General features: G+C 38.9%; 7 protein-coding genes across 8 annotated transcripts; 6 read left to right on the top strand and 1 right to left on the bottom strand.

Moving 5' to 3' along the window:
* The first annotated feature begins 1,873 nt into the window (after positions 1 to 1,873).
* On the top strand, positions 1,874 to 5,097 carry LOC144467381 (uncharacterized). The gene is made up of 4 exons (XM_078175863.1): positions 1,874 to 2,017; positions 3,512 to 3,559; positions 3,724 to 3,831; positions 4,503 to 5,097. Exons 1-4 carry the CDS (start codon positions 1,966 to 1,968, stop codon positions 4,736 to 4,738), a joined length of 444 nt encoding a protein of 147 aa, XP_078031989.1. The 5' UTR covers positions 1,874 to 1,965; the 3' UTR covers positions 4,739 to 5,097.
* Positions 5,098 to 9,573: 4,476 nt separating this feature from the next.
* On the top strand, positions 9,574 to 12,452 carry LOC117263356 (uncharacterized). The gene is made up of 3 exons (XM_033636633.1): positions 9,574 to 9,730; positions 11,113 to 11,223; positions 11,867 to 12,452. Exons 1-3 carry the CDS (start codon positions 9,679 to 9,681, stop codon positions 12,100 to 12,102), a joined length of 399 nt encoding a protein of 132 aa, XP_033492524.1. The 5' UTR covers positions 9,574 to 9,678; the 3' UTR covers positions 12,103 to 12,452.
* A 1,912-nt stretch (positions 12,453 to 14,364) lies between these two features.
* LOC117264179 (uncharacterized) lies at positions 14,365 to 18,072 on the top strand. Its single transcript, XM_033638036.2, has 3 exons — positions 14,365 to 14,538; positions 15,575 to 15,685; positions 17,514 to 18,072. The coding sequence occupies exons 1-3, from the start codon at positions 14,484 to 14,486 to the stop codon at positions 17,726 to 17,728; spliced, it is 381 nt and encodes a 126-aa protein (XP_033493927.1). The 5' UTR covers positions 14,365 to 14,483; the 3' UTR covers positions 17,729 to 18,072.
* Positions 18,073 to 23,772: 5,700 nt separating this feature from the next.
* LOC117263057 (uncharacterized) lies at positions 23,773 to 32,613 on the top strand. The gene is made up of 3 exons (XM_033636188.2): positions 23,773 to 24,048; positions 27,236 to 27,346; positions 32,116 to 32,613. The coding sequence occupies exons 1-3, from the start codon at positions 23,997 to 23,999 to the stop codon at positions 32,334 to 32,336; spliced, it is 384 nt and encodes a 127-aa protein (XP_033492079.1). The 5' UTR covers positions 23,773 to 23,996; the 3' UTR covers positions 32,337 to 32,613.
* Positions 32,614 to 32,742: 129 nt separating this feature from the next.
* On the top strand, positions 32,743 to 36,747 carry LOC117264157 (uncharacterized). Its single transcript, XM_033638001.2, has 3 exons — positions 32,743 to 32,893; positions 33,845 to 33,955; positions 36,318 to 36,747. Exons 1-3 carry the CDS (start codon positions 32,842 to 32,844, stop codon positions 36,539 to 36,541), a joined length of 387 nt encoding a protein of 128 aa, XP_033493892.1. The 5' UTR covers positions 32,743 to 32,841; the 3' UTR covers positions 36,542 to 36,747.
* Positions 36,748 to 43,611: 6,864 nt separating this feature from the next.
* clic1 (chloride intracellular channel 1) lies at positions 43,612 to 52,620 on the top strand. 2 transcript variants are annotated; one of them, XM_033637493.2, is made up of 7 exons: positions 43,612 to 43,751; positions 44,000 to 44,065; positions 46,761 to 46,870; positions 47,180 to 47,305; positions 48,292 to 48,398; positions 48,846 to 49,027; positions 49,165 to 52,620. In XM_033637493.2, exons 2-7 carry the CDS (start codon positions 44,024 to 44,026, stop codon positions 49,324 to 49,326), a joined length of 729 nt encoding a protein of 242 aa, XP_033493384.1. In that variant the 5' UTR covers positions 43,612 to 43,751; positions 44,000 to 44,023; the 3' UTR covers positions 49,327 to 52,620. The 2 variants fall into 2 exon arrangements, with proteins under 2 accessions (XP_033493384.1, XP_078031814.1); XM_078175688.1 differs by having other exon boundaries at positions 43,652 to 43,753; positions 44,003 to 44,065.
* LOC117263955 (prostate stem cell antigen-like) lies at positions 51,332 to 58,826 on the bottom strand. The gene is made up of 3 exons (XM_033637704.2): positions 58,528 to 58,826; positions 57,728 to 57,847; positions 51,332 to 54,160 (listed from the first exon to the last, which is right to left on the bottom strand). The coding sequence occupies exons 1-3, from the start codon at positions 58,577 to 58,579 to the stop codon at positions 53,949 to 53,951; spliced, it is 384 nt and encodes a 127-aa protein (XP_033493595.1). The 5' UTR covers positions 58,580 to 58,826; the 3' UTR covers positions 51,332 to 53,948.
* Between the last annotated feature and the right edge of the window lie 4,893 nt (positions 58,827 to 63,719).

Below are 63,719 nucleotides of genomic sequence, written 5' to 3'. Positions count from 1 at the left end.
AAACACACATTTAACACACTTTACACTCATGTATGTGCAAATAAACTAAACAAATGGTGGACTGATTTATTAGCCAATCATCAGAAACTAATCATTTCAGTCATTTTAAGGCCTCTTCTCTGTCGACAGCCATGGCCACAGGCATTGTTTTAGGGGTGCCCATCCATCTGCTCTATTCTTGTGAACGCAAAATCTCAAGAACACCTTGAGGGAATTTCTTCAAATTTGGCACAAATGTCCACTTCAACTCAGCAATGAACTGATTGTATTTTTGGTGGTCAAAGGTCACAGTGACGTCACAAAAATTTGACCATAACTCAAAAAATCATATGCTAATCGTGACAAAATTTCACACGATTGTTTAATAGGATAAAATGATGAACTGATGACATTTTATATCCAAAATTTCAAAGGTCAGCTTCACTGTGACATCATAATGTTTTGCAAAAATACTTTTCTGGCCATTAATCAACACTAATATTCTGAACAGAAGGGAAGACATTTGGTCAGATACTAAATTGGTGACACTTATCCTGGGTGTCCACCTTGAAACTGTGTTGATTGTATAGATCTTCTGTGCTGTGGGTTAACAATGTGTGTGAAGCATCCATGCGTTTTAGAATGTGTTTGCAGCATCTGCTGTCATGTCTGCAATTGAGTCTGAACAGACATGGATGTAAACTTTACCAGCAACTTGACTGGTTTGCAGAGGCATACAAACACTAGGCAGTAACTCCAAAACGCCAAATATTCTCTGGTTCCAGCTTCTGGAGTGAGAAGATTTAATGCTTGTCTGCATCACGTGATAGCTTTGTAGTGGATATGTTGAGACTTTATGCTTCTTAATCTTTTAATTTTCCCTTCTACAACATTGTGCTTAACATGTTGTTAGGTTTAGGCAGTGTTATAGTTAATACCGCCTAAATCAAGACCAAGTACTAACCAAGACCTGAGCGTATGAAAACAGAGACAAGACCAAGGCTTTAAAGGTCTGTTGTTGAGATCAAGCCCAGATCAAGTGAGTCATACACTGCTGACACACTTACAATACAATGTGGAACATGAAAGCCATGGGCACTCCTCATGTTTAGCTGAAAGACTCACCTCTTGCCATACTGTTTGTGTGTGTAAGTGTACCATGAGAAATGTCTTGAAAGGTATTGTAGAGGTCAATTTTATGTATGGGAATTTGTTTTTGTTTTGTATGAGCAATCAAATACAAACACTGAGTGTTCTTGACTGGTCTTGAAATAAAATCCCAAGTCCTCTTTGTCTAAGTCCGAGACAAGACTTAGTAAAAACACAGTTGAGCATGAGACGAGGCTAAGACCTTCAAAAAGTGTTCTTGAGACCAAGACCAATCTGAAGTACCACAACAATAGGTTAAGGCACAAAACCTACTTGGCTAGTATCAGGAAACATGATGTTTCAGCTTAAAATACCCAGTGTGTTTGTTACAAACATGTCTAGAAATGTGCCATTAAGAAGTACCTGTTGGTCTCAAACAGTTGTCTGCTACTTGGCAGCCATTTCGCCTATAGGTCTCTCATCATCCACCATTCCTTGTTCATGATGAAAAACTCTGCTTACATACATATAATCTGAACTTTGTCACTTAAGACATGTTGATATAATACATAAAGTACAGTCTGTATAATGCCGACATTTTGTTCAGGTGACTGGGCTGCTGTTGTGAATTAAAAGTAATTATCGATGACTGATTCTTCTGCTTGTGTCGCAGGCTCAAGCGGTTTAGATTTCCTCATTACATCTATTGTTCGTCACATTTCTCCACGCTCAATGACTCTTCGGGTTAAGATGAAGAACTGAAAGAACCCCTCGTGCCTCCTCCCATCATCTGCCTCACTGTATAAATATGGCCTCATCAAACAGGATTATCAGTGTGTCTAGGACTATTTTCATTTCTCTCCGAGCAGTAACCAAGAACCAAACCAACAAATAAAGATGGGAAGGATCCTATTTGGAGTCATTGCAGCTGTTGCATTGTTCATGCTGGGTAAGTTTAATAATTATCAGTCAGTTATCACAAATTTAATGAAAATGGAAAGTAAAATAAGACAAATAATGGACAAAACATGCTGATATAGAGTAGAGAGACTAGACGCTAATATTCTCTTTTGTTATAGTCTTTTTGAACTTCAAGAATATTGAGTATTTTTCCGACTGTTTATAACTGTATTATGGTTGGAAAGTCTGTACAAATCAGAATCATTTCATCTGGCAGCTTGTATAGCGCCTTCCTGGTCTTCTGACTACTCAAAGCACTTTTACTGTACCTGACGTGTTCACCTGCTCACATACACTGGTGCCTGAGGCTACCATACAAGGTGCCAACTGCTACTCAGTCAAACATTCACACACTGTCACACACGGATGGCACAGCCATTAACTTGGGATTCAGTGTCTTGCCCAAGGATACTCGGGGATGGAACTGCCAATCTTCCAATTAGTTGAAAACCTGCTCTACCTCCTGAGCCACAGCTGCCCGCATTGCACAAACCAATGCGTGTACAGTGATTTGCTTTGATGAAAAGGTGGCTCAAATTCATGTTGTTTAACAAATGCGTCCTTAAACTACTTCACATGTTGGTTCTGATGATTCTCCAACATGTCACTAAAGGAAGTTTTGGGCTTTCTGAGAAAGACTTTTTAAAGGCGCCACTTCACCCAAGCAATTAAAAAAATGCTAAGATCTAGCTATGCAGATAGTTTTAGTTTTATGTGATTTTATTTTTTTTCATTTTGAAGCAAATTTGTGTTTCTGAAAATAATTTTTAAAAATGACACTACATGAGCATACATGTAGTAACCTCATGTATGCTCTGATGAAGGTCTAATGTTGACCGAAAGCTCAACAATAAAGCGAAACACAGCATAGATGTAAGTGTGCAGAAATTTTTCCTACCTATGTGGACATATTGATGTTCCCAGCACCTTGCAGAGACCGAGCTAGGTGGAGCGGTCGCTATTCTGCATCAAAAAATGGTACTGGAAAACCTCAACATCAATGTGTCCTTTCAGAAACAATAAGGGAACTTGTGATAATTCACAAACTTCACCTTCAAAAATTTTGAAAGGGACTTTTTCTTTGGAAGAAAGTATGTGAAAGTATTCCATTAACCTCCATTGAATCGCGGTGTCAGCAAACAATCTTAGAGGCAGATATCTAAAACTGAGCAAGTGAAACCACAACTTTTGACAACACTATAGGAAAGTTAGACAATATATTTTCTTTGTGTGATTAGGGTGAACTGGCCCTCTTTACATAAAATCATAGCCCTTTGATTCTTTTTCAACCCTCCAAATCATGTACAAGACCTGCATTAACAGTAAAAGTACAGCACTGATTACCATCCTTTTACACCTGATATATCCCATGACAATATCAGATTCAATCCAGCATTGTTGAAATCAGTGTGATTGTTTTTTCATATTTCAGCAGAGTTTGATTATATACTTAAGGGGTTGATGACTTTTGCTTGTGTCACAGTGCAGGACGTGGCCGATTCGCAGATCATGAAAGATTCATCGGCTAATAGTAAGTTCTTGTTCAATCATTCATTTCACCTCGAGATATAGGTTATGTTTGTAGTAGCTGTTTTAAGCTAATTTCCTTTCCCTTCACCACACAATTATTCAGTGACTACTGTCATCACACTATATACTCAGCTTTTTTTATGTGCTTTCATTGGTGTGTTGCAGAGGCCCTGACCTGCAACATGTGCAGCTATGGTCTGCTGGGCTTCTGCCTCAGCACCTCTGAGGAGACCTGCTCGACCAACACCAGCCTCTGCTCTACTGGAAAAATAAGTAAGTCACCTCCTGATGGCCTGAACGCTCACACCCTTTCCCTTCAAACAATGAGTTAGGGCACAGCCATGATTAAATTAAAATCACTCCCAAATACTTTAACGCCCAGTTACACACTCACACACGCACACACACACCCCAGTGTTCCCAGCTGACGAACCTGTATATCATCTGACCAGATATTCAGGCTTTATTTACTTAATGATTCGATGCAGTAATTTATTTCTTTATTTTTTTTTGTATATACAGTGTGTAACATCCTGTATATAATCTTAAATACTCCTTTACAAGTCCTGCATGCTAGTTTAAAAGTAGCTGCGAGCAGTGAAGAACTCATTTTAAGTTTCACTGTCAGACACATACTTTGTATTTCCAGTTTTGGGGGTTTTGGTTTCAGCCCAGGTAAAGAAGGAGAGAACAAAAGAAGTCAGGAAGTGAAGGAAAGAATGTTACTAATGATTTTTTTTATGTTAAATGTAAAATCCAAATCTGCAAAATAAAGATATAAATGTGAGTCAATAAAAAGTGTTAAATATTTCCATGCAGTGGAGTGATAAGTATTACAGTAATATAGTAGAATCACTCAAATTCAGAACCAGTGCTTCAAAACTGTATTTGGTTAAATGTATCTTAATAACTCTCATGAATCCCATACAATCCTTTCTCCGCAGCTTTCCAAGGACTTTCCAATGTGGGCTTCAACACCCAGGGATGCCATGAGCCTGCTGGCTGCAACACCACCACCAACGGCACCCTGTTGGGTGTCACCTACATTAAGATACTTGAATGTTGCTCAACAGACAAGTGCAACCCCGCCCAGACTAGCGGCGCCCCATCCACCAAGATGACTCTCACTGCCGCCATTGGTGTAGCCGTCCTGGCCTCCGTGTGGGGAAGCATTCTGTAATCTGCTGAGCAGCCAGCAGCTCCTGAAATCCATTTGTACTACACAACATCAGAAACACTATCCAAAATAAACCTTGAACCTTGAAGAATGTTTATACTTTTCATAACTCAGGTCTTGTCATGTCAGGGTTCCATTTTATAATGACAAGTTATATAAAACCTCAAACTAATGTGTCCACATCATGGAAGTTGAACAATGGGATGTTTCAGGGAAACATTGAGCTCGTAAATCTTCCAGGCTGTTGTTTTGCTTTGTATTTCTGAATAATTTTTTTTTATCTATACCCATCCTTTTAACTACTTTGCACATAGCAGACAACACACTGATGTGAAAATAAAGAAAGTCCTTAAAAAAACGTTTGTTGGCTCCACAACCTGCTCTTATTTCAACATCATGCATCCCTCCATTCATTATCTATGCCCTGCTGATTCTGGGCGAGAGGCAGCGTACACCTGGACAAGTGACAAAACACCTGTTTTAACATCATACAGTACACAATATTAGTTTAGTAAGTCTAGCAATATTCTACTTCAATGATTCTCAACCAGGAGGAAGAACCCCCTCAATGGTTGAAATAGAGATTGAATAGTTATATACTGTACATGTAAAATGAAGCTTTAGCGAAAGTTCAGTCAGGAAGGGAATACACTTCATGCTCAGGCTGTAAGTGTCTTTCTCACCCTGCCATTCACTCCTTGCACATATGCTCACTCACTATCTCTAGGTATCTGTCTGAGTAGGAAAGTCATCAGCTGATTCACAATCAACCAACAGCACAGCGACAACCTTCTCTATCAGCCTATCATCTAACTGCTCCTCATTTTAGACATGGGTCTTTCTCTGCTGTAGTTCTTTCTTGCTGCAGTCGTGCGTGCGCTCCACTTCCACCTCCCCATCACCACCAAGTCTTTACAAATTACAAATTACAAATCCGCCTCAGCAGTCAGCAGTCTCAGAGCCAGCAGCCACCACCACCTCCACCACCAGTGTCTGGGCTCCACGGGGGGATTTATCTGGCTGCCGCTCAGATGTCCCTCGATCCTCTGGTGTCCAAGCGCCAAAGACTTCTTTTAAATCTTAATCAGCGCAAGTCATCTGTTGATCTGTACGACCATATTCCGTATTAAATATTATCTTTACTTCATTCTTATGTCTCTCTTGATTGAATGCTATAACAGTTCAATAGAGGGTTCACCCCTTTCCGGTGTCCCTCATGGGACTGTATGTTGTTAAAGTTGGTCAGTGTCAAGAGACAAATATTTTTTTATTTGATCCCATTTGAATTTCACCATGAGTTTAATATTTGTCAATTTAAAAGATAATTTTGCAAGTCAAGAAAGTAGCAGGTTGTTGTAGGTTTGTCATGGTATTATCTAGTTTGTGTGAAGCTGCTTGGGGAGTTACATCTCTCATCTTGCCCAACGTAGCTTACTGTATGTCACCAACACCAACTTGGCCATTACCTTGGCACATTTCACTTTGTTCCTCCAAAATGAGGGAAAAAAGAGGTGATAATCCCTACAAATCTGACCAAGTTGAGAGCTTATCCTTGAGTATATCCATGTACAAAACACACAGGCACTGTAGCTTCATCAAGAGAGAAAGTTATGCGACCTGTGTAGGTTTTCTAATTACTTATCAACGATGTCACTTCAACAGTGTAACTACAAACTGTAACTTTACTGAGTTGCAAAATTATATTTCTAATTGACAAACACAGTTCAAACAAGTTGAAAAAAGTATCTGTCTCTCACCACTGACAACTACGTACTTTTTCCAAAATAAGGTCACATAATGGTAAGGACAGATAGTTTGCTAAGAGTAATGAATGGTCAGAGTCCCTGCCCCCATTAAAAACAACTCAAATGCCTGTGCACCAGAGGGGGAAAAAATATGTTGCCACAGTATCAGCCTAAAGGATAAACAAAGTATTTTTCAACCTGGACACTATTTTGCCATCTATTTGTGTCTGAGTGACCAATGGAAGCTAACATTTTTGAAGTTGGTCCAGCATTGAGTGAGACCACTGCAGCTGGCAGCCGCATAACAGGCAGCAACCACTCAAGGCATGTTCGCACCGTCAATTTACGTCCACTTAAAGTGCTTGCTTTACCAATGACAGGCTCAGACTGTTATTATTTGTGTCTGACAATGTACGGAAACAATACCTGCAGAGATACAGAGGTTTGTGTTAAAGCGTGAGGTCTTTTATGTTCAACCAGAAACAGGTAGCTATCCCCATATCCACCACTCAATTTACAGAAACAGTAATTTTATCATCTTAAAATACACTTCATTAAAAGCTGTTAGACATGAAATAAAACTTACATACACGGTTTGATTCATCTTTCCACTGTTCCAACAATCATCAACTCTGGTTTGGCTGATAAACCCTCAATTCGCCCAGTTACATGTAAAAAAATATGCTATCTCTCTGTATACATGCTAAAATGACCAAATATTCAGCTAATGAAATGGAAAGATTTGATGCTTTACTGTGTCATATCTAATAAACTACATATTCCTGGGCTTGCACTGTCACTCAAATAAAATAAAACAAATTTACACATTTTTTTTGTTTTTACTATTTTCTGACTATTAAACGTTCATTCGCAGATTGTTATATTTCTACATTAATTAATCACACATTCAGTCCGCTCTGTGCTCTGCTGCTCCGTCTTTCCAAAGCGCCCAGATTACGCTCTGCTGCTCCAAGAGTTCTGAATAACCGAACAGTGCATTCCAACAGTGCTCCCAACTTACGAACAGACAGTCCAGTTTGTGCCCGGAGTGAGTTTTTACCGAACGCACCCTGGGTGGATGTTAGTTGGTTTGCTTGCTTCTCCTGCTAATATCAGATACTAACTCATGTATCATGACAGCTGGTGTTGATATACCAAGCAATAAAGGATGTAATGGTACAAAGTGATTTCCAGTAGCCAAGAGGGGTGCAGAAGCAGCTAACAAGCTAACCGTTACCTGAGCTAATGCTAGCCAGCTAACTCTGACTTAACTATTCTACACGGACTTGCTGTTGGTTGATCATAAGGTCAGATAATTTGCAAACCGTAGGCTTCTTACTATCATAGATCCAAGTGGGGAACATTGCAGATAGTAGCATTAATCTAAATATGACTGAAATGTACCCTCCAGCCTTCTGTCAACATGATAACAATCACAGTCAGTCTCATGTTTGTCATTGTTTTGGAAGATGCCCTGGTGCTCGCTCACGCCCAAAGAGTTCCTGCGACAGGGTGCTGGCAGTAGGTCATTTAACAACATCAGAAAAAAAGATGTCAATAATAACAGTGATTGGCTGAAAGTTACATACAGAACCTTCAATGAGAAATGATGAAAAACTAACTTTACTGACCCTCCACTAAGTCCCACCCCTAAAACATAGACAGGCCAATCATAGTGTGGCGTCGGCCAGCTCCAACAGAAGTCCAATAACAACACAGCTGTGCTCCATAGAGTTTAATGCAATCGTTTCAGATTCTCTTCTTTCTCAGGTTGGTTTTATGGGTTTTGAGCTAAACATTGTGCCTGGGGCACGTTGTGTACCTGAACAGGTTGGAAGGAGATATACATTACTTCCTTGTTTCCAAACCAAGTTCAGACCCTGAAAAGTGAATGGTTAGCTAGCTAGCTACGGCAGATATATCCTACTGAATGTAAACACATGCTACTTTTGCTTTGTAATGATTGTAACAATGAATAAAGTCCACCCCTGCTGTACAGGAAACAGTGAAGGGAAGCAGGGAAACTTTGCTGATATTCAACCAGCTGTGTGTCATCACATTGTGTGCAGATGAATGGTGTCTGACCTTCCTTGGAGCTCCCCATCCATCTGCTGGTGGAGGTCTGGTGGCTCACAGCACAAGGGAAGCCAAACATTGTTCATCTGCACACACTGTGATGCCACACAGGTGGTTGAATATTAGCAAAGTTTCCCTTTATATTCATTGTCCTTTGTCTCAGTTGTCAGTGATGTGGTGGTTCACTTTTACACTGTGATCTGTAGCCTATAGTTCGGCTTTAGCTTCTAACTATCTTTGTCTTTTTAACCTGTTGCTGCTGAGTCAGTTTGACATCCTGGATATATCCTTTAAACACATTATAGACCCATTATAGTGTAGTTAATTACAGTGTGGACTCCGACAGCTTGACGGACCATCACAAAGGTAAAGTAAATAGTCAGTTGCCAGATTTAATGATGGCGTGTATGTTTCTACAAAGGGTTAGTGGATATGTTGAGCTTTTGCGTTTCATTCTATCTAAAATTTCCTTTTTGATGTTGTGATAATGCTGTGGTTAGTTTTAGGCACAAAAGCCACTGGGTTAGGGTTAGAAAAACATGTTTTGGCTGACAAATACCCAGCTTTGTTGCCACAAACATGGCTGGAAATACTCACTTTTACTGGTCTTGAAAAACGGGCTGCTGCTTGTTCAGGTCTTTCGCCATCCACCATGGCTCAGCTCACACACTGAATGTAATCTGAACTACATCACTTAATATTAACCTATGAAACCTGTATCAATTTATCACCTCCTTGGTTTATAGAAACATACAATGCCAACATTTTATTCTGGCCACTCATTTTTTTTTGTATAATTCAAAGGAGTTAACTGATTCTTCCACTTGTATAGCAGGTTCAGGCAGTTTGCATGGCTCGTAGTATTCAGTTAGATTTTTTCTCAGTACATCAATCATTCTTCGCATTCCTCCACTCTCAGTGACTCTTCAGCTAAATATGAAGACAAAAGACCTGAAAACCCCCTCCTCTCCCCTCCCTTCACCTGTCCCATTGTATAAATGTGGCCTCACCAAACAGGCTCCTCAGTTTTTACTACATACAGCATCCGATCACCTGGGTGGAAGGATTGTTGTTTTTTTTTTGTCTTTGAGCAGAGGCCAAGAACCAAACCGACAAATCAAGATGGGAAGGATCCTAATTGGAATCATTGCAGCTGTTGCATCTTTCATGCTGGGTAAGATTTAATAATTATCAATCAGTTATCGTAAGTATATTATTGGAATGTGAGATATGACAAATAATGGACAAAACAAATCAGGCAGTGTTTGTTAATATGTAGTTAGACACTAGAGACTAAAAAGGCGGGAAAACATTCTCTTCAACTCTTTAAAAAAAAATAGACATAAGGAATTTTGACTAATTTTCTTATTATTCATTCAATCATTTCACAAAAAAGACAAGGGTCACAGAGGACAAGAATTCAGCTTTTTATGCACAAATCAGAATTGTTTAAATTATACAATCAATGCATGTACAGTCATTTGCTTTGGTGAAAACAGTGGCTCAGTTTCATGAACCTTAAAGAAAATGTATCATTGAACCACTTCACCTGATGTATTTTGTAAAACTTAACAAACTGATAATGCTTCTCTTGTGAGAACCTGAAATTTAAAGGGGTCTGTTCACCCAAATTATACATACATATATATATATATATATATATACATATATGTGTGTGTGTGTGTGTGTGTGTGTGTGTATATATATATATATATATATATATAAGATATGATATGGAATTTTAAGTGTACATTTTAAATCAAATTTAGTTTGTGCTTTTGAAAACAATTTAAAAGTCACATTGAAAAATTAGAAACAATTTCTCGGGATAATTCACAAATTTTGCCTTCAAAATTTGGATAAGGACTATTTCTTTGGAAGAAAGTAGTTCTTTAAAGAAATCTGTTAACCTCCATTGAATTGGGGTGTTGGCAAACAATGTTAGAGGTAAAATGGCAACTTTTAGGCTCCCACTAGAGGAGAGTGAGACAGAAGGTTTTTTTTGTTTTGTTTTGTTATTTGGGTTAACTTTAACATTTAAATTTTTTTTCAACCCTCCAAATGATCTAAAGAACACAGTGAATGCACATCACTGAGTATCAGCATTTCCCTGACAATTAAGATGAAATCAGTATTGCTGATATCATCTTGATACATCAGTCAGAATTTGACTGTTTGTTTATCTCGGGCGGGGTTTTACGACTTTTGCTTGCGCCACAGTGCAGGGTGTGGTGGACCATAAATTTGACGTTTGTTTGAGGTGGAAAGCTACCCCATGGGTAATAACTTAATCCAGAAATGTTTAATTTCAAAGTTTCAGAAACATCTACAAATATTTGCAAAATCTTCATGTCGATATCAACAATACAAATCTCTAAAAAAAAGTTTAATCATTTGTTTCAGCTCAAGACCGTTTCAGTTTGTATTAGTATGTGAGAATCAACCTGCTTTAAGCCGATCATCTGTCCCCTTCAACCACACCAATAGTCCATGACCACTGTCGAAGTTATACATACTCAACACTTGTTTTTTTGTGTTTTCATTTGTGTGTTTCAGTGGATACTCTGTCATGCAACAAGTGCAGCTACGGTCTGGTGGGTTTCTGCCTCAGCACCTCTGAGGAGACCTGCTCAACCAACACCAGCGTCTGCTTTACTGGGAAAATAAGTAAGTCACCTCCTGATGGCCTGAACACTCACACCCACACAGTCATGATTCAATTACAATCACTCCCAAATACTTTCACGCCCAGTCACACACTCACAGAGATCAACAATCACACCGCAGTGTTCCCAACTGCCAAACCAGCATCCTATCTGACAAGACATTCATGTTGTTTTTTTTGTACTGATCCAGAGTTGTAATTCATAAATCATAATTTGTATATATAGTTCTTAATGTCATGTATATAAGCTCTAAAACACTCCACAAATACTATCAAAAAATAGCTGTGAGCAGTGAAGAACTCATTTTAAGTTTCACTGTCAGACACATACTTTGTATTTCCAGTTTGGGGGGTTTTGGTTTCAGCCCAGGTAAAGAAGGAGAGAACAAAATAAGTCAGGTAGTGAAGGAAAGAATGTTACTAATGATTTTTTTTTAACGTAAAATCCAAATCTGCAAAATAATGACAGAACACACCTGCATGTAACTTTAGCAGCTTAGGTAAATGTGAGTCAATAAAAAGTGTAAGATATTTCCATGCAGTGGAGTAAGAAGTATTACAGTAATATAGTAGAATCACTCAACTGTATTTGGTTACACATATCTCTGTGACTCATAATAATCCAACACAACCCTTTCTCTGCAGATTTCGTTTCACTATCCAGTGTGGGCTTCAACACCCAGGGGTGCAGGGAGCCTTCTGGCTGCAACGCCACCACCAATGGCACCCTGTTGGGTGTCACCTACGAGCAAAAAATCGACTGTTGCTCAACAGACAAGTGCAACCCTGTCCAGACTAGCAGCGCCCCATCCACCAAGATGACCCTCACTGCCGCCATTGGTGTAGCCGTCCTGGCCTCCGTGTGGGGAAGCATTCTGTAATCTGCTGAGCAGCCAGCTGCTCCTGAAATCCATTTGTGCTATGATCAGTTACACCAAGCGGGATCTTTACAACATCAGAAACACTATCCAAAATAAACCTTTTGGACCTTATGAGTTTATAAGAATGTTTATCTATATATTCATTTAAGTTTAAAACCTCAAACTAATGTGTCCACATCATGGAAGTTGATCAATGGGATGTTTCAGGGAAACATTGAGCTCATAAATCTTCCAGGCTGTTGTTTTGCTTTGTATTTTTTAATCATTTTTTTTTATTTATCCTTTTATCTTCTTTGTGTCATAGTGGACAACACAATGCTGTGAAAATAAAAAAAAATCCTTGAAAAACATCCATTGCCTCCACAACCTACTCTTATTTCAACATCATCCATTCATACCTATACCCTGCTGACATCACACAGTGCACAGTACTGGTTTAATAATTCTTCTACTCCAATGATTCCCAACAAATAGTTAGAATAATAACCACTGAAATAGTTTCAGATGTATGTCATAAAATAACCCTATAAACTACTACAAACCGACCCTTTTCCATTCCCTATTTGATTTGCTATAGCTGTGTCTCAAGCCTCCCTGCCACAACAGCGGCTGGTGTTTAGTGCCAGTATTTAGTCTGGCAATTGTCAGAGACGCTTCAGTGAGTATATTCCTTGGGGGCCAAAAGTGACATTCCAGACCCGGTGCAACTACTTTGCATGTGAAAGACAAATGAATATTCAAAGAGAACAGGATGTGTGTTCTCTCCTGTGCATATTTCTATACATACCTGCATTTGTGTGGATTTTATCTTTTCATCCTTGGATGGTTGCGTTTATATATGCTATCACTGGGTATAATGCTTCTCCATTTTGTGCGTCTGTGCCAGTTTGCTGAAAGGAGCTCTTTGCAATACTCAGAGCATTAATATCATAGCACACAACTATTTACTGTGTGAAGTCGAGGTTGACGAATGGTGGCTGATTTCATAGTGATAGTTTCCAATGAATTGGATGATATCATCCCCACACCCCACAGAAATTTTTTTTGACAGCATCTGAAATGAACAATCGTTGACTTTATTAGAAACTGCATAACTGTCCTTTTTTTTTTAACTTGCATGTCTTTTTTTGTGTTGTGTGAGGACACTCAGTGAACTATATCTCGCACAATATACGTCACCTATTTCAACACGGCTGTTACCTTAGCACACTTTCTTCTGGAGCGAGGAAAGAAGTATTCAAAGAAATGATCATCACTACAAGTCTTGCAACATGGGCTGCTGTTATGCTCGTGTGAGTGCGTCTGCATACAAAGTACACAGGCCTCATGTCATCAATGACAGTGGATCCTCTCCACTGAGCATCCTGGACAGAAGCAAAATGTGAGTGTTGTTGGTACTGCTATCCCAATCTGCATGATGTTAATGCAAGAGGCATTCGGAAAATTATTAAAAAACAATGGATGTTATCAATTGTTTGAGCTCTTACAATGCAGCGTCATTGTGACGCGCCTCCCACTGTCTTGGAGGATGTCCCAGCCAACCTCATCTGGCAGCTGGCTGACTTGGGAGGGTTGTAACCTGACACACATCTGTGCATGGCTTTCATTACTGACTCTATTAATCCAATTCAAAAATAAAACATAAGATCAAGCACTTTTCAGGAGTACAGATTGAAGTACTTGTGGTGTTAACATTGTGACATAAAATGGACATAAGATCTATAAAATCCTACCTCCAGTTTCTTAGTATTTCTAAAACTTCTGAAAGATTGATTAAAGACATACTAATTAAAAAATTCCTGTGCCTTTTAAACTTAAAGATCTCTGGGAACCCTTTGTTTATTTAAATGGTATCTGGTGGGTTGGCAGTGGTGATTTCAGGGTTGTTTCTGGTTAAACAAAAACGTATTCTTTAACAAAAAGGTCTTTCTCTGTAGGGATCCTCAACAGGACACTTAAAAGTCTGAGTCTGTCAGTGGCAAAAACGAGCACTTTTAGTGGACGTAAACTGATGGTGCAAACATGTCCCGAGTGGTTAGATGCTGCCTGTTTCACCGCTGCTGGCTGCGGCAGTGTCACTCAATACATGGCCAGTTTAAAAATTGTTGACAAAAAGGGTTGGGGACCAATATTCTGCTGTGAAGGACTGTACTGTACATAATAGTTTCAATTCCTGTTCCAGAGGTGTGTCGCCCCGTTACAAACGTTCTTATCACCACTGTTGTTGACACGTATTATTGATATAACCCCCTCAGGTATAAAGATGCTGACAGTGAGTTATTGTTCCTCAGAACTAAACCCTGTACCTTCTGAAACAGAAGGATCTTAAAAAGTTAGAGACCAACCAACACTCTTTGGTGGTATTTTTATTAAAGAACATCATGATGACCAAATTTCTGTGGAGCTGCGCAGCACTGTTGACACTGCTTGTTACAGGTAGGAGGTTTTTACTGTATTTTGGAGATCAAAATCAGAACCTTTAATTTTGTGTATGGACTCAAATAAGGATCAGGAGGATTTTGAACATGTGAAATCCTGTTCAGAAATAATTTCAAAGCCTGTGGTTACTTATTGACTTTTGTGAACCTGTGAAAAAAACACACACAAACTTTAACTGTATTTAGACAAGCTCAAAACTGCAAATCCTTTCCACACGTTCACAAACTACAATTTCTTATGCTTAGTTACAGCCTATAAATGATTTCTGAACAACATTTTAGAAACTTAAAATCTTATTGACCCTTGTTCATGCCCATACACTTTGCAGACACAGGGTATCCAGCAATAATAAAGCAGATTTTTACAGATATGTGTTGACAGAGCAGGAGTGTCCTATAAAATCTGATGGAGGTGTTTGTAATCTGAAACAAAATAAAGTGCTGAAAGTATGATTTTTAGCAAACTGCATGAAATACTTCACCAAAAATCACATCTGTCTTGAATTTAAAGGGTCAGTTCACCCAAATTACAAAAATTAAATTAAATAAAAATGATCACATGGCTACTTCTAGCAAAATAACAAATAGTTTGGGTTTTATTTGCTCAGGTTTAAAGATATCCATCTTATTTGTGCCATAAACTGACACTGTTGTTTTGTTTTCATTTTTACAGGATTTGTCAAAAAAAAATTCACAGATCTTTAAGGTGTTTTTGGAAAAACAAGCAGCTGTTAAATGTTTTTCACCTCTAATGTATGTGGGTGGAGCCAGAAACCTCAGATATCTCAGAACCTGCGTCAATGTCATACACATGTATCCTGGATTTAATTCCACTTAAGATAACACATGACCAGCCAGCATTCTCCTTGAGAGGTTATGAAACCAACTCTTGACGTGTACTTTGTGATTACAGCAGGTGCTTGTTTGATTAAGGCATGGAATGAAGTATTTGTGGCTTTGTTTTCCTTTCAGTGTATGACAAAAGATTGATACTCTAACGACTTCCTGTTTGCTTGTTGTCTGCTCTCCCACAGTTGAGTCTCTCACCTGTTACACCTGTGATTTCAATATCCTCGACTCCTGCCTCATCACAGCTCCTGTAAATTGCACGGGAGCTCAGGACAGATGCTTCTCTGCAGTTGCCAGTAAGATGAACATCTGTTCTTTGAATTGCCCTACATGATTCTGTTAGAAACACATTAACACTCCAGCCTCGTCACATATCGTTGTTGATGATTTTCCACGTCCAGATCCGATGCACAAGGTACAAGGGTGCATTGGTTGTTGATGTTCTGGGACGCCATGTCAAGTTCTGCCTGTTCCATTCAGTGTTCCGTTTTCACAGGAAATTTAACGTTTCCATACTGTCTCTTTGAAAATAAACGCACTACGCCAGTGCAAAAACACCGATTGACGTTTTTTTTTTTCCTCCAATAACTAACGCATATGGTTAGGTTTAGGAAAAACAGAACAGGGTTTGGCTTTATAATCTTAAGGGACACAAACACTGCTCTCTCGGGTGAAAGTCGGTGAAAGTTGGCATTTGTTGGAACCATCCACCACCCCTTCCACACATCCTACTTGGACTTTTGCTGCCTTAACTTTCACTCTTGTCCTGCCACATTTCCCCTGACGCCGCCAAGCACCATTAAACTATAAAAGTGACCAGCGCTGTATCATGCTGAGGTCAAAGGATGGCTTTTTTCATCAGTGTCTGACACCGTGAGTCACTGCCAAAGCGCTGGATTTCGACGACTTGTTGATTCATTTACTTCGGAGTGAGACCGGGGTATTAAATGAATTAACAAGTGTTATTACTACTACCTCCACTTTTCATTGAGCCGCTGAGCCTCAAAGAATTTGAATAACTTTGTTAATAATTTTGGTTTTCAGTTAATAGTTTTAAATTCCCAACATGCTTTAAATACTCTGTTGGATGATTTTGTACTCTAAATGTATAAATGTATAAATCTAGTACAAATATGTAAGAATTATTTCTCATAAATTTGAATGGATGGTTGGATGTTGTAAAACCCATATTCCCTCTCCTGGAGACTAGCTATTTAAACAGCTTCCCAAAAAAGATAATTTCTATTAGTTTCACCTTAAATCTAGATTTAAATTTTATCACAAGTGAATAAAATCATTAACTTACATAATGAAGGAGAGAATTCATATATAACCATATTTGTTTTCCATTTACAAATCAAGGAGAAAGACATGCAGTAATAGGGTAACAGTAATAACATATACACAATGAAATGAAAGACAATGTGAATGAACGAATGAATGAATGAATGAGCGAATGAATGAATGAATGATTACAGTTCCCTTTAAAAAAGAAATGAGTTAAATGGATGAGAGATAAATTGATTGATGCAAATACCTAAAAACAGGTTTCCACTAGGAATCATCTGAAATACTTTTGGCCACATATAATATTTGATTATTTTACAAATAAAATATATTTAATATACAAATAACTGAATTACAGTTGCATTTTGTGTATAAATTATTACCATTTTTAAGTTTATGGTCATCTGCTCCAGGCACGCTGCTACAAGTGTTTACATCACATAGCCTACACTGCTACATGTAGCCACATGCTAACATTGCAGCACAGACAGTATGAGAACATAAAGTGTTGAATATTAAAGAATGTAAACACATTGTAGTTTGTCAGCATCAGGGGTTGGAATTGGGGGGGTTAGATCACCACATGATTCCTGACCGTGGCACCACTGCTACTCACTGCTCCCTCAGGGGATGGGTCAAATGCAGAGAACAAATTTCACACACTCAGGTGTGTGACAATCAGTGGAACTTTACTTTACTTTACCTTTAGTTGAAACCCAGAGTACAAGTATGAGCCTAAAAATGAGCATAAAAGGCCCCCTGCAAATCGTAGTTGTAATCAGCTCTAAGTCATTAAAAAAGAATCACATCAAAGTATCTCATCTTTGCTTTCTCCAGAGTTTAGTGGCCCCCTCGTGGATGTCCATCAACGAGGCTGCACAGAAAAATCCGACTGTGAAAGCAGTAATGGCACCATCCTGAATGTTAACTACACGATCACAAAGACCTGCTGCAGTGCCGACCTCTGTAACGGAGCTGCCCCCATCCAGCTGCCTCTCGCTACAGCTCTGGGTGCTGCTCTGGTGGCACTCTGGAGCCAGTGGGGCCTTTAATGAAGAATTCAGGAGGAAGAAAACAAGTTGCTGCACATTTTCATTTAAAATATTTCTGTCCTTAAATTTCATGAATATGCTTTGAATAAGTGTAAGTGTCCTGATGATATATAATGGAGGGATACTGGCCGCATGATATGACTATATACAACATCATATGAATTTATTGTACAAGTAAATTCTAGCTGTATATCAGAACTGACTATCTATGCTTTTCTGTGTAATTTGCATACATTCATTAATGTTTTAATGTATTTCAAAACCTTTCCAAACATGCATGAGATCATTGTAGATTTCGTGTGATTATTTAGTGCTAAAAGGCAACTAAATCCTAATTGTTTCCATTTTTGTTTTCTGTGTTTATTTGAAACAAAACCTAAATGATTAATATGATGAGATAAAATGCAGTTTTAGAGACAAGGTTGGGACATGGCAGATTTTAATCAAAGCAGTGGTTTATAGTAAGGCTTTTTAGGGAAACACTTTCTAGTTGAGTGATGGATGAGAAGACTGACTCCAGTTAGCAGCCAGTTAGCTTAGCTTAGCATAAGGGTTTAAACAAAAAGCAACAGAATATTATGTAGGTTATGTTTAGAAAAGTAAAGTTACGTAGGTTAAGTTTAGGCAAGTAAAGTTATGTAGGTTAAGTTTAGGCAAGTAAAGTTACGTAGGTTAGGTTTAGGAAAGTTAAGTTTTGTATGCTAGGGTCAGGCAAGTAAAGTTACGTAGGTTATGTTTAGAAAAGTAAAGTTAGGTAGGCTAGGTTAAGGCGAGTAAAATTATATAGGTTAAGTTTAGGCAAGTTAGGTTACAAAGGTTAGGTTAGGAAAGGTAAGTTATGTAGATTAGGTTTAGGCTACTTAAGTTACATAGGTTAGGTTTAGAAAAGTTAAGATACATAGGACAGGTTAAGGAAAGTACAGTTACGTAAGTAAAAGCAACAGAACATTATGTAGGTTAGTTTTAGGCAAGTAAAGTTATGTAAGTTAGGTTTAGGTAAGTAAAGTTACGTAGGTTAGGTTTAGATAAGTAAAGTTATGTAGGTTAGGTTTAGATAAGTAAAGCTATGTAGGTTAGGTTTAGATAAGTAAAGTTATGTAGGATATGTTAGGAAAGTTAAGTTACACCGGTTAGGTTAAGGAAAGTACAGTTACGTAGGTTAGTGTAGCAGGTCTAGCTGCTACCGTGAGTTCCCTCGGCATACAACACCAACACGACAGATCAGTTACAGAGACCTCCTTTTATTCTCTGCTGCATGCAAATACTTCAATATAAACATTAAACAAAAAGCCACCATGCGCCTGCTGTTGCCCGGCTTCTTCTGGTGCATGCGGCTCAGTCTCTGGAGTCCCTCAGTCTCACCAAATAATAGTTTCAGCCCTTGCCAAACAATCCTGACAGCCAGCCTGTCTGTCTTTGTGGTGTGCAGCAGCCACTTGAGGCCCAGCACGCTACTGCATTTGAAAGGTAGAGTACAATTAGTTAACAAGCACCAGCTGTGCAAATCAACTGACCTGGCGCTGCTCTTCTGATCCATCTTGACATCTCTCCTGCAGCTGAACCCCGACTATGCCCACCTCCACAGTTAGGTTTAGGAAAGTTACGTAGCTTAGTTTTATGCAAGTAAAGTTATGTAGGTTAGGTTTAAGCAAGTAAAGTTATGAAGGTTTGGTTTAGGAAAGTAAAGTTCCTCCCCCCACTGCCGCAACCTTGGAGTCATCTTTGACAGCAATCTCTCCTTCAACCAACACATCAAGCAAGTCACCAAATCAGCATTCCACCATCTCAAAAACATTGCCTGCCTCCGCCCCTCTCTCTCCTTCCCTGCAGCTGAAACCCTCATTCATGCTTGTACTACATCTCGTATCGACTACTGCAACAGTATCTTCTACAGCACAATCTCCAATCTCCCGTCACCACATAACCCCTGTCCTCCAGAACCTACACTGGCTCCCTGTTCCTTACTAGTCAGGACCGAAAATTGAAAAAACTCTTCAGAAAATGACATAGTAGGCATTTTTGAGGAAAAGTACTTCATGTGTTGTTTTTATATGATTTTTAAGTGCTGAATCCATTTCTGCCGTATGCTGAGCTCTACGGGTCACTGTTCAGTCATAAATGAGTGATTTGCATAATAAGCAAATTAATTATGCCAAACACTGGAAATGGGTATAATTTTGCTTCTTGTTAACTTATAAAGGTGATCTAAGTGTACATGACCATGTTTGTGACATCCAGGAATTCATCCATTACCATGTTACAGTTATGATACTTTTCCTTATTAGCATAATTTGCATAAATTATGTAATAATGAGTTAAAAAACAGGAAATCATTACATGTATTTACTTTAAACAACTAATAAAGATGATCTTACATAGTTAATGTCTAAGTTAGAAAGTCCACAAGTTAATCTGTCATAAATAAATATTTTCTTCATATTGCATAATTTGCATGCATTTTAATAATTGGGTCAAAACGAGGAAATATGGTGCTGAATCCATGTCTGTTTTTTAGTAAGTTGTAAAAATGTATTAATTTTTAATTTATGATAATAATAATAATTATACAACAAGTATGACAATAAAGGCCATTTATATAGTTTTGATACATTTATTAAATGCACAAACATCAAAAACCAAAAATGTGGGTGGTAACAAGCTAATGTAAGCTAACAAAGCTATGCATCCACAGGCTCAACAACACAACAAACTTCACACTTTAATTGTTCATACATGTGTCACTGTAGTTTCTACACTTGCAAGATGCAGTACATGTGTTAGGCTTGCAGCCGCATCGGGCTGTCTTGCACCCATGTAGCAACTCATAATGTAATAATGGCTTATAATGTAATAACGCTTCATAATGTAATAACAAAAATGTAATAAAGGTTCATAATATAATAATCGGCTCATAATGTAATAAAATCATGAGCGTATAACGTAATAACAGCTTTGTGCATAATGTAATAATGTAATAACTTATAACATTATGAGGCTTACTGGCGCCCCTCATAATGTAATAACAGCTCATAATGTAATAACAACTCATAGTGTAATAATGGCTCATAATGTGATAACAGCTCATAATGTAATAATGGCTCATAATGTAATAACAGCTCATAATGTAATAATGGCTCATAATGTAATAACAGCTCATAATGTAATAATGGCTCATAATGTAATAATGGCTCATGATGTAATAACAGCTCATAATGTAATAATGGCTCATAATGTAATAACAGCTCATAATGTAATAATGGCTCATAATGTGATAACAGCTCATAATGTAATAATGGCTCATATTGTGAGAAAAGTGCTGCATTATCATCATTTTTTGGTCAAAACTGCACACACTGACAACGAGAGTGCACTTAAGGGCAGAGGTCTCTGTTTGTGTTTGACTATGATTTGTTTATAGATGGCGAGACAATAACCAACTCAAAAGCCAGCTGTAGAAGAGGATGGATTAGGGAAGAAGGAGGGGGACTGTAGTTCATGTAGTTTAAAAGAGCATTTCCTTTGTTTACTATTGCTACAATAAATGCAGGACACAATAACTTCTACAATAAAAACACATTTAAGATTGGTCTTTTCAAATAAGTATGTGAACATTCTTTTCTTCCATACAACCTAGTGAAGACCTTCCAGTCAAAATGTTGCTGTTATTTTATTGTTGGTCTTCATGCCAATTTAATAAAGACTTTTAATAAGCATTGTTTTCCAACTACTTGCGTTAAATACATGATAGCAGCGTAACATATCCATTCAGTTTACTTTATTTTGGAACTTGTGCAAGAATGAGAAGAGCGTTTTAGAACCATGTAATAAAGTCAAAAAACTGGCTCATGCACACCTTTGAAGAGTCTCCTGAACAGGTGCGTCAGAAAAAAACTTCAGCAGGTCAAGAAAGAAAAAAGATTCCCGCACACTGTTGCCAAACTTGCAAAATATTTAATGGGACACAGCAGCTACGTTTCGGTCATTACAACCTTCGTCAAGCAGAGTGCCTGACGAGGGTTGTAATGAATGTAATGCCTCAGATCAAGGCTTAATGAGTGAATGGGATTAAAAAAAAAACAACAACAACTTTACTTCTTCCAATGAATGTCTTTAATATTGACCCATCCAAAGGATATATGTTTAGTCACGATCCAGGCTGTAATCCACCTGGCATTTTGGCTGAAGAGCTTCCTGATATTGGACCCAAGGCCAGTATTGCGTCCAGCCACTCTGTATAACCTACTAATACTTGTGCAGCAGTCTTCATCCGTCATAATATTTAAAACTAACAGAGAACATTTCCTATGTCTGAGACATTTCTTTCATTTATTTGTGAAAAACATTCTGCTGGGTCACACCATAAAGTGACACAGCAAAAATTAATTTGCTTGAAAAATTGGTGTGCTACTGTGGCTGCTAAGCTAACTTTTACATGCTAGCTAGCCAATAACATATTCGCTGTGAGCCTGGAAACTTAACAGGTTCATCATCCCAGGCCCATTTTACATCCATCCACAAAAATTTATGAAAATGTGCACAGTAGTGTCCCTGCTCACACACAGACAGGTATACATACACATGCAAATTTCGCCTAAAACATAACATTTTGGCAGAGGAATTATAAAAAAACTGAGAACCTTATTTCACCGGCATACGATGGATTCTTATTTGGGACATACTGAACTTTCAAAAAAAGTAGTATGCCGACTTTTCCTCAAAAATGCCTACAGGGTTACAGAATTTAGAAGTTACAGCCCTGACTATACCATTATCCAATTCAAAATCCTCCTACTCACCCACAAAGCACTTCACAACCAGGCCCCCTCCTACCTTAAAAACCTGCACCCCTTCCTGCATCCTTCGCTCCTCTGACGGCAACCTCTTCACAGTACCTAGGACCAAGCATTGCACCTGGGGCGACAGAACTTTCTCTGTTGCTGCCCCTACCCTCTGGAACTCCCTCCCACAACATATCCGCAGCTGCACAGACCTCACCTCCTTCAAGACTCAACTCAAAACATACCTGTTCCATTCTGCATTTAACTTGCAAATTTAATCCATCCTACTTTTTTCTTGATCTTCCCTTGTACCCACCTAACTGTGTAATGTCAGCACCCTTATTTGTCTATAACTTTGTCTATAACTAATACTACTACTACTACTACTACTAACTACTACTCCTGTCTGTAATTTTTTCCTCTTTTGTCTGCTGTTTTGCATTCTTGATTTCCCTGCCCTTTTTTTCTGCCTGTAAAGTTTCTTTGAGTTTCTGAAAAGCGCTGTATAAATAAAATGTATTATTATTATTATTATGAGAAAGTTACGTAAGTTAGGTTTAGGAAAGTACAGTTACGTAGGTTAAGTTTAGGCAAGTAAAGTTACATAGGTTAAGTTTAGGCAAGTAAAGTTACGTAGGTTAGGTTTAGGAAAAGAAATGTATAAACAATGTATCTTAGAATAATTTACGATTACGTGGGTTATAAACAAACTCTGGTGCCTTACTTTTCTTTCTTATGGTATGCATATAAACAGCAGATGAGAACAGCCTGAATAAGTCTCCCAAAATGTTGAGCTTTTCTTTTAAAGAACATAATTTGCAGCAGGTTTATTAAATAATGTTTTGGAGACTTTTTTATTGAGCTCACAGCTTAGATTTCACTTAAAACTTTTATTTATATTTTGTATTTATGTTATTATTTCCATTTCTATTCTATTCTATGGTTGTAAGTGGACCTAAAATTGAGATTATTTTCTTAAACTGAAGACTAAACCCTCCATGATTACATGCCATTCTTTTTAAGCTCCATCCCATAAAAGTGAAGGGAGTGTCTCCTCATTACTTTAACAAAGAATCCTAATATTTATCGAGGTATTGTTGACTGATGCTTTGTTCTCTATTGCAATCAGAAGCTTTTGAAAATGAATGTTGTTCAGGTTCACAAAGGTTCAAACACACACGCAAACACGTGCACATAAATATGCACACACACACACACACACACACACACACACACACACACAAAGGGAGGAATGAGGCTGGCGTCCATAAACTCTTTTTCTCTTTGTTTGGCTTTTTAATAGACTTGACTCTCATCAAACAGCCCCTCAGTGTGTTAGAGAATATTCTAGCTGGCACACCTTTGACATAAAAGCAGATGCCCTGAGCTAGTGAAGCTCATTTGAATCCCACTTCAGACACTCTGCTGTGCTGCTGGGTCACTGAACCTCTCTTTGACCGTCTTCAACCACACAATTGTGTAAGAGCAAGATGCTAAGGTTCTTCGGGGTCTGTGCGGCATTGATGGCCATGTTTGTTACAGGTAAGAGAACAAATCAGGAGGCGCTCATGTATACTTTGTCTTGGCAAAGAGGAAAATTATCTCTCAATTCTTCTTGAAAACAATTACAAAAACATCCATTAAAATTGTTACAAGTGAATATCAGAGGCGACATTTTGAACGATTAATGCTAAATACTATTTTGCTTATGTGCTGTAAATAAGTTATGTCAACTTACACCCGAAGCTAACCAAGATTACCAATGCTGTACAACTGAGGACACAAAGGTCATATTTTCCCTCTTACCTGTAGAGCCTATTTATCAATCTAGATTGTTTTGGTGTGAGCTACAGAGATTTTTGGGCAGACATTTCTAGGACCAATATCTCTAACACTCAGCAACTCACACCAAAACATTCTAGATTGATAAAGAAATAAAAGGAAAATATGTATTTTTCATTTTGGGATGTACTGTCCCTTTAAGATTTTTACAGTTTGAAGGCAAGAATAACAACAAAATTAAAGGATTTTGTACAGTACAGGCCAAAAGTTTGGACACACCTTCTCATTCAATGCGTTTTCTTTATTTTCATGACTATTTACATTGTAGATTCTCACTGAAGGTGTCAAAACTATGAATGAACACATGTGGAGTTATGTACTTAACAAAAAAAGGTGAAATAACTGAAAACATGTTTTATATTCTAGTTTCTTCAAAATAGCCACCCTTTGCTCTGATTACTGCTTTGCACACTCTTGGCATTCTCTTGATGAGCTTCAAGAGGTAGTCACCTGAAATGGTTTCCACTTCACAGGTGTGCCTTATCAGGGTTAATTAGTGGAATTTCTTGCTTTATCAATGGGGTTGGGACCATCAGCTGTGTTGTGCAGAAGTCAGGTTAATACACAGCCGACAGCCCTATTGGACAACTGTTAAAATTCATATTATGGCAAGAACCAATCAGCTAACTAAAGAAAAACGAGTGGCCATCATTACTTTAAGAAATGAAGGTCAGTCAGTCCGGAAAATTGCAAAAACTTTAAATGTGTCCCCAAGTGGAGTCGCAAAAACCATCAAGCGCTACAACGAAACTGGCACACATGAGGACCGACCCAGGAAAGGAAGACCAAGAGTCACCTCTGCTTCTGAGGATAAGTTCATCCGAGTCACCAGCCTCAGAAATCGCAAGTTAACAGCAGCTCAGATCAGAGACCAGATGAATGCCACACAGAGTTCTAGCAGCAGACCCATCTCTAGAACAACTGTTAAGAGGAGACTGTGCCAATCAGGCCTTCATGGTCAAATAGCTGCTAGGAAACCACTGCTAAGGAGAGGCAACAAGCAGAAGAGATTTGTTTGGGCCAAGAAACACAAGGAATGGACATTAGACCAGTGGAAATCTGTGCTTTGGTCTGATGAGTCCAAATTTGAGATCTTTGGTTCCAACCGCCGTGTCTTTGTGAGACGCAGAAAAGGTGAACGGATGGATTCCACATGCCTGGTTCCCACTGTGAAGCATGGAGGAGGAGGTGTGATGGTGTGGGGGTGTTTTGCTGGTGACACTGTTGGGGATTTATTCAAAATTGAAGGCACACTGAACCAGCATGGCTACCACAGCATCCTGCAGCGACATGCCATCCCATCCGGTTTGCGTTTAGTTGGACGATCATTTATTTTTCAACAGGACAATGACCCCAAACACACCTCCAGGCTGTGTAAGGGCTATTTGACCAAGAAGGAGAGTGATGGAGTGCTGCGGCAGATGACCTGGCCTCCACAGTCACCGGACCTGAACCCAATCCAGATGGTTTGGGGTGAGCTGGACCGCAGAGTGAAGGCAAAGGGGCCAACAAGTGCTAAACACCTCTGGGAACTCCTTCAAGACTGTTGGAAAACCATTTCAGGTGACTACCTCTTGAAGCTCATGGAGAGAATGCCAAGAGTGTGCAAAGCAGTAATCAGATTGCTATTTTGAAGAAACTAGAATATAAAACATGTTTTCAGTTATTTCACCTTTTTTTGTTAAGTACATAACTCCACATGTGTTCATTCATAGTTTTGATGCCTTCAGTGAGAATCTACAATGTAAATAGTCATGAAAATAAAGAAAACGCATTGAATGAGAAGGTGTGTCCAAACTTTTGGCCTGTACTGTATATTGCCACAAGAATTCAATGACTGCCTAACAGTGTAAAGAAGGCTTTGAAACAGACTGTCCTTGCAAGAAGAAGAAAAGCATCAATCATTTCAGCACCTACCCCAAAAACATGTCAAAATGACAAAGATCAGAAAATGCTTTATGTGTCACAGTGTTTTAAACACTCAGAAAACTTGAGTTTGGTGTGATTTTCATCACTGGTTAAAACATGTCTTTGGTGGGTGTTTTATTCTGTTGATCCATGACCTCTGATTTCTAAAATCCAGGCTACGGCCCTGAAGCTTTAATTACATACCCCTATTACGCTCATACAGCAATAAAGAGAAGCATGTAATACGAAAAAGACACGTTTTCTTAGGCCTGAGGGAATTTTAAAGGTTCCCTATGGCAGTAAAAGATGTTGGACTTTAACACTGGCTCGTCACTTTGTTATTCTGAAATAGAAATACGTCTTTGCTCCCAAAAAATGAAGGTTGTATCAAAGAAGTATCGAACTGTATCAAGCATGAGAAAATTAATGGCTTCATATTAATTTTTTACATAATGTGGAATCTCCATCTCACATACACTGGCTTTCCATGTTACTTTTTTTTGTCTTTGTTGATGTTTTGGATGGGTTTGGGTAGGTGAGGTTATATGTATGTGTTAAAGTGTAACTGTTAGTTTGAACTAAAATATTTGCTGATGTAGTGTTGGTGTTTCTGGCACTTCACCTACATGCAAAGTGAACGGAGACTGAAAAGCAGTTTTAAAAAAGGTCAAAACCTAGGCAAAGCTATTCAAATAGAACATAGCCACACAAAGTTATTATTTTTTAGACCAAATCACTGAGAGTGTATTAATGTTATTATTAACACTCACATGTTTCAGTGATTATGATGACAGATATGATGAGAAGTGATACAGACGATGATGTCAGCACTGTATGTATGTGATTTGTGTAATGCTGGCTTGATGACACAGTTTGGAGTTTCATCATTGTTGCTATCTTACTTATTTTCCTCTTTTACATAACTTATAAGAAAGTACTCCATTCTCCATCACTTCACCTCTCTCTCTCTGTATCACAGGTGAATCTCTGAGATGTCACACCTGCAAGGTGGGCTTGGGAGATAAATGTCTGTACAGCTCCATGATGACCTGCAGTGAAGCTCAGCCCAGCTGCTACTGGGGAAAACTGGGTGAGTCAGTGATCATCTGCTCCCCATGACAACAGATGGGTGTATCCCTGCTGATGAGTTTGTAACTCTTCTCTGACCACAAACCATTAGGGGATGAAAAACCTGTCCTGATGGTTCAGACTGAGCTGTGGCTGGACTTACAACACATGAAAAGGTCCACCTCAGAGCAGAACAAACATTTTCTGCTTTTTTATTGGCAGACACATAAGTTGTAAAACGAACCATAGTGGAGAACAAACATTTATGATGCTTACACCTTTTATTCAGCAAGATAATCTTCACAAATAAATATCACTTTCATGATTATTGAAGCCTAAATGAAATCGCCAGTAAAAAGCTAATGGTTATAAACAAACTACACTACAGTCACATGACTTAACGTCTCCACCATACCAAGACAGTAAAGCTGTGTTCAACACAGCTCGGCACTATGACGTTCTGTTGTCTCATTTAGCCACTTGTTAGCAACCACCTTTTTTAAGACACATAGAAGCTTCAAAGTTCAGAACATAGTAGGCTATAGTATCTTTAGCTTGTGTTAAGCACAGACCTTATTTCAGGCATCTATCCAAAAACCCATTCAAAAAACCATCGCACTTTGAGACGAGGGAACTAGGAGGGTTAAAATACCAACTCATTTCCAGATTTTAGGACTCATTCCTTGGGCACTCTATACCTGATTAAGTAGCTCCTTAAAAAAATTTGTGTGTACCAACTAGTAAGATGCTTCAAAACAATCAGTGCATATAAGTTAGGCAGGATGATGAAATAGTCTACATTAGGGGCCAGGGTGGCTCTGACTCAGGAGGTAAAGCAGGCTGTTCACCAATCAGAAGATCAGAGGCCCCAGCTCCACCAACTCCTCCAGTCCGTATAGGGAAGTATCCTTTAGCAAGATATTAAACTCCAAATTGCTCCCAGTTGCTGTTCCATTGGTGTGTGAGCGTGTTAAAAACTGAGTAGCAGGTGGCACCTTGTATGGTAGCCTCGGCCACCTGTACTCTACGAGCGCATTCAAAAACAGGCTACTCACTCGGAGTCCTGGGGTGCACACTGGCACATACTGGACCATTTGTAAATTCAGAGTAGGAAGGAAGGAAAGGAACCGTTTGGTTATTCAGAGCACCACACCCTTGGAGCAGCAGAGTATACTCCACCCATTCTCACTCCAAACTCGTCAAAATCTGGCACTTTTTCGGTGATGTAGGCATCAGACACCAATAAACTGAGGCACATTTTGTGGCAGTATGATACACACTGGGCACATCAGTTTTAGAGGCAGTGGGTAACAACCCAACTCATCAAATACTGGTGCTTTGTGAGTGGATGGCCTTATCAGACACAGACACACAGAGCCACCCTTCTCAGTGGTATGATACGCACCAGGTAGCAGCAGTTTGTAATGCCTTATGTTATATAAAGAGAGAAAGTCCATTTCGGTAGGGTGGCAGAGGAGGTGGATGAATCCAACAATATCTGGACTTTCACCCAGGAGCCTGTGGGAGCTCACGAGAGCCTGCTATTTGTTTCCTGTTTGAATTTTAAACCAAACCAGGATGTTTTTTCCAAACCTAATCATGTGCTTTTGTTGCCTACACCTAACCACAGAGTTTTCTTGTCCAAACCTAAGGAAATAAACCTAAAAACAGAGCATTTTGCCTATATTGTAAGTGTATTTTGAAAAAGATTGAATGCATGTAACAAGCAGAAACTGTACATTCAAGCAAAAATGGAAGTGTATTTTGATAAGGTATAATGCATGTAACAAATAGAAATTGACATGCTGTTCCCTGATGAGAACGTGTTGGGACGGAGCAGCAGAGTGCAAGCAGAGTAAATGTGAAGTTAACAGTTAACAGTTTGTTCATTCATTTAGAAATAGATGGCTCTGTTTCTCATATATGAAGCAAGCCAGGTCCTGGTTAGCTTAGCTTAGCATAAAGCCTGGCGATGGGGAATCAGCTAGCCTGTGTCTGTCCAAAATGTGCTGATTTACCTTATGTTGAGTGTTAGATGGTGAGATTCATACCACTCTCATGCCTGTGGGCTAAATATGTCTATATATGACTACATCTTTATAAATGTGCATAATGCTTTGGAAAACTACACGTCACAACCATTTGATTTGTATGAGATAGGCTAAATGCTTAAGATACTGATTGCTTAGTTACTACACTTAGGAGACAATGGCAAGGTGAAAAATATTACTTCTTTAACCTTAAAGTGACCAGGTTCAGTAAAGCCAGTGTTTGATGTCCGTGACTGAGTCAGCTGCTCCTTTAACACTTTTTACTTTCAGCCATTGTTGCTGCTGCTATGACGCAACGCGGCACATACCGACAATGCCAAAAGCAAACAGCACAAACCCCCCCAGTGCCACACAGAGATAAAAAGGTGGTTTCAGGCCAACTGGGGTTAGACTAGTAGGCTACATGTAGGTAAACACATGGTAGTAGTGGAAAGTAAAGACGTACATTAACACAAATACTGTAGGCCTATTTCAGTACAGCTTTGAGGTACCTAAACTTTACTATATTTCCATGTTCTGCTACTTTGTACTTCTACTTCTTTACATTTCAGAGGGAAATATTTGACTTTTTACTCCACTATGTTTATTTGGCAGCTACAGTTACTGGTTCTCTACAGATTATGATTTTATCTACAAAACATGGGAATATCCTACAAAACACAATGCTCTGTCATCCACCTTAGTCCCAAGAAAGCTACTATAGAAGTGGTTATGGGTGCAGCTTCTGATAAATGCATACACTACCTTTTCACATACCTGGAATGATGTAAGAAATAATAACACCAATGGAACTTCATTAGACATAACAGAAAAGTATTCAATCAGAATTTGCAGTAACAGAATGACAGCTGGAATGACAGGTCTGTTATCACTTAGCGTCAGCACATGATATCCTTGTATTTTTCTGTCTGACTAAATTCTCAAGTTAAATTAAAAAATTGCACGCGATAAAATAAGCTCAACACCATACCTTGAATTATGTGTTTAGTTATCTAGGCTGAGAATGTGTCTTCTTTCATATCATATACAATGAATGACAAAAGTTATTTGTTTTACTTATACTTCATACTATTGATATCAATGAGTTCTGCTTCTTAATATGGCATGATATTTCACTCATAGAACTCTGATTCATTAAAATGTGTAAACTGCGTAGTTACGGCAAACAGGTGGAGCATTAGCAGGGAAACATCACGTTCATTCACTTTACATGGAGCTAAAATGAATACCAAATTATGTTTGCCGAATGTGTTAGTGTCTGGTCATGAGTGGGAAGAAATCATACATAATCATTTAGAGGGAGTAGATGTTTACCATAAGCTAACTCAGGCCCTGTTAAATTTAACCATGTCGCAAGGCAAGCTAATGGCTAATGGGCTTGGTTAAAAAGGTGAACAATCAATGCTTTGAGATGGCTGTCAGAGATGATAGACGTATGATCACATTATCCCATTTGAGGGGTAAGAGGTGGTGTGTTCTATGTTTTATTTCCTAGTCCCTTTTGGAAAGAGGATTAGCAGACCATTACAATTTAAAAATGCCAATTCTGGTTCAGCTCTGGGATTTCGGCCCATGATTCAAGCAAGCTATCATGGGGGTTAGGAATAAGGTGGACAGATTAAAGTACCCAGAGTCAACGTGTCCTCATACAATGTTCAACTGATATCCTATGAAAGTGCACACTCAACAGTCTGTTTGATATATCGTTACAAATTGGCAGCCTACAAATGACATTATGTCAGTAACATAAAGTTACATCATTAACGTAAAGTTACACAAGTTAGTTTTAGGCAGGTAAAGTTACTGTGCTTAGATTTAGGAAAAGAAACACGGTGAGGTTCCTTGAAATGACTCAAAGTTCACATAGTTCTGAAAACTGGTCTCCTGGGGAAAGTCCTGTGCTTTTTGTGAGCGGCAACCTCTGAGGCTGAGAAAGGAAGCCAGTGCGGAAGGACCAAAACTGCAGTTCATCGAATGGCCACTTTAGGATGGCTCCAAAACCAAGTACTTCTCCGTAGACACCCCTCCATGTTAAAATGTCCAACTTTACAGCAGAAATAAACATATTTACAGCCTGGTACAAAAAAACCCATTTTGGTCTCTATAGCTAATTTCATTGTTCATGGCAGCTATGCAGGGTTGAATTTTTTAAAACTCACCCACTACATTTTATTAAGGCCCAAAGTTATGCATATTTAAGGGAGGGGCCACTTGATTGGCAGGCTGTCTGTCTCTCATGCAAAACTCAAGGCTTCAAAACGGCAGCCTACAAGGCAATGGGTTATGTCACAGTAGCTATAACAATTATTTGTACAATCTATGGTTCTGTGAGCCATCCACCAACACAACCTGCCTCTGAACTGGACCTCTTGGGACTGCTTCCTTTTTTTACTCCTGTCAGCACATTGGTTATGTGATCAATGCCTTCCAAAATACATGGGTTTTGCATAAACTACTGACATCATCATTACATAAGATACGTATAAATTTTTATACGTTAGTTGTCATAGGAAAACATACTAATAATGCATGAGAACAGCCTGCCAGAATACAAAGAAGGTAAAATTAGCTCCAACACAATTAGTTACAATATTAAAATACTATTTAAGTAAAGATCTGAATATGTCTTTCTTCAATCACATAAGGAATCACAGACAGACACAGCGAAAATGTGTTAGTACTTTAATTAATTTTCTTAAGAAAAAAGTTAACACCCTCTGATCTCCTTGTCTTCCTCCAGCCTTCAACATCAGTTATTTGATGACCCTGAGCACTCGAGGCTGCATTGCCTCGTCTCTCTGCAACCAGACCGAAACAGGAGCACTTCTGAATGCCGCTTACACCGTCACCAGGACCTGCTGCAGCACTGACTGCTGTAATGGAGCCACGTCTATCCAGGTCCCTCTAACTGCTGCTTTAGGCGCCACCCTAATGGCGGTTTGGAGTACCTGGAGCCTTTAAAAATAAACAAAAAGATCCTGCTCATAACTGAGTGTTGTCTTTGTATGCAAGCGATTAAAGAACACACTCCCATGTTGTGATATTCCCATTGTTATAACCTCTATGCCTGTAAATTTGAGGGAATTTGAGTAATAACATACTGCACAGTCCCTGTCAGAAGCTCATAAACATTTGAAACTTATGCATCATTAACTACCACAAAGGAAACTTAACTGCATGAAACTCTTCACTGCATGTTCATAATGACAGTAAATAATAAAACTCGTTTGAGCTCAAACTTAATGGCTGTGGGTTTTCCTCCAGGCTGTGAATGTTTGTGTTTTTGTAGTGACCGGAAATGTCAACTCCACTCAGCTGGAACACAAAACCAGATGAACTTCATTCTTGCATGTTACCTCTACCTGAAAACATATCATCACATTCTCATAAGCTCATGTGACTGAGACAGGTATTTAAACCTTTAATTAAACATATCTTAAAAAGCAAATACGCTGACAGGACAAGGATGAATAGTGTTTGGAAAGCAGTGACTGTCCTGAGTGCCTTCATCGCAGCAGGTAAGTTGAGAAAAATATTTAATGCCTTGAGGTCAAAATGATAGTTAATCAGGATTTTGAGTTAAAGTGTGCCTTTATTTACTATAGTTATCATTGTTTTGGAATGAAAATCTATTTTGTTATTTTTTCATATTTAACTTTTATATTTCCATCTGACCTCTGCAACATATCTTTGTTAAGCACTATCTAAATTAATTGGAGGAGTATTGTAGTGAAAATAAATAACTATACAAGCAACATGTTGGTACTACAGGCTTGTTACTTTGGACAAAATATGCCGGACAAACTTACATAAAGGTGAGTTATTAACTGCCGTTCAAGATAAAGTCTCAGGTGGTTTCACTCACTGCAGTTTAAAGACATGTAGTCTGGTAGTGTCTGATCCAACACTACTCCCATAGGTCTAGCAAGACATTCCTTTTTATGTATCTGAATTGATACAGACTGCTGTATGAGACTAAAATAAAACATCTGGAGAGTATCTTGTTTCCAGAATTTACCTGCTAAGTAGGGTGTTGTGGCAGTAAAGGAAGAGAAACAAAGGTACTTGTATTTATTTACCTAAAATACAGCAATGCATACACTTTCTAAAAACTGTGCACAGTACAAAGATTGGAAACAGGGGAAAACAGCTCGTCTGGCTCTGTCCAAAGCTAGAAAACCCCAACTACCAGCACCTCCAAAGACTCCAGCAAATCAATACATTCTTCCAAGACATTATCAAGAACACACGTTAACTATGAATACTCATTTTAAACTTCAGTTTCTGTTGTTAAACAAAAGAGATAAAACATATAATTAATGAAATTTAGAAGTGCTGATGGAGAAACTGGAAACTAGCACTGATGAAACCTGATACTGTTGAAGAAGATAAGACGCATCCAAACTATGTTGTAGAGTGAGTTGCTGATCTGATTATCACATATTTTCTTCTTTCTTTCCGTTGAACAGCTCAATGCCTGACCTGCCTTCAGTGTCCTATTGGTGTACTTGAGGCGTGTCTGTTTGGGGAGGATGTCACATGTCAAAATGCGACTGAGAGCTGCTACCGAGGACAAGCACGTAAGGAAACCACTACAATACTCTCAAACATATTGTAAACACATTACAGTGAAATTTGACGGCAACAGTAAGACAATTAACATAATGAGATTACATTACCAAATTAAATAAATTTGGATCAAAATTATGACTAAAACATGACTAATAGCTGCCAAGTACATTCTTGACCCTGGAAGCAGCAGCTGATCAAACTATCTTACCTCAAAGTCATGTGATAAAATCAAAAGCTCCAGAACAGCTACTAAATGAACCTTGGAGGGGAGATTGTTAAAATGACAACATGACAATACAAGTAATTGTAGAATAAATGTAAAACCAATTTTGAATACACTAAAGCATGAACAAATATTAGATGGTCAAATTTTTTATTTTACCCATGATGCTTATTGTGTCCTTAGTAGATGCACAGTTAGAAATGCTTTGAGGAAAGTCTGAAGACAGGAGTTGGCCTGTTTTCACTGGAAGCAAAAACTATGTAAAAAGTATTAAACAACCTACCCAAGAAAAAGATGAGAGGCCATAACAAATAGAGTCAGAGCATTATTGTAAGAATAAATTAGTATAGTAAGAAGAAAACTGGATTCACAAAATTACAGAACAGCCAGTCCCCCCAGGATTTCGTAATGTTGCGATCACAACATTTGATGCAAATTGAGGCAATCCCCGTGAATTTTGCACGACCTTTTTGTCATGAGACTGTCTTCTGTGGGACCGGGGCTCTGTGATTGGAGTCACACACACTTATACGCCTTTCCACCAAATTAGCGCTGGTTCTTGAACCAGTTCTGTTAAGGATTCTTGGAACCTTGGTACTATCTAGCAAACCAGCCAGCATTTCTACCAGTTTTGTTCTGACCCATTGTAACCGAGGATGTGTCATCAACAGAAGTAAACAGTGGGCAAAATTATGGATTACATTGAGTACCTGTGAACTTTTCCTATTATTTCTCAATTGACTTCCCTACTTTTGCTTTCTACATCCTCTTTCCAACATGTAGAATATGACACGGCACTCATCTTTGGTCGAAATGCTCGCAACTGTTCAAATTAGTGTGGGAACTGAAAGGATACCAGCTCCATGTTGGTGGAAAAGGGACCCGACAGTTAGAGGCTTGACAACAGTCGAGGCGTTTTGCTGTCGGATGTTAACAGCTGTTGCAGCAGTGCGAGCTGGCTTTTAGGTTGTCTTTCATACAGTCAGTTGCCTCTGCTAAGCTAAGTCTTTCAAAATGGAAACTCATTAAAACATGCCTGCGTTCAACAATGGGACAAGAACATCTAAATGGTCTTGCTGTCATCAGTATCAATACAGAACTTGCTCAGACACTATCATAGGTTGGTGGGCCATCATTGTTTCACATTTGTGGTCAGATGCTTGACAAGTTGTAAATACTGGAAAAGCACAGCAACTATCATTAGCCTGGTAGATCACCTGGTGATTGAACCAGCCAGTATCAGCTGGACAATTGTAACGTGCTGTGAAACCACGTTGATTTTAGATACAATAAGAAATAAAAACAACAAGCAGATATAGTGAGCATATATTCTGATGAATGACACTCATTGTCAAATGTTAATTGGCAATAGTGCTCCACCCGGTTGAAATTCGCCGAGCAGAAGAAGAAAAGCTCCCAGATCCTGTGGTAAGTGCACAAAGCCGTGTTTGATTTGAAACAGCACTACCCTGTTAAAATGTGCGCACTCTACAAATAACCACATAATGTACCACAGTGCATGTGAGTGTACTCACAGAAGAATCTGACTGGAGACACATCAGTATGACTAGATTGATTAGTTGTGACTTAATCACACAAAACCGTTGAATCAACATTTACAGAACAATTTTAATTAAAAGAGTTTCTACTGTAAGCTTCTATTGATGCTCTTATGAGGCATTTAATGAGTAAATAATGGAGGACTATGAGTATTTGCTTGGTTACAGATCTGGAAAATTGGTGGATGTATGTAGCATGAAGCCCACACGGTCAAACTGCAATCCCTGAAGAAATAATATCTTTTTTTTCCCTTTATTTTTTTTTGAAAAATGATAAGTGATCTCCTTTTAGGGATATATCCAGGATGTCAAACTGACTCAGCAGCAAACACAGGTTAAAAAGATAAAGATAGAGGCTAAAGCCTAACGTACAGATCACAGTGTAAAAGTGAATCACCCCATCACTTGGCGATCGAGACAGAAGATGATGAAATTAAGGGAAACTTTGTTGATTATCAACCAGCTCTGTGTCATCGCAGTGTGAGATGAACAGTGTTTGGCCAGTCGGGGTTCGAAGGCTTGGCAGTGAACTTCCTTTGAATTTTTTTTACATTCCCTGACATCCTTTTCTGTTTCCAATCCTCCCAGAATTCAATGCAACAGGGGATCTCACCCTTCACATCCGCGGCTGCCTGGACTCCGACCTGTGTGGGAGGACGATAACCAGCAACTTTCTGGGTGTCGGTTTTTCCAGCAGTTTTGAGTGTTGCACAACAGACCTCTGTAATGGAGCCATTTCTGTCCAGCTCTCTCTCACTGTGGCCCTATGTGCTGCCATCCTGTCCTCTCTGTGGGGCGTGTGGGAGTTATAGTTTACATGATCGGCTTCTGTTTCCACAGTTCCCTGAGTGGATCTGTTTACTGTTTGCACTAATTCTGTTATGAAGTAATCATTTTAAATCAGAGTATTTCTACAGTCTACATTAATATTTAGCCTACTGTGATTTGTGCTATTTGCCATGTATTGAAAAGGTAATTTAAGATCTGTCATCACTAAAGAGAATCATTGTGATCTGTTTTTCTGACTTGTCATCCTCTTAAAATACATATTCAGGGTCATAGCTAGCATCGAAGACACAATATATACACTACTGTTTAAAAGTTTGGGAAGCTTGATTGGGCTCAGTCAGATGGAGAAGAGCAATGCTTTATATTTTGAATGGTCTTTCATGCTTTCAACTTGTAAAATGCCCTCTTTACAATTTAGGCCTACGTGTTCTTTTGTATGGAGCGTTTGTTTTGTACATGGAGAACAAAATACTGAGGTAAAACCAGACTGACAACTTAGAGGACAGAAAGAGACAAAGACACCACTGAGCAACAGCTCAGTAAGAACAGAAGAATCAGCAGTCACTGGTAAAAGAAACTGTACGCTTATTATCAAATTGTGTGCAGATTTTAACAGGAGCAGACTAAAACACAGTTAAAACAGAAGAATAACAGTTTCAAGAGAGGTAATTCTGAAAAAGTGTTTTAAGAGAGATTTTAATGACGAATCAGAGCTAGTGTGTCATTTGACGCATTCACACTAGCGCTATTTGGTCCACTTTAAACAAACCCTGGTCCACCTCCACGGATAGTTCAGTTCGTTTGGAGTGGTGTGAAAGCTCATTCCAACTCTGGTGCAGACCAAATGAGCGAACCCTGGTCCGCTTGAAAACTGGGGGTCTCAATTCACTTGCAAGTGAACCCTGGTATGGTTCGCTTACAGTGGGAAATGCAAACAGACTATCCGGCGAACCAAAGAGAGGAAGTGAACCAAAGAGAGGAAGTGATGTAGAGTGCAGTGCATTTTGGGTAGGAAAAAAAAGAAGAAGTCAACAGCACGAACTGGGAGAAGCAGAGGTAAAACAAGAAAAAGTTGGAAAAGGTCTCGTGGGCAGATGTGGAATAGTAAGGAGAACACCAAAGTAAGCCCTGGCCAAACAATGAGCCAGGTTTTCTTCTTCCTCATGCTTTTTTTCTTCCTGGTCAGTGGTCGTTTCAGGCAATACCGCCCCCAAACGAGCAGCTGTTGTAACTGCGTGACGTCCAGGCAGTTTGGTCCGCTTTAAAAAGTGCAGTGCGAAAGTGAACCAAACCAAATAAAGGTGAGAAATTTTTCGGCATTCCCCACCCAATCAAACCGAGTCCCCCAGACTATCCTGGTGTGAATGCACCCTCGTCAGAGTTGTGTGGCTCTGACTCTAAAGGATCTGTCTCCCCTGGTTTATAGCCTCAACCTAACAATTAATAACAGACCTCTGCAGGAGGATCTCAGGCTGCATTCAGGCTAAGGCATTATTAAGTCAGTGATGATCTGGGACCAACCCAAGGTGTACTTTAAAGTAATTATAGTATTATTATGGGCTATGTTTAAGCACTATGTCACTTTATGATTGTTGATACATCTTAAGAAAGACTGTTGTGACTGAAATGTAGACTCCTTTTATATAAATCAGAGCAGAGATGAGCAGAAAATATGACTAGTGGGCATGAGGAGCTGTCATTATTATTATTGTTCACAGAGACAGCCAACAGGTTTGTGTGCACTTAATATGCAGGGCTTGTTTTGTAAGGAGGATCAGTGCTGTGTCATGTTGTCAACACTTGACAGCAACACTGAACAATGTACTACTGTTTTCTACACAGACAACCTGTCCTAACCTGAGTCCTAAAACCCGGAAATGAGTTCACATTTTACCTCTCGTGGTTCCCTCGACTCAAAATCAGTGGGTTTTTTGAATGAATTTTTGCTTAGATGCCTGAAATACAGCCTGATGTTAACACAAGCTTAAGGGACCTTCACACTTTGTTCTATTACATAAGATTTGTCAGTAAATACCCCACTCATGAAATTTGAAGCTTTTATGTGTCTTGAAAAAGGTGGTTCATGTCAAAAACAGTTTTACAGCCGTGCTGGAGGGGCAACATTGAATCATGCGACCCTGGTGTAGTTAATTTATAGCCTAATGTTAGCATTTTACTGCTGGTGATTGCAATTAGGCTTCAAAAATCATAAAGTGATGCTTATTTTTGAAAATGATCTTGCTGAACAAAATATTTAAGTGTCCTACATATTTGTTTGCCATAGTTCTTGTTTTCTGCAATAAAAAAAACAATGGAAAAATTCGCTTTTTGACAAGGGAACCAGGGCGAAGCTAATGCTATTGATCTGTTTTCATCGCCCTACCTGCAAATCATCACAAAACCAAGAGTGCCCTCTAGTGCACCAGGCTGAATACAGTTACATCACAACATGATTATCTAAAGCTTCTGCAGCAGGCATGCTTCAGATTTTAATGAGAAAAAAAGTCAGAATAGTTAGTAAAGAATATCTAGGCTACTTATAAAATAAGAACCTCTTTCTAATATTCGAGCGTCAGTCACTGCTACACAATTTACATCTTAATTGTCTCAAAGTTCCTCCCAAACTGGCTGGCTTAAATCTTTTGCCAATAAAAAATAATTGCACATTATTATTTTTTAATTATCATACAATTTACTAATTAATCCCAGAGAAGAAACATTTGTGACGACAAATCCCCATGTGAGATGTTTTTTATCACATTGAAAAATAAAACCTCTCAGGGGAAACACACTCTTAAACTGTCTCTCATGGGGTAATTAAATAGATTAAACTGTCCTCAAACTGTCACCCTGGAAGTTTTTCAAGGACCCCTGAAGCTCCATGGATCTCTGTTTGGGTCTCCATGACAAGTAAACACACTGTATCTGAATAAAGACTTTGACTGTCAACATTAAATGCTCATTGGACTGACAACTCAGCAGGACTTTCCAAATAATATTGATTTTCCAGATTTCTGGACGTGACTTTGCAGCTTTTCATGTCTTGTCCATACTCTGAAAGCAGCGAGCAAAGCAAAGCTCAATATCTCCCTCTACTGGCTCTTTACTATACTACAACACATACTCCACAGTACTTTCAAAGTATGTACAGTACAGGCCAAAAGTTTGGACACACCTTCTCATTCAATGCGTTTTCTTTATTTTCATGACTATTTACATTGTAGATTCTCACTGAAGGCATCAAAACTATGAATGAACACATGTGGAGTTATGTACTTAACAAAAAAAGGTGAAATAACTGAAAACATGTTTTATATTCTAGTTTCTTCAAAATAGCCACCCTTTGCTCTGATTACTGCTTTGCACACTCTTGGCATTCTCTCCATGAGCTTCAAGAGGTAGTCACCTGAAATGGTTTTCCAACAGTCTTGAAGGAGTTCCCAGAGGTGTTTAGCACTTGTTGGCCCCTTTGCCTTCACTCTGCGGTCCAGCTCACCCCAAACCATCTGGATTGGGTTCAGGTCCGGTGACTGTGGAGGCCAGGTCATCTGCCGCAGCACTCCATCACTCTCCTTCTTGGTCAAATAGCCCTTACACAGCCTGGAGGTGTGTTTGGGGTCATTGTCCTGTTGAAAAATAAATGATCGTCCAACTAAACGCAAACCGGATGGGATGGCATGTCGCTGCAGGATGCTGTGGTAGCCATGCTGGTTCAGTGTGCCTTCAATTTTGAATAAATCCCCAACAGTGTCACCAGCAAAACACCCCCACACCATCACACCTCCTCCTCCATGCTTCACAGTGGGAACCAGGCATGTGGAATCCATCCGTTCACCTTTTCTGCGTCTCACAAAGACACGGCGGTTGGAACCAAAGATCTCAAATTTGGACTCATCAGACCAAAGCACAGATTTCCACTGGTCTAATGTCCATTCCTTGTGTTTCTTGGCCCAAACAAATCTCTTCTGCTTGTTGCCTCTCCTTAGCAGTGGTTTCCTAGCAGCTATTTGACCATGAAGGCCTGATTGGCGCAGTCTCCTCTTAACAGTTGTTCTAGAGATGGGTCTGCTGCTAGAACTCTGTGTGGCATTCATCTGGTCTCTGATCTGAGCTGCTGTTAACTTGCCATTTCTGAGGCTGGTGACTCGGATGAACTTATCCTCAGAAGCAGAGGTGACTCTTGGTCTTCCTTTCCTGGGTCGGTCCTCATGTGTGCCAGTTTCGTTGTAGCGCTTGATGGTTTTTGCGACTCCACTTGGGGACACATTTAAAGTTTTTGCAATTTTCCGGACTGACTGACCTTCATTTCTTAAAGTAATGATGGCCACTCGTTTTTCTTTAGTTAGCTGATTGGTTCTTGCCATAATATGAATTTTAACAGTTGTCCAATAGGGCTGTCGGCTGTGTATTAACCTGACTTCTGCACAACACAACTGATGGTCCCAACCCCATTGATAAAGCAAGAAATTCCACTAATTAACCCTGATAAGGCACACCTGTGAAGTGGAAACCATTTCAGGTGACTACCTCTTGAAGCTCATGGAGAGAATGCCAAGAGTGTGCAAAGCAGTAATCAGAGCAAAGGGTGGCTATTTTGAAGAAACTAGAATATAAAACATGTTTTCAGTTATTTCACCTTTTTTTGTTAAGTACATAACTCCACATGTGTTCATTCATAGTTTTGATGCCTTCAGTGAGAATCTACAATGTAAATAGTCATGAAAATAAAGAAAACGCATTGAATGAGAAGGTGTGTCCAAACTTTTGGCCTGTACTGTATATAGTGTTTACATAAGGGTTTCCAGGAGTGCAAACAAAGATTACTGTAAGAGACAGTCGTTTTATACTGAGGTACACATAGACAAACATTAACACTGCAGGCAGAAAGACCTCTAGGTGTTCATTTTCAAATATAACCTGCGAAATGTAATAACCAGTCCCATACCCCAAGTTTGCATGTGCTACACTACCTCATTGCTTTGTGATAAGTTATGTCTGCTTCATATTTAACATCCAACACATGAAACATTAAAATCATGTTTTTTTAAATTGCTGTTTTTTCAGGGTCCAGTGTGTAGGATTTGGGGGGATATATTGGCAGAAATAGTGTATAATTTTCATAACTGTGTTTTCAATAGTGTATAATCACCTGAAAATAACAACTGTTGTGTTTTTGTTATCTTAGAATTATATGTTTTACCCAGTCACCCAGGGAGGCTCAAGTAAAGACATTTGTAGTTCTGGGGAGGGTCATGATTTAAGAAAACTAGAATTACCGCCTTGTTTCCCACTCACAAACCTGTCAAGTTGCAGTTAAATTTTACAACCATGTTTGCAAGACATGGATGCTCCACACACATCCTCTCCCTGACAACACGGAAGATCTATAGCTACCATTAGTACAGTTTCAAGATGAGCACTGAAGATTAGTGTCACTAAATGTCTCTTCTTCTGTTCCCGAGTTATGATGTTGAATAATGGCCAGAAAAATGTTTTTACAGAGCATTTTGATGTCACAGTGAAGTTGAGCTGTGACCTTTTGGATATGACGTGCCAGCATTCATAATTTTATTCCACTAGACACTTGTGTGAAAATTTGTCATAATTAGCATATGACCTCCTGAGTTACAACCAAAAACATATTTTATGAGGTCACAGTGACCTTGGCCTTTGACCTTTGAATCAGTACATTTGTGAGCCCAAGTGAACATTTGCACCAAATTTGGAAAACATCCTTAAGTCCAAGTAGATATCTGTGCCAAATCTGAAGAAATTCCCTCAAGGTGTTCTTGAGATACTGCACTCATGAGAATGCAATGGACAAGGTCACAGTGACCTTAACCTTTGGTGTTTGACCCCCGAACTTGAAGAAATTCCCTCAAGGTGTTCTTGAGGTATTGTGTTCCTGGGATATTGTGTCCCTGAGAATGAGATGGACACAAGATCATGTTGACCTCTGACCCTTGACCACCAAAATCGAATTAGTTCATCCTTGACTCAAAGTGGATGTTTGTGCCAAATTTGAAGAAATTTCCTCAAGTTGTTCTTGAGATATCATGTTCCTGAGATATTGTGTTCCTGTGAATGAGATGGACACAAGATCATGGTGACCTTGACCTTTGACCACCAAAATCTAATCAGTTAATCCTTGACTCAAAGTGGATGTTTGTGCCAAATTTTAAGAAATTCCCTCAAGGTGTTCTTTAGACATAGTGTTCCTGAGAATGAGATGGATGAAATATCATGGCGACCTTTGAGCCCTGACTATCAAAATGTAATCAGTTCATCCTTGACTCAAGGCAGATGTTTGTGCCAAATTTGAAGAAATTCCCTCAAGGTGTTCTTGAGATACCGTATACATGAGAATGCAATGGACAAGGTCACAGTGACCTTAACCTTTGATGTCTGACCAACAAACTCTAATCAGTTCACCCTCAACTCAAAGTGGATGTCTGTGCCAAATTTTAAGAAATTCCCTCAAGGTGTTCTTTAGACATAGTGTTCCCAAGAATGAGATGGATGAAATATCATGGTGACCTTTGAGCCTTGACCACCAAAATCTAATCAGTTAATCCTTGACTCAAGGTAGATGTTTGTGCCAAATTTGAAGGAATTCCCTCATTCTTGAGATATACTTTTTTTTTATGCCTTATACTGGCGGGAAGGCATAAAAAAATATGATGTCACACCTCAGCTACCCCCCTACTCTGATCATTAAAAATAGCCTACAGGCCCTAAATACTAAACTCTGCACCTTTAAAATGTAAGCAACAGGTGTTCCTATTATTGTGTCCACGCCCTGTATGTATTTCATAAGCCTCTTCCTACTGACAGCACTGACAGCATGGCTTTTCTATAAAACCTTTTATATCCTGCGCGTGTCTGGTTCCCATTAGGCTTCATTACATACCCACATTTTGAACTTTTTTTAAATCAACAGTCTTTAAGATGAAAATAACTTTCAGCTCAAACCCTTTCCTCCTCAACCCTCTTCTTCCTCTCTGACTTCAAAGCCTCTCCGCGCTCTCAGTCACTGTCGGTCTTGAACGCCTCTTTATTTGCTGAAAGCTCAGCCCATCATGCACCAGCAGGAAATGGTGGAGCTGCGATGATGATGATGATGATGATGATGAGTGTGTCGCTGCAGCCGACTGAGAGAGAGGCAGCAGAACTGGGAGGGGAAACGACCAGAAGGCAGCTACAGGCGACAGCGACAACTTTAAAGACTTTGAGGTAGCGATTCCAAATAAGACACTATTTGATACTTCGAGCTTTTAGGAAGCTGAAGTTGTCTTTGTGTGGCGTTCACGGGGCTCGTGTATCTGCTACAGTGTTAAACTTGTCTTTTACTGACTGGGGTTTGTAGCGGAAGATGGGCTTGGCTGCCCGAGTTTCGAGCTCGTTTTCGTTTTAGGAAATGTAACTTCCTTCATCTTTACTTTTACAACTTGTTCATGTGTGTTTTCTTGTTTGTTTAAAAGGGTCTCGTGCATCAGCAGGTGAAGATGAGCGACGCGAATCAGCCCAAAGTTGAACTTTTCGTGAAGGTAAGAGACTGAATGGTGACCCCAAAAAACCCAGGGAGTGTCGACACGGCGACGTTATGTGACATTAATTTATTTAAAGCTGCAGATACGGAGTGTTTTAAGTGTCTTATCTTATCGTCTCATCAGCATTCTCGCTGTATTGTTATTAAAAGCTGATAACATATCTTTCACCGCCCGTATTTGAGGGATATAAAGTCACCTTGTGCGTTAGATCACATTACAGTGCTGTAATATTCATGTCAGATAGACCACCTAGCTGCTGACTCACCCGGGCTTATACATGACAGTAAGGCTAATCTTATTAAATGCACGTTAACTGAATGGGCAGCCGACTTCAATCTATATTTAGTATGGCAGGCAGGTTAATCCCATTTCCTTTGAGCCCAAAAACATGCTCCAGTACTACAAATGTGGCCTCCCCTCATGGTCTCACACAAGTTCAAATAATGATTCCTCTGTATGAACATGTGAACATGTGCACCACCCTCTGCTTTTTTTCCTTCAGGGGTGAAAGATGCTGTTGTAACTTCTCTAAATGCTGGTTTCAATTCAGCCTCCTCACTGACACTTGATATTAACAGAATATGTAGGTGTACTTTTGCATTGGTACTAGAAAGTAAGCGGTTTCCTGTTTTTGCTATAGCAAGTGAATACTGTTTGCTGCTCAGGCCACAGCACAAACTCTTAATGGAATACAGAATGGCTGAACATGAAATATGGCTTCCTGCAGCCACACAAGGAGCATTTTAAAGCCGTATGATCATTTCCTGAGCAACCGACAAGCTCTGCGTGAATACAAGAATGAATAATGTTGCTTCTAAAATTAAAAACACAGTTTAGATTTTATATTTTATTTTTATTTAATCTATTCTATTTTTTTCTTATTTTATCTATTTTAGCACTCAAATCACTTTTTTTCTGTTTTCTCTTGCTTCTGACTTTTGAGCTGCGATGTGGGACTAATAATATCTTATCTTACCTTATCTAAGGGAGCAGCAGTTCATTATTTTCATCGTCAGTCTACTTTCTACTTTCTCCTTTAATGTATTAATCTTTGGTCCATGAAATAGTCAGAAAACATTGAAAAATGCCCAGTGTGATGTTTTTATATTGCTTAATTTTCTTAAAACCAGCAATCCAAAACCAAAGATACTCAGTTCCTAATGGTATAAAACAAAGAAAAGCAGCAGTTCTGCATGTTTGACAAGCTGGAACCAGCGCATGCTTGCTTGAAAAGTGATTAATCAATTAATAAGACTAATCAAAGTGTATTCATAAAGCACATTTCAGCAAGGCAATTCAGCGTGCTCGTCATAAAACAACAAAAACATTGAGACAAAGTGCCAAAAAAAATACATTCTAAAAGGTATTAAAGAGACAGAGAATATAAAATAAGCACAAGCTAAAATAGAAGTAGAGAGGTAAAAATACACATGAATAAAAGTTACAGTACAGTACAGTGTGAGGAGTGAATCATTATTTGATTTAATAAACGGTAGCATCAGGAAGAAAAGTCCTCAGTCTTGATTTAAAAGAACTCAGAGCTGCAGCTGACCTGCAGTTTTCTTGGAGTATTTTTCCAGATTTCTGGTGCATTAAAGGTTATTAAAGTAGTTCCAGACTAATCTGTCTATTGCCTGAATGTTTCAGCTGTAATCATTTGGTCTACTAAATGTAAGATATTTAATTTTGCTCTTACTTTTAGCTGAAAAGATTAGTCAGTTGATGAGTTGGTTGATAGTCAGAAAATTATCCGGCAACTATTTTGACAATCAATTAACCATTGAAGTCATTTTTCAACTAAAAGTTACAAACATTACATCGATCCAGTGTTGCAGTCACACGTTTTTTTACTTTTCTTTATCTTATATGATAGTAACTGACAATATTTGTGTTTTAGACTGTTGCTCAGACAAATTGAGAGACTACATGTTGGGCTCTAGGAAACTGTAATTTAATTTATTTTATTTTATTTTATTTTTTATTTTATTTTACTATTTTCTGACATTTATTAATCAAACAATAAATCGATAAATGGAAAGAATATTTGTAAGATTGTTCGGTTATTGTGAGTAGCAGCCCTGCTATCATATGAGACAAAGAAAAGCAAGACATATTCACATTGGGGCCAGAGCACTTTTTTCATCCTTGCTTGAAAAAATCTTCAAGCAATTAATCGATAATTAAAATATTGCCAGTGAATTTTCTGATGTTTATTTTATCAATTATATGGTCAGCTCAAGTTGTTTTTGTCAATGCTTTGTTTTAAATTCAGCAAATACAAACATCCTGATAACTAAGTTTTTGTTCTCTCTCTATAACTCAGTTGATTTTTTTTAAATTTTCTATGTTGCTTTCCCTACCTCACTTTTGTCTGTAAACAAAATCACGGCTCGCATGAGATTTTTAATGTGTAAGAAGTTGATGGAGGATGTGTGGTGACACTTTCGAGGGCTGACCTTGCAGCTTGGTTAAAGAGTGAAAACTTGTGGTGCACAGTTTTGTTTTATATCTTCTATCTTCTTATTTATTTGTTTGTCACAAAAAGGAAAGGAAATTCAGCTGTAAAAACTGCAAAGTAACAGCCATTGTCTGTAGGTGCCTCGACCCAATAGTATTACATAAGATAAATAAAAAAAACAAAACATGAAATAATATAAAAACAGTTAATATTTTCCCTGTTTGTGTGTCCCAGGCAGGGAGCGATGGCCAGAGCATCGGCAACTGTCCATTCTCCCAGCGTCTCTTCATGGTGCTGTGGCTGAAAGGAGTCACCTTCGACGTCACCACAGTGGACATGAAGAGGTGAACACTGTACTTACACATGTGTGTGTGTGCTGCAGGTTTCTATTGGCACAACAGAGGAGGTTACGCATTCTGCTTTAATGCTCCCAGAGGAAATGAGGGGGCATTTCATTCAGATATTGAGTGTTAAAAGATTTAAAGCTACCCTAGCTATGATTTTAGTCGAAGCTGTGAAGTCTTGAAACATGAGTAACTTCCTGTGGTTTCATATGTTTTCCTTTCTCCTGTTTTTTTCCATCTCTCTCCGCTGCTGTTTAACCCTCTGTCTCTTCTGCTGGATGTCTGACTCTATTTCCATCCTCCTCTTAGGAAGCCAGACATTTTGAAGGATCTGGCCCCGGGTGCCCAGCCTCCCTTCCTGTTGTACGGCAGCGAGGTGAAAACGGACACCAACAAGATTGAGGAGTTCCTGGAGGAAAATCTCTGCCCTCCGAAGTAATCAAACCGTACATCTGTTTTACAAATCCATTTTATTTTTCAAATGTGACGATGTCTTCTTGCGCTTTAAGAAATTTAAACATTCTGGTTTTTGCCCTCAGTCCAAAAAAGACGATATTCCCACTAAGCTGTTTACATGTCTAATGAAATTAAATATTCTTCTAATACTGGTGCTCATGTGCAGCTGTGAATACCCCAATTAACGTGACCTAACGTCATCTATCACGTTCAAAATATGGACAAGTGGAATGACTGGGGCAGCTTATGCCATTTTACTTCTTTGCCTCAAAACAGGCTGACTTGTTCAATTAAACTAACTCAGCCCTCCTCTTTCACTACATCACTCACCTTCTTGAAAAGGTCGGTGTTGCGATATTAGCGCACATCAAAAACACTGTTGATATTCAAGTCCTTTATAACATTAAAAAGTAGGTATGTTTGTCTTCCCAACCAGAAATGTGGGCTTTACTTTTTAGCGTACATCTCCACCCCACAGCCTTACAAACTATTGGCGAGTTGGTTTGTGTATCCATGACAACACACAGAGCAGACCGTAAACACAAACTGTGGTAAAGCTCCAATCCAGGCACATATTCTGAGTGCGCTGTATACATGTCCAGAGAATGGTCCTTAAACCTGAATAATACCAGCATGTCCCACATGTCTTAATCTGAACATGCTGAATTTGGAAGAAGACCAAATTCGAAATATCCAAAGAGAATATGTTGTTAACGTGACCTGTGTCATATTCAGAATAATAGTGGAATATTAGGATGCATGTAAACGTAGTCAATGAATGGATTGAGCTAAAATATTCATTGGTTGTAGCCCCAGTTGTTTTGTTTGCCTACTGTCTTGACTTATTGTCCTTTTTGAGTGATTCTGTTTGAATCTTCTTGGTCCAAGCTTTTAACATTTAATGCATTCATTCATGTGATTGTTTTTTGTTTGTAATGTCATCATCGATCTCCCTGTGTGTTTAGGTATCCCCGTCTGGCCGCTCGTAACCCAGAGTCCAACACAGCTGGCATGGATGTTTTCTCTAAATTCTCCGCCTACGTCAAGAATTCAAACCCTCAGACCAATGAAAGTAAGTAGATCTGATACTTCAAAATCAGAAGTATAATGTGAGTTTTTACAACAGAAAAAACTTCATCCAGATTTGGTGGTGAACTCCTTCTGTCTTTATCTGATGGATAGAAAACCAGCAGGGAGCATGTGAGCTAATAACATTATGGTCTGAGCTTTTTTTTCCTCAGTGCAAACAGGTCACCTGCTGCTCTCTGTGTTTAGCCAATCTGTGTTGGGTGATATTACTGGAAATGTCACTGTTGTTGTGTGAAAACTGTGTGCTTATTCTACCTACTCACTTATTTTGAAAAAATAATTTCACTCACTCATTTCAGCCATTTAAAGAAATGAAAAATATAATTGCATCAGTCTGAAATCAGCTTTCCTTTTTAGAAAAACAAACTCTCTCAACATCTCTTCAGCTTTGATCATACACTGTATTTGAGTGTTTTCTGCTCGTGCCCAGATCTAGAGAAAGGCCTGCTGAAGGCTCTGAAGAAGCTGGACGACTACCTCGGCTCTCCACTTCCTGATGAGATCGACGAGAATAGCGCCGATGATGTCACTTCCTCGTCCCGCCCCTTCCTAGACGGCCAGGAGCTTACTCTGGCTGACTGTAACTTGCTGCCTAAGCTCCACATCGTGAAGGTAATCTCCTGCTTTAATCTGTGCTGCATGGGGGGGGGGGGGGGAATGAATAGATTATAATGTTTTTGGTCTGACACTGAAGACTTGAGTCCAGCGTGGGTTTTTTTGATCGTGTCTTTCTCTTTCCCTCTCTGCAGGTGGTGTGTTTAAAATACCGAAACTTCAGCATCCCTCAGTCTCTGACAAACCTCTGGAGGTACCTGAACGCAGCGTACGCAAGGGAGGAGTTTTCCTCCACCTGCCCGATCGACAGCGAGATCCACATCGCCTACTCCTCTGTAGCTAAAGCTCTCAAGTAGGAGCACAGCAGGATGCACAAGTCATGAAAACACACATTTACTCACCCGCACATACACTCTGCAAGCAACTCGATCGATCTGTTTTTAAGAGGATTTAATTGCATCTATATGGTCATTTTTTGCAACTTTCTGATCAGTTGTCATTTGATCAGATCGATGGATGAAAGCTATATATATATTCCTAAAGTGCTCCTAATGAACGGTCCAGCTCCAAAAATAGAAAATCAGAACATGGTGGCAGATATTTCAATCGTGACGGCCCACCACAAATAAATGAATGTGTGGGAAGCCCCGCACACACACCAAAAAAAGTCAGCCATGGCTAAATTTATTTTTCCCGGATGTTTGCCTCTGTAGAAATGATTGATCATGTTACTCGCAGACTCACACACACACACACACACACACACACACACACACACACACACACACACTGTACATGTTCACACACTTAAAACTACAGCCTTGCTTGTGTACAGTTTCACCATCAGTAGATGCACACTGTAAAGTTGTTTTTTGTTCCCTTCTCGATTATGTTTTCTACAGTATATCTTTGTATGTTTTTATGGAGAATTTAACAGATTCAAAGCTGCCAACCAGATCAAACTTTGACTAATACCTTGCAAGCCTCACACAAGCTGATAAAATTCTTATATTCAGTCTTGGTATTAATGAAGTGGGTTTTTTATAGGTGACAAACACGCATACCAGCGCCAGCTCACCTGCCAAAGTGTCTTTTGCGGTTTGTAGTTACAGATGCTTCACATTGACTTTAATATTTTGTTACTGAGGGAGCAAGGCCTTTGACAGTTTAGGAGTGCAAATATTTTTTTATAAACAGTTTCTTATTCTACGCCTCAGAGAGGAAGTGGGGTGCTTTTCCTCAGGGCCTGCAGACCGGGTCTCGCTATAAGGAGGCAGAGCTGAAAACAGTTACACTGACAGGAAACTGTTTCAATAGACTCGGGCTTCCCCTTTCTGCGCTCCCACAGCAGGCGCAAAGGATTATTCAAGATTACTGAGCTTGTTTGTGATCCGCTGTCGGGGCCTTTTGCCAAGCTTTTATTTTGTTTTGCCTGTCATGTATGAAGGATCCTTTTTAGTGTCAAATGACAGATTGTATTGATACTGTGGATGAAGATGTAACTGCTAAAGTGCTGCACTGGAAGCACTTGTCCTGCAACTTCTGGTAGCTCGGGGCACAAGGCCTGTTCTGTCACATGGGGAAGTTAATGTAAACATGCAGAATCTTTAAAAAGAAAATCGCACTTGCAGCTTTAGATTGCCGTCCATTATTAATTAAAGGATAAGGCTTGCAATATTCAATGTTTATCTATTTGTCAACAAATCCCATGAAAATACCAACCCCCGAGGCACCCCTCAAACCTCCTGCTAGAACATCTCTTTAGATTTATGCATGCCCTCTCTAGCCCTGGGTGAAAGAGGGAGAGACAGGGAAGCACCAGTGGGGAGGAAACAGTAAACTGTCAGAGTCACAGGGCTTGTACACACTGTACAGTGCCAGTGCCAGAAAAGAAACAAAAGGTGTGAAAGTTTGTCATAAATTGGGAGAAACAGGGCAGAATTGTTGCCCTGGGAAGAAACAGGGAGAGAGCAATGCCTAAGCAAGGTTGAATACGGCTTATGGTCTCTGGAAGACAGCTGGTTAACCCACCGCAGCAGGGCAGGGTAAGCCGGGTGCCCCCAACCCATGGGCCAACTCTCAAACCCCTGGTAGAGCACCCCATCTGACTTAGGTGTATGTAATGCAGTCAGCAAGGAGACAAGATGTCCATCAGCAACTGTGCCTGACTCATGACGGCCCCATGGCCGACTATCACGTGTCAATGGGGAGGGAACCGGCTGTAATAATTTAAAAAAAAAAAAAAGAGAGAGAGAGACAAAAAGGTGTAAAAAAAAAATCAGAAATTGGGAGACATCTGGGAGAATTTTGACCTTGGGAGAAAAACCGGCAGAGAAAATAGTCTCCTGGATAAAATGGGACGGTTGGAGAGTATGGTTCGAAATTTCTTATCCTCAGCATCAAATCCATTCAGTCCTGCTGAAGATGTAAATCTTTAAAAATGGGTCACAAATATATAATTTTATTCTTTAAAAAATGCAAAGTAGTTTCCCAACACTGTAGGGAACTGTAGTTTTTTTGCAAAAATCGCTCAAACTGGAGTAAATAGTGCATTTGTTTGGGACTATTTTCAGACACGGATTAATACACATCTGCTGTTACTGGCTCTTCAATACAGCAGAAGGATGGTGTTTTAGTTTTAGTCTTTTCATGGGATTTATTGACAATTTAAAAATGTTTAACATCACCAGATTTATCCTTAAATTAAAAACCTTGTATACTGAGTGATTGCAGGCCGTCACCTTACTGCCACGTGTCGCCAGAAGAATCAATTCACTCTTGTTAAGTTTGTTAGTCTGATATAATTCCTGTAAAAGTGACTTGAAATTGAACCGCTGGGGAGAACTGGAACTATTAACAACACGCCTTGTCCAACTGTAGCTGCGGCTTGTGTAGACGGCTTTATTAACTTGACTGCAACTGTGCAAATTTGTGATTTATTAAGGCTGTTTGTAATTAAGACTTTGTTTTTACAGTAGGTTTGTTGAGAGTGTGTGTCATGTCTCTCAGATCAGGGTGAAGCTCTTACAAGGAAAAAAAAAACTAAGTGCAATTTAAGCCGATTGAAAAGACAATCTCGTTCGTCCAGTGTGAGCACAGTTTTTCTACATGATTTCAATCACACAAGTTAAATCCTTCCATGAGGTGTTGATCACAGAGATGATACTGTATGTTTTATATTGACTGAATTGTTTCTAAAAATGGACCAGCGTTTAAAGGGATCGTGTCTGAATAATTTCAGCGCTCATGTATTTTAGTATTTCGTGTGTTTTCACCTCTTACTGTCGGATTTGATTTCAGGGACCATTTAACTTGATATATTAATTAAAAATGTAACTTTGATTAGTTTGATTTTCACGTCACTGTTTTTATTTTTTTGATCATGTATTTTCTTTCTCATGCCCCATATTGTGCTTTTGACTTTGTTTTCTACCCCTGTGCATTCCTCTACACTTCTAGTCAAAAGTAGTTGCACTTAAGAGTCCACAGGATCAGAACAAACAGCGGTGTGGACACTAAACCAGTAGATTTAAATAAGAAACAATGAAGACAATCAAACTAATGGCACAACTGAAATGTATTTTGTACTTAAAAGCCCCTACAAAGACACATTTATTAATATGCCAATAAAAGAATATCTTGATAATAAATCAGTCATTGACAGATGTGTTTTTATTGACTTTATTTTTTATTATTATGAACATTAACAATGTGGAGATGGTGAAGAGGAAGGTGTACAAAAACATGCAAACAACAAAATGTTTTGTTTGATGATTGAAAGCAGAATTGTGATTAAAAAATAATACATTTACATTCACAGCAAATACACGTTAGTGCAGAAAAAAGGCATAGTGTATTAAAGTTTATTAGTTTCATCACTGGGTTGTCATAATGTCATTCCCAGATACACTAATACATAGCTAAAACAAAACGATGTATTCTGGTTTCAAAGCTGTTAACAAAACATTCACAACTCAAGGTCCATTTAGTATCTCTTCTGGAGCTTTCGCTCATTCGACATTCAGATGCGGGTGTTTATACTGTATATCTGGTTTTTAAGGACTTCTTGTCCATGTTGGTGTAAAAATTCAAAGTTCATTACTGATTTTGGAGACAGAAGTTGACAAACTGGTGTCACTTCAATTTCGTAGCTGTTCTGGAGCTTTCTGTCATATATGATCTTCACCTGTAAATCTTCTGTTTCCTAATTGTATCAGAAATTACCACTTGAACTTAAACTTTCAAAACAACATGGGCAGAGAAGCAGTGTTATTATAGTTTTGTATTTTTAGTTTCCAGAGTGAGTTTTCTTGTTTCAGTTTATATTTTGTTGTTGGAAATAGTTTCAATATAAGTTCAATATAATTTTTTTTTTGAGTCTAGTTTTATTTGTATTTCAGTTCGATAAAATGTTTTTAACATCTAGTTGTAGTTTTTACTTTAGTCTTAGTTAACCTGTAATAACTTTGCTGACCAGTCTTCAACAGGTATCAATTTGTTGAAGAAGATCATGCTTTATGATCAAAAGCTCTAGGGCAGCAACTAAAAGGACCTCAAGGTGAGATTGTTTTGTGAGTTGCTGTTTCCAAAGTCAAGAATGAACTATAAACCAACTTTTTAATGTAACAGAAGTCATCAAAGGGCCCAGAAGTCTTTTTAAATGTGATTGAAACACAAAACTGAGTAGATACATGATTGAAAGCTCCAGAACAGCCACTCAGTGGACCTTGAGGTGAGAATTTTTGTCAATATTGTATATTTTGGTACTGGTTTCTTATTTTACTGACAGTGTATTTTAGTATTTACAGATTGTTTTTGTACATCACGTCACACAGCTGTCAACTATTTATTTTTATGTTTAGTCATTGATTTATTTTTGTTACTTTTAAGGAGATACGTAGATACTATGGGTAGAAAAAAATCTGATTTTAACCTCTGGAACCCATCCAAACCTCTGCCCCCCCACCACCTCTGCTGTTCAGGCTAGCAGCAGAGACAGCGCAGGCAGCAGGCAGAGAGCTGCTCCTCCCCAGCTGAGGGCAGCAAAGGACCCGGCCCCGTTACACAGGTCTGTGTCACAGCAGATGTTGGTGTAATTGAAGTAGAGCCCTGAGGCGTATTTCTGTCCACTCACACCACACTGGGACGGTACTGCACAGCTCTTCTCGTACATCGTCACTTGTAGAGCGCCTGCGAGAGAAAGTAAACGAGTTTATTCTGGTACACTGATCAAACAAAGCTATGGAGGCTCAGAGAGAGGCCATGATGATTAGAATTTTGAAAGCAGCTGAATACCTACTGAACTGGCCTAAATGTATGATTTTTTTCCCCCTCTGGAAAAGCAGTTCACAGCTTTGTTACTGCAAAAGCAGACTAGTTATAATAAAATTACAAATGTCTTATAATCAGATAAGTACTTAATTTTTGAAATTTAACCACCACCCATGTAACCACAAATGAAAATACCACAGAATTCACAGTATTTTCTGGAGGGCAATTTTAAGTTTTAAAATTTCCCAAATTTACAAAATATACTTGATAAATTACTTACTAAATACCAACTATACTATAAAATTTAAGAATTAGTATATAAAACTCAGCTGTCTACAGTTTTCAGTCACCCTTTATATGACCGACTGATTTCATTTTCTACCCTGAATATTTGTGTCTGCATATCGTCAGTCCATTCTATAAGTGATTGAATTCAAATAGTTTTTTTTATTATGTGAGCATTGGAATATATTTATTGGAGTATTTGAAACTTTAATGTTTTTTTTTTTTGTTATTTATTTTGGTGTTATTTCAATTTTAACACCAGTAGTGATTTAATTTAAATAAGGTATTTACAGTAGTTGTTTTTATGATTCAAATCTTTTTTCCTTCCATGAATTTTCCATTTGGCATAAAAGGTCCTACTGTTTGATTCTCCTCTCACTGAAGACCCACTCTCAGTATGTTACGATATTGATGCTGATGACAAAATAACCTTAAAAAAAAAGTGAGTGTGTTTTGGCTGCTTTTTATCTCAGTCCTTTACCATATCCTACCCCAAAGGTTGGGTAACGTCGGATCTTTTCCCTACATACCACTGAAATTTAAATCTGTCTGAGCATTTATGGGTTAAAGGTGCATGTTTAAAAAGGGGACTTTAGCCTCTGATGAGACACAGTGAATGTATTGCTCCACCCACAGAGCCTGGAGAGCTATTTTTAGATATAATTTGTTGGCATCACAGGCATTAGTGAGCTGACAACCAGCCCGATGAGAAATGGTGCTGAGATCTGATTCACTGAGTCACTCTTTGTCTCGTTTTGTTTTTACACTTGTGGAGTTGAGATAGGATCAGGCCTGAGAAAAGGTCCTTAAACTAATTGCAATTTTCCAGTATCCATGGCAGCAACACACAGAGATAAGTCTGTAAATATTTTGACAGTGACATGTTTTTAATGGTTTTGGCCCTAAAAGAAGACGGTTTACTACGTTATCTGAATAACTACCTTAAACCAGTTATTCTTACATTAGTCTTTGTTCTATATTGGAGAGTTTTCTGTTTTTTTTCCAGCAACAAATCTGCCTCTCAGAAGTTGCTCTGTACACAGGATTCAAAATAAAACAGTGAATATGAGATTTAATGCAGCTTTAAGAGCATTTGGCCTCCCATAGGTGTGTAGGAATTGTAGTTACAAAAAAGACTACAGTGTGTAGGATTTAGGGGGATATATTGGCAGAAATGGAATATAATATAATGAGTATGTTTTTTTCTGAAATAAGAATCGTTGTGATATCTTTACCTTAGAATGAGCTGTTTATATCTAGATATGGAGCAGGTCCTCATTTATGGAGATTGCCATGTTGCACTGCTCTGTTTCTACAGTAGACAAACCAAACACTGGCTCTACATAAGGCCATTTTGCATTTATGCATCAGCCACAATAGTTATAAGTCCCTTGGCGACAAGCAGCTTGGGAAAAATGCAGATTTTTTTAACATGAAAGTTTTTTTTTCAGTGTTTCTACCTGTTTAAATCACCATGTCTGTTTGTTTCAGAGAGGAAGAGACCTCTGTGGGTAATTCAGCACCTGGTAAAAACTTCCTTAACATCTGGATCTTAAGTTATCAGAGAGGTGAGCATATATTAGTAGGTGCGGGGCTAGCTGCCTTTCTACGCTATGCTGAACAGAGTTGGAGAAACACTAATTTTTTTTTTTATTTTTTTTTTATGTTAAACTGCTTTATAGTGTTTTTACTGGTTTTAATCACCTGGTCCATTTATTTCAGAGAGGAAGAGACCTCTACAGATAATTCAAACCTCCTGAACAATGAACACTGAAGGAATTCTAACTGGGAGAAGTTTCAGCTGGTTGCAATCTGCATTCCTCGCCACTAGATGCCACTAAATCAGCCTAAATTTTGCACACTGCTCCTTTAAAGTAATAATCTCAAAGACTTTCATTTAAATGATAAATGTCGGTTAAGTCACTATCTATCTGTCAGTGACGACATTCCCAGAAAAAAACACAAGTGGCACACATTTAGTCACGTGTTTTTTGTCACCCGGCAGTGGAGCTGACGCAACAGACTCGCTCTTCAGCTCATTTGTATGTGAAGCTGTGTACTGTATTTTCCGGTCTCTGCTAACATTGTACTTGCCAAGCCTCCTGTTTTTTCACTGCCCTCTCCCAGTTTCCTCTCAGCGTCACAATTATCCCGTATTTCTCCCAGTTTATGACACATTTTCACACCTTTTTTCTTTTCACAACCTTAATGTTGAACTGTACAGCATGTGTAAGCCTTATGACTCTAAAATTGTACTGTTTCCTCCTCGTTGGCACCGCCTCTCTCTCTACTTCTCCAACCCTCTATAGGGTCAGAGAGGGACACCTGTTGGACCTGCATGATTTGCGCAAGGCTGCAGAAGGACACTTTGGCTCTGTGCTGAGACTGACACTCTAGCGGGGGTTTGAGGGTTGCCTCAGGGGTTCAGGGAGACCCAGCTTGCCTTCCTCCACCATGGCGGGGTACCCAGCTGTTTGCCAGAGACCATGAGCCTCCTGTTCCACATTGCTTAGGCATCAAGTAACCAGGGGTGTGTGGGCCAGGGAGGACAGCTGGCTGTGGGTCCCTGGCACGGGCCAAGTATATTCCTGGCCTGCCTCCTCCTTTTTGCACTAAAAACTAAACCAGATGCAGTGTACTTGTTATTTTGTTATTTTCGTTCTTTAAAAGTCACCAAAATGCAGGAAACAGTCTCTGAAACTCAAGTTTTTGGGGGGAAGGACCCTAACATGGCTCCACACCTTTGGCCTCGACTTTGAACTTCAAAGTCCTCCCAATTTTGTACTTCTCAAAGTTGGGAGGTATGGCTAATATTGAGATTAGACAGTGCTGACTGATATCAGAAGATGCTGGTTTGGATCTCTGGGAAGTGAGATCTAAATACACACCTGCAGTTACCGCTTATTTTTATAGGTGCCGCCAAACAGAGATTCAAGATTGTAACTTTAGATTAAAGATTATAGTCAGCACTGTAACTTAATAGCCGCTGCTTCTGTTTAAATCCAGTGGGCTGGATCACAAAGCCAAAACAGAACTGTCTCAAACAGACTGCACTTTTCTCAAATCTGATCACAGACAGAGTTTGTACAATGAGGCTTTGTCTGACAATTTGTGACCATCCTGCCCTAGATTCTCAGAAACTAATCTCATCTACAGACAAAGAAATAAACACACAAGCGCACACACAGATCTGGATCTCACCCCGTCTCCCTGTTGCAGTACTGGACAGGCAGCGCTGACCAGCTGGACACTCCTGAGGAAACTTAAAGCAGTCCATAGGAGAGATGGCTGGAAACAAACAGGTGTAACAGCGCAAACATGCTGAAGGAAACAATGGACAAACACATTGAGAAATTTACTGTGAGCCCGACGGAATACTGACATTTGAGTTATAAAAATCTGATAATGATACATCAATCAATAACAGATAACATAAACAGTTTTGATAGAGATCCTTAAATTCAGATATATAAGAATTTTGACCAATGAGCAAGACATTCTACAGTTAATTACAGTTTAAAATAAACTTGTCAGTACTGTCTGGGGCCAAATTATGTAATAGAACCACTGTTTTTATACACTCCAACATCAGTTTGTTGTTGACATGCTGATATTGTCTGATATATCAGCTGGCTGATTTATCAGTCAGATAAGATATTCTGCAAAATGGGAAAAAAAAAAGTGCGATAAGCGAGAGTAAGTCCTTATAAATGTTAAACAAAATATTTTTAAAAATACCTGGTGTCACACTAAACAAGTTGTTAATATGCCCAGTCTTGCAATATCAAGAAAGAGTTATTCCAAAGTTTCTGTATTGGACCAAATAACCTTTTAAAATCTTTAGTTTTTTAAATAGTAGCATTTTTAAGGTGTTTTTTTTTTAGCTGTTTTGCCTTTAGTGCCTTTAGTTAGACGGTCGTGGTTGCACGACACTTTTACAATAACTTAAACTGTGTTTTAAACGTAATAATTTAACTCGTCAAATAAACTGAACTACATACCTGCCAAAGGTAGACAACACAGGAGGACAATCCCAAGTTGTGAAGGAGACATGATGCTGCCAGTAAGAAGTCCTAAAATTGTTTTGGTTAACTATTCAGGCACGTCCAAATAATCCTCTCGTGGGACGTTACGGCTCTCTTATCAAACTAACTGCTGATCCGTTACGTCCCACAGTGTCATTCCTAAATTAAATTTGTCTTCGTCTTTGAAGTCGCAAAGATGCACCTCCTCAAATGTAGTTTGAATTGTCAGCGTCCTTAGGTCACCCTCGAGTTTGTCCCTCCATATATCACTCTTCTTCTTGTCTTGTCTGTCTTGTCTTGAATCCCACATTACTTGGGCACTCAGTGTCTCCTCCCTAAAACGTCTAATTTGATTTGGAGTGGTAATTATAATCAGCTGACAGACAGCCTAAGATTGAGATTTAAGTTTTGTGTTTGGTTCATGTTCATTCATTTTTATATCATATGGAGTTTCACAACAAAAGCATCTTAACCTCAGTGATTAATTAAAAGAACAGACACCCAGGACACTGGTACTATTAAGAGGAAGTGAGAGACATGTAGAGAGAAAAGGAAGTGTTTATGTGTAGTAGAGCTGTATGGTATGACCTCTGACCTCACTTAAAGCACGGTCTCTGTATCCTGGTAAGACCATCCTGATGACGTGAGCTCAACATTCTGTTTCGCTCTCTGTATCAGTCTGGACTCGATGCCGCCCCAAATACTTTCCAGCAATTAAAATCTAATCGGGGCCCTCTGATCGTCTGAAACAGAGAGCGAAACACAACATCATGCTGGTCCTACCAGGCTATGGTGTCTGTACGTCCTTAAAAGACTTGAAATACGGGGCGTCAGTGGCTTAGTAGGTAGAGCAGGCACCCCATGCACAAGGCTGTTGCCGCAGCGGCCTGGGTTCAAATACAGCTTGTGGCCCTCTGCTGTATGTCATCCCCCTCTCTCTCTCCCCACTCACACTTACCTGTCCTGTCGAATTAAAGGCAAAAATGCCCAAAAAAATGTCTTAAAAAAAAAAGACTTGAAATATTAGGCCTCAAAAAAAAATTTCATTGAGTCAAAATGAGTCAAGCTCTCTTGTGTGAAAGTCCGCATTGGTAGTGTTACAAATCTGTAAACCTACCACTGACCCTCATACTGTCTTTTTACTGAATACTAACACTTACTTGTCGGCGTAATGTAGATTAACCTAACTCACTCTAAGAATCATATTCCTACGTAAAACCTACCTCTGCACAGGCCCACATACTGCTTAACTTTATATGTACCTGCAGTGCTTGAATAAGGAAAATATTTTTTCTCCAAAAAAAAGGCAGTCTTAAATTTTATTAAATTATAAATTATATTGAAAAATTTGTAATTACCTGTGGATACCCTGTGTAAAGGAGGTCAAGCAAAAACAACGAAGTCATAACAGTTATCTGTGATATTTCTGGGCATTTTGTTATACATAAGACTAATCGTGATATTTGTTTGACTAAATAACTTTATGCAGACTGTTAACAGAAAGACTATCTGTGAAAGTAACTGTTTCTAGACAAAAAAAAGAAAGAGCGAGACAAAAAAAAGTATTAAATGAGCAATCGGTATTAGAATTAGTAATAGGTACTGAGCATGTTTTATTTACAGTAACATAACTTTGTTTATGTGTCATACACAGATAAGCTGAAAAACAACTTAATAAAAATTCATATTTTCATTTTCAGTTCAGTCAATTTCAAGTCAATTCATAGTTATGTAGCTCCAAGTCATGACAAAAGTTATCTTGGGATACTTTTCATTTAGAGCAGGTCTAAACTATAGTCTTAAGTCTTTAGTTCTCTGTTTTTGTTTAGTTATTTACAGATGTGTGGATTTTTAATGAAAAAGGCCCAAAACAAGTCATCTTGTAAAATCACTTCACATGTAAACTGTATTATAATTTTATTTCTTATGTTTTTCTGATGTACTACTTGAACTATTTTTACAACCTTGAACTGTTAAATCATATTTTTTTAGATTAGCATTAGCTTTTTTGTAATTATTTCTCTTGGTGCTCTGTCATTTTCTTGTATTTTGGGTTTCTGGCAGCTTTATACTTTGTTACAAAGACAAAAGTAATCACCCAGAATGAACCTGGACCCAAAACGCTGTTTTAAACATAATGTAGAGAGATGAAATTGTACCATTATGAACAGATCAAATGTGACATTTTGTTATTTTTTTTATACATAAATTCATATTTGGTTGGTGCTGAGGGAAGTTTGTCCTCATGTCCTCAGTATTTATACAATTCTGTCTACAGTCTTGGTGATCTTGCAATAAATACTATCTTTACTAGAGTTAAAATAAGACAATAGATGTAGTGTTGTGTGTATTTGTGTGAGGCAGCAGCTAGGAAGCTGCTAACAAGTCAGAAAACACAAACAGCACTAAAGTCAGCAGAGTGGAGAAAGAGTCAGCGTCTAAGATGGAGAAAGAAACACACAGAGCGAGAAAGTCAGCATGTCAGAGACAGAGACTCAGTGAGCCGGAGAGCGAGGCACTTTAACTGAATTATCCTGCAGGGCGTAATGGGAGACATGAGGGCAGCGTGCAGGACGGTCTGCTGACAACAGTCTTGTGATGGAGCGAGCCAAGCGGGATCAGACTGAATAAGCTGTTTACCAGTTGATTAAATACACAGCACACGGCCAAAAAAACTGAAAAAAAAAAAACTTAAAATATTCACCGGCGCCTGCTAGGTTCATACAAATTGTATTTACAAAGCATTTTAATTAATTTCCTTGTGCTAAAGGTTAGTTTTGTTAATCTGGATAATATGTTGTATGCCAAAATGATCAATGGGCTGTGACAAAACATTAGCATCAGCATGAAGCATCTACTTGTCAAGCTCTCTGAAGCGTGTTTGTTGATAAAGCAAGTGTGCACATCTGTCCTTTAATTCGCACATGTGCTTTTGACTTTACTTCCTAAAGGAATTTGCAAATATCCTGCAAAATAAAACCTTAAATTGGTTCAATACTGTTGGAGGAAAGCACATTATTTCCATATTTAAGCTTTGCATGAGCTAAGAAGTGTTGCCTGTTTGTAGCTTCACATGTGCATTGTTTTTACATTTTGTATTGAAATTGTTTTATGAAAATAAATGTTCAAGAGGCCTACAAAAACTTAAACTGACAGTGAGATTAAAATGCAGATTAGGGATTCTGTTTTTGCCTCCGTTTCTCACTGGGTGACTTCAGCACACAGTGTTAGGTGCTGCCTAAGAATATTCGTGCCAGATGTATTAGAATAGATGAGGCGCTGAGGACAGAGGTTTTACAGATTTTTAATTGCAGGGGAGTGGAAGAGCCTGTTTTACAGACAGTGTGGTAAACCAGCTGACGCTATATTTGACTGGGATGTTTTGTGTGCTGGCTGAAGGATCTCAGTGGACAGATGGTGTTCTTTAATCCTGTCTGTGCCCTCTACCTCCCATCCTCCATCCCCCTCATCCGTCCACATTTCCCTCCACTATTACATCAACCTCACATTTCCTGCCTCTTTTCTTTTTCTCTGTGTACAGAAATACACTTCATCTTTCTTCTTTGTCTTATTTGTCACTGAGTTGCCTCTGTATCTCTGACTCTGTTGCTGATGCCTGGCTGCAGTAGCTCAGTCTAGTCAGTAGAAGGGAATATAGTGCTGCTTTACACGTCAAAACCTTGTTTATGCATGTTTAAATCACTGCTGTGCAAACCTCCAAATATCAGTTGCCAAATTTTAACAAAAAAAAGTTTGATTACCGGACACAATTCACAATACTGCTGGTTTCACAGGTCACAAAGCGTTTCCTGTAGTGTCTGGTGTTTATACAACAACATCAGCAGTGTCCAACATCATTTGACCCACATTTCAGGAAGAGGCAGATTATTATTTTTTGTTATGTCACCCAGACAAAAAGCAGACAATGATGGCTGAGTGAGTACGGCATAATAGGCCTTAATCTATGATGACTTTGAACACAAGGAGCCTGGTGAAATAAATCAACCATGAACCTGATAAGATTATAACACAGCCATTTATTTAGACTACTGCGGGAGAGGAGAGATGAATATTGACCTACCGGTATTTGATTTATATCAGACAGTCCAAATTTAGGCTATATTTAAAAGGCAGACAAGTATAGAGGCGGTATCTGCTGATACAGTGTCTGACCTTGCATAAACAATTCATCAGGATTAAGGGGAGAATATTAAATAGGAGTCCTTAATCCCAGAAAATCTCCTAGAAATACTCCAATCCATCATTAATTCAGTGTCTCAGTACACGGAGAGGGCGTCAGAGTAGGTTTACATATGTGGCAAAAGTAGGGATTTCATCAGCGGGGCCCAAATGCTTAACGTATGCTAGAATTTTCAGATAAGTCAGCTAGCTAATGTTAAATTAAACTACTCTTTATCAATCTAAGTGACCTTTAAATTGGATTTTTTAAAAGTAATTAAGAAGTTATCAACAGTATTAACAAGTTAGTTTTACGTAAGTCCCCAAATTGGCAGCTACTGTCCTTAAAATCAGCCCAAAAGCTACTGTTAATGTTCACCTAATGGCTAACGTTAGCTTAACGGGTAACTGTCACATTGTCATGGAAACCAGCTGCATTTGTGGCCCCAGTGCTAGTGCTAGAAGGTCACAACCAAGGTAACGTTGACCAGAGTTTAATATTTGGTGCGTTTTTGAGTCCAATCTAACGCTCGCTTAAATGAGATGTGTGCGCTTTTCATGTGCGGCTCTTATTCGTATGGTGGCGTATGCTAACGTTTTTTGTTTCAAAATGCTCTAAAATAGACAGTTTAGCTGTCAAGTTTATAAAAAATTTCTCTCAGGGGAATCACCCACAGACCCACCTGGAGGGTTGGTTCAGAAAATGGTACCCCCCAGTATTAGATAGGTGGTTACAGCCCTGCCATATGTTTTGTGTTCTCTTTAGGGGCTGTTCACCACTTATTAGGGTGGAGGGGGTGGTGCAAAAAGGGTGCATGTCAAATATGTTTTTAGGCACTGGGGAGAGACTTATGTTTTTTATTTTGGCTTAGGGGAGCGGCACACAAATTTAAATGTTTGTATTTTGTATTTATGTCACAACCAATTTTTGTTGCGGTATGTTCTCTTACAAAATTTCACCATTTATTATGGCCAGGGCCTGTAAAAAT

This window comes from Epinephelus lanceolatus, chromosome 16 (genome assembly GCF_041903045.1).
Source record: "Epinephelus lanceolatus isolate andai-2023 chromosome 16, ASM4190304v1, whole genome shotgun sequence".
NCBI lineage: Eukaryota > Metazoa > Chordata > Actinopteri > Perciformes > Serranidae > Epinephelus > Epinephelus lanceolatus.
This window is presented reverse-complemented; position numbering and strand designations above follow the sequence as displayed.

What these genes read in the sequence shown, in the direction of transcription:
- LOC144467381 (XM_078175863.1), top strand. Translation starts at nt 1,966, where the DNA reads ATGGGAAGGATCCTATTTGGAGTCATTGCAGCTGTTGCATTGTTCATG. An exon ending in TGTTGCATTGTTCATGCTGG is followed by an intron (nt 2,018 to 3,511) that starts GTAAGTTTAATA and finishes CTTGTGTCACAG; the next exon opens with TGCAGGACGTGGCCGATTCG. An exon ending in CTGCTCTACTGGAAAAATAA is followed by an intron (nt 3,832 to 4,502) that starts GTAAGTCACCTC and finishes CTTTCTCCGCAG; the next exon opens with CTTTCCAAGGACTTTCCAAT.
- LOC117263356 (XM_033636633.1), top strand. Translation starts at nt 9,679, where the DNA reads ATGGGAAGGATCCTAATTGGAATCATTGCAGCTGTTGCATCTTTCATG. An exon ending in TGTTGCATCTTTCATGCTGG is followed by an intron (nt 9,731 to 11,112) that starts GTAAGATTTAAT and finishes TGTGTGTTTCAG; the next exon opens with TGGATACTCTGTCATGCAAC. An exon ending in CTGCTTTACTGGGAAAATAA is followed by an intron (nt 11,224 to 11,866) that starts GTAAGTCACCTC and finishes CTTTCTCTGCAG; the next exon opens with ATTTCGTTTCACTATCCAGT.
- LOC117264179 (XM_033638036.2), top strand. Translation starts at nt 14,484, where the DNA reads ATGATGACCAAATTTCTGTGGAGCTGCGCAGCACTGTTGACACTGCTT. An exon ending in GTTGACACTGCTTGTTACAG is followed by an intron (nt 14,539 to 15,574) that starts GTAGGAGGTTTT and finishes GCTCTCCCACAG; the next exon opens with TTGAGTCTCTCACCTGTTAC. An exon ending in ATGCTTCTCTGCAGTTGCCA is followed by an intron (nt 15,686 to 17,513) that starts GTAAGATGAACA and finishes TGCTTTCTCCAG; the next exon opens with AGTTTAGTGGCCCCCTCGTG.
- LOC117263057 (XM_033636188.2), top strand. Translation starts at nt 23,997, where the DNA reads ATGCTAAGGTTCTTCGGGGTCTGTGCGGCATTGATGGCCATGTTTGTT. An exon ending in GATGGCCATGTTTGTTACAG is followed by an intron (nt 24,049 to 27,235) that starts GTAAGAGAACAA and finishes TCTGTATCACAG; the next exon opens with GTGAATCTCTGAGATGTCAC. An exon ending in CTGCTACTGGGGAAAACTGG is followed by an intron (nt 27,347 to 32,115) that starts GTGAGTCAGTGA and finishes GTCTTCCTCCAG; the next exon opens with CCTTCAACATCAGTTATTTG.
- LOC117264157 (XM_033638001.2), top strand. Translation starts at nt 32,842, where the DNA reads ATGAATAGTGTTTGGAAAGCAGTGACTGTCCTGAGTGCCTTCATCGCA. An exon ending in GAGTGCCTTCATCGCAGCAG is followed by an intron (nt 32,894 to 33,844) that starts GTAAGTTGAGAA and finishes TCCGTTGAACAG; the next exon opens with CTCAATGCCTGACCTGCCTT. An exon ending in CTGCTACCGAGGACAAGCAC is followed by an intron (nt 33,956 to 36,317) that starts GTAAGGAAACCA and finishes CAATCCTCCCAG; the next exon opens with AATTCAATGCAACAGGGGAT.
- clic1 (XM_033637493.2), top strand. Translation starts at nt 44,024, where the DNA reads ATGAGCGACGCGAATCAGCCCAAAGTTGAACTTTTCGTGAAG. An exon ending in ACCACAGTGGACATGAAGAG is followed by an intron (nt 46,871 to 47,179) that starts GTGAACACTGTA and finishes TCCTCCTCTTAG; the next exon opens with GAAGCCAGACATTTTGAAGG. An exon ending in AAACCCTCAGACCAATGAAA is followed by an intron (nt 48,399 to 48,845) that starts GTAAGTAGATCT and finishes GCTCGTGCCCAG; the next exon opens with ATCTAGAGAAAGGCCTGCTG.
- LOC117263955 (XM_033637704.2), bottom strand. Translation starts at nt 58,579, where the DNA reads ATGTCTCCTTCACAACTTGGGATTGTCCTCCTGTGTTGTCTACCTTTG. An exon ending in GTGTTGTCTACCTTTGGCAG is followed by an intron (nt 57,848 to 58,527) that starts GTATGTAGTTCA and finishes TGTTTCCTTCAG; the next exon opens with CATGTTTGCGCTGTTACACC. An exon ending in TACTGCAACAGGGAGACGGG is followed by an intron (nt 54,161 to 57,727) that starts GTGAGATCCAGA and finishes TTTCTCTCGCAG; the next exon opens with GCGCTCTACAAGTGACGATG.